The sequence below is a fragment of the Orcinus orca genome, chromosome 14 (genome assembly GCF_937001465.1).
Source record: "Orcinus orca chromosome 14, mOrcOrc1.1, whole genome shotgun sequence".
NCBI lineage: Eukaryota > Metazoa > Chordata > Mammalia > Artiodactyla > Delphinidae > Orcinus > Orcinus orca.
This window is the reverse complement of record NC_064572.1, coordinates 23,121,569-23,193,657: the sequence shown is the minus strand read 5'-3', so window position 1 is coordinate 23,193,657 and position 72,089 is coordinate 23,121,569.

Below are 72,089 nucleotides of genomic sequence, written 5' to 3'. Positions count from 1 at the left end.
AATACTGCGTGCTACCTATTCCATGGTTCCCAGCTCTCCAGGTTTAAGGCAATCTTCCTACAGCTAAAACATGCATGGGAAACCCAGAGGATGGTTATCGTGTGATCGGGAAAGGTTTCTATAACACACCTCATTTTTCCTCTCCTGGTGCCAGGGTTCACCATTCCAGCCGCTTTACTAACAATCTCCCCACTTGCAGAGTCAGCACCTTTAAACTCCTGTTTCTCAAAGCTTGCAATTTGTGCGGAGGATGAACGGGAAGACAGGGAACAAATGAGAGACTAGCTATATGTGTCTGGATGGGCACATGTCACTCTAACTTCCCATCAGGAAGAAGAATTAACCAAAGGCTCAGCCTGCCGCCCGGGAACCAGAATACGGCCTGAAGCAATCCTGTGGTTTTGCAGCCAGCTCACAGAAAAGCGAGTTGAAAAATGGAGCACAGGGGCAGTGCAATTCACAAAACTTCGGAGTTATAAATGACAACTATAGTCCAAAATTATATTGAGGTAAGGCAACGAAGAGGATCTGAAAGCAAGGCAGAATTGCAGGAAACAGATTTCAAGGGGTAAATTGGATTCGCCTTTAGAGCACATGAAAAGCGACAGAATTTCGACAATGATGCAGTTGGCCATAAAGGGCGTATGTGTTTTTTCCTGAATATATTCAGAAAAAAACGCATACGCCCTTTATGGCCAACCACGCAAGCGGGCAAGGCAAACTACACTCCAAAGAAGTCTCACTTCACACCGGTCAAAAGGGCCATCCGTAAAACGTGTAAAAACCAGAAAGGCAGGACAGGCCATGGAGAACAGAGAGCCTTGTTACGCTGATGGGCAGGATGTAAGTTGCCGACAGCCACTCTGGAGAACTGTATGGTGTTTCCTAAAACATGTAAAAAATAGAGCTACAGAGCATAGGGCACTTCCACTCACGGGTGTATATCTTAGGAAGACTAAAAATCAACAAGACACAGGAACCCCAAAGTTTAGGGCTGCTCCTTTTCAAGAACCTAGACTTTGGTACACCTTAAATATCCCGTGAAAGAGAAAAATGGATAAAGAAATTCTGGTACTTAGGTACAATGGAATATCCCTCAGCCTTGAAATCAATGTCATAAGACTAGTAGCAACATACTGAGTGGATTTAGGTACGATGATTCTACGTGAAATAAGTCACACAGAAATAGAAACTTACGATAACATATCACTTATAGAGGGAAGGTAAACATGGCTACACATGAACTGTATTACAAAACAGAACAGAGTCACACATTTAGAAAAAACACTTATGCCTGCTTAAGGGGAAAGGTGAGGTGGAGTGATGCATAACACAAGTTTGAAATTACCACAAATACCGTTCCATAAACCACGCATGTAACAGACAAGGCCTACTCCTTGCTCAATGAATTGGACTCAACACCCCCTATTCACCGCAGAGGAATATATCTGACTAGTAGGAATCTTAAAACCTATGTATTGATACCTATCTGTAAGTGAATCAAGTGTGTGTAATGTGGAATAAACACAGCAGTGTAACTCAGCTAAATGCCATTATAAAAATAAATTTCAAACACAAAGACAGTGAAAGAGAGAAAAATTCTTTCAAAATTCATTCAGGGGCTGTGATGCAACCTGCACTGACCACATCTACACCCACAGCTGGATGAGACATAAGGCCGGACACTCTTGGGGATGAGAGGTTTGTTGAGGTTGGGTGAGCAAAGGCAGACCCTTTAAAGTAATACTGCGTGCTACCCAATGCATGGGTCCCAATTCTTCAGGTTCAAGGAATCTTCTTACAGCTAACAGTGCACGGGAAACCGAGAGGAGGGTACACCGTATGATCGTGAAAGGTCTCTAAAACGCACCTCATTTTTCATATCCTGGTGCTCGGGTTCGCCATTCCAGCCGCTGTACTAACAATTTCCCAACTTAGAGACAAAGTACCTTTAACCTCCTGTTTCCCAGTTTGCAATATGTCCGGAGGATGAACGGGAAGAGTGGGAACCAATCAGAGACTAGCTGTAGGTGTTTGGTCAGGCACATGTCACTCAAATATCCCATCAGGAAGAAGAATTAACCAAAGGCTCAGCCTGCCACCCCGGAACTAGAATAGGGCCTGAAGCAATCCTGCTGTTTTGCGGCCAGCTCACAAAAAAGCGAGTTGAAAAATGGAGCACAGAGGCACTGTCGTACACAAACCTGAAGAGTAATAAATGACAAGTATCGTGCAAAAATATATTGAGGTAAGGCAACGAAGAGGATTTGAAACCTAGGCAGAATTGCAGGAAACAGATTTCAAGAGGTAGATTGGAGTTACCTTTAAAGCACATGAAAAGCGGCAGAACTTCGACAATGATGCAGTTGGCCAAAAAGTGCATATGCGTTTTTTCCTAAATATATCCAGGAAAAAATGCAAACGCCCTTTTTGGCTAAACAAGCAAGCGGGAAATGCAAATCCGCACTAAGAAGAAGTCTCACTTCCCACTGGTCAAATGGGCCATTCAAAACAACTGTAAAAACCAGAAAGGCAGGACAGGCCATGGAGAACAGGGAGCCTTGTTACGCTGACGGGCGGGATGTAAACTGCCAACAGCCACTCTGGGGAAGTGTATGGTGTTTCCTAAAACACCTAAAAAACAGAGCTATAGGGCACGTCCACTCATGGGCATATATCTTGGGAAAACTAAAAATGAACAAGACAGAGGCACCCCATAGTTTAGGGCTGCTCTGTTAAGAAGAACCTCGACTTTGGTACACCTTAAATATCCCAGGAAAGAGAAAAATGGAAAAAGAAGTTGTGGTACTTTTGTGCATTGGAATATCACTCAGCCATGAAATCAATGTCATAAGGCCAGTAGCAGCATAACGAGGAGATTTAGGTACTTTGATTCTAAGTGAAATAAGTCACACAGAAAAAGAAACTTATCATAAGATATCACTTATAGAGGGAATGTGAACATGGCTACACATGAACTGAATTACAAAACAGAACAGAGTCTCACATTTAGAGAAAACTTATGCCTGCTTAAGGGGAAAGGTGAGGTAGGGTGATGCATAAAACCAGAGTATGAAATTAGCACAGATACCGTTCCATAAACCAAATATGTAATAGACAAGACCTACTCCTTGCTCAATGAACTGAACTCAACACCCCCTATTTACCGCAGAGGAATATATCTGACTAGTAAGAATCGTAAAACCTATGTATTCATACGGCGCCTTAAGGGAATCAAGTGTGTGTAGAGCGGCATAAACACAGCAGTGAAAATCAGATAAACCCCATTATAAAATTAAATATAAAAACAAAACACAAAGACAGCGAAAGAGAAATTCTTACAAAATTCTTTCAGGGGCTGTGATGTAAACTCGATTGACCACATCTACACCCACAGCTGAAAGAGACATAAGGCTGGACTCTTGGGGCTGAGAGGATTGGTGAGGTTGGTTGAGCAAATGCAGACCCTTTAAAGCAATACTGCGTGCTACCCATTCCATGTGTCCCTGCTCTCCAGGTTTAAGGCAATCTTCCCACAGCTAAAACATGCATGGGAAACCCAGAGGATGGTACACTGTGTGATCGGGAAAGGTTTCTAAAACACACCTCATTTTCCCTCTGCTGGTGCTCGGGTTCGCCATTCCAGCCGCTTTACTAAGAATCTCCCCACTTGGAGAGTCAGCGCCTTTAACCTCCTGTTGCGCACAGCTGGCAATTTTTGCGGAGGATGAACGGGAAGAGGGGAAACCAATGAGAGTCTAGCTGTAGGTGTTTGGATGGGCACATGTCACTCTAATTTCCCATCGGGAAGAAGAATTAACCAACGGCTCAGCCTGCCGCCCCGGAACCACAATAGGGCCTGAAGCAATCCTGCGGTTTTGCAGCCAGCTCTCAAAAAAGCGAGTTGAAAAATGGAGCTCGGGGCACTGCAATTCACACACCTGCAGAGTTATAAAGGACAACTATCGTTCAGTAATATATTGAGGTAAGGCAACGAAGAGGATCTGAAAGCAAGGCAGAATTGCAGGAAACTGATTTTAAGAGGTAGATTGGAGTTGCCTTTAAAGCACATGAAAAGCTGCAGAACGTCGGCAATGATGCAGTTGGTCAAAAAGGGCGTATGTGTTTTTTCCTGAATATATTCAGGAAAAAAACTCAAAGGCCCTTTTTCGCCAACCAAGCAGGCGGGCAATGCAAATCCGCACTACAAAGAAGTCACACTTTGCACCCGTCAAAAGGGCCATGGGATAAAAGTGTAAAAACCAGAAAGGCAGGACAGGCCATAGAAGAGGGAGCCTTGTTATGCTGATGGGCGGGATGTAAACTGCCAACAGCCACTCTAGAGAAGTGTATGGTGTTTCCTAAAACATCTAAAAAAAGCAGAGCTACAGAGCATAGGGCACTTCCACTCATGGGCGTATATCTTCGGAAAACCAAAAATCGACAGGACTCAGGCACCCCAAAGTTTAGGGCTGCTCTGTTAAGAAGAACCTCGACTTCGGTACACCTTATATATCCCACGAAAAAGAAAAATGGATAAAGAAGTTGTGGTACTTATGTACAACGGAATATCACTCAGCCATGTAATCAGTGTCATAAGGCTAGTAGCATCATAATGACTGGATTTAGCTATGATGATCCTAAGTGAAATGAGTCACACAGAAAAAGAAGCCTATCATAATAGATCACTTATAGAGGGAATGTAAAAATCGCTACACATGAACTGAATTACAAAACAGAACACAGTCACACATTTAGAAAATACACTTATGCCTGCCTAAGGTGAAATGTGAGGTGGGGTGATGCATAAAAGTAGAGTTTGAAATTAGCACAGATACCGTTCCATAAACCAAATATGTAATAGTGAAGACCTACCCATTGCTCAATGAACTGGACTCAACACACCCTATTCACTGCAGAAGAATATATCTCACTAGTAAGAATCTCAAAAAGTATTTATTAATATCTCTCTGTAAGTGAATATAGTGGGTGTAAAGCGGCATAAACACAGCAGTGGAAATCAGCTAAACCCCATCATAAAAATCAATATATTCAAGAAAAACGCATACGCCCTTTTTGGCCATTCAAACTAGCGTGAAATGCAAATCAGCACTACAAAGAAGTCTCACTTAGCATTCATCAAACGGGCCATCCTGGAAAAGTGTAAAACCAGAAATGCAACACAGGCCATGGAGAAAAGGGAGCCTTGTTACGCTGATGGGCGGGATGTAAATAGCCTACGGCCCCTCTGGAGAAGTGTATGGTGTTTCCTAAAACATCTAAAACACAGAGCTACAGAGCATAGGGCACTTCCACTCTTGGGCATATATCCTGGGAAAACCAAAAATCGACAGGACACAGGCACCCCTACGTTTAGTGCTGCTCTGTTTAGAAATGCCTCAACTTGGGTACAACTTACATGTCCTTGGTAGTAAAAAATGGATAAAGAAGATATGGTACTTATGTACAATGGAATATTACTGAGCAATTAAATCAGTGAAATAAGGCCAGTTGCAGCAACTCGTGGAGACTGAGGTACGATCATTCTAAGTGACATAAGTCAGACATAAAAAGAGACTTATCATAAGGTATCACTTATAGATGGTATCTAAAAATGGCTACACATGAACTCAATTACAAAACAGAAACAGAGTCACACATTTAGAAAACACACTTATGGCTGCTAAAGGAGAATGGTGGGGTGGGGTGATGCATAAACCAGGAGGTTGGAATTAGCATAGATACGGTTCCAGCAACAAAATAGGTAATAGACAGGACCTACTGTATAGCTCAAAGAGCTGGACTCAGCACACTGTTGTCACTGGAAAAGGATATATAAGACTGGTAAGAATCTGTAAAAGAATTTATTGATGTCTCTCTTTAAGTGAATCAAGTGGATAGATGTAGAGCAGGGAGAAACACAGTATTGAAAATCAGCTATACCCCATTATAAAATTAAATAATAAGAACAAACAAGAAAAAACAGACAGTGAGAGAGAGAGAGAAATTCTTACAAAATTTGTTCAAGGGCTGTGATGCAACCTGGACTGAACACATCTAGACACACTGCTGGATGGGACCTAAGGCTCTACACTCATGGGTCTGAGAGGCTTGGTGAGGATGGGACAGCAAATGCAGCACTTTTAGAGTAATACTGCCTGGCCCCCATTCCATGGGTCCCACATCTCCAGGTGCAGGGGACCCTTCCTACAGCTAAAACATGAATGGGACATCCAGAGGATGGTACACCGTCTGTTCGGGAAGAGTTTGGGAAAGTCACCTCATCTCCACTTCTCCTGGTATTCGGGTTCCCCAGCTCCTTTCCTTACAGTCTCCCCACTTTGGGAAGGCAGCACACTCAACAGGCGGTTTTGCACAGCTTGGAATTTTCCGTGTGAAGAAGGGGAATGGGGGGATGGAATGAGACACAAGCCCTAGATGTTTGGACAGGCATATGCCACTCTAGTTTCCTAATCTGGAAGAAGAATTTTCCTATCCTTCAGGTGCCCCAGTAACCGTAATGGGTCTGTAGAAACCCTGCCCCTTTCTGGCTGCTTCCCCAAACAACAAGTTGAAAACTGGTGCTCAGGGGCACTGCAATTCACAAACATGCAGGTTGTAATTGACACCTCTAATGGAGTCATTTCTTGAGCCAAGTACTAGTAAAGGCCTTGTAAGCAAGGCAGAATTGCAGGAAAGGGATTTCAAGAGGTAGTTTGCACTCGCCATTAAAGCATGTGCAAAGCTGCTGAACATCGCCAATGATGCAGTTGGCCAAAACGGCCGTATGCGTTATTCCTTAATATATTCAGGAATAACCCTTACTCCATTTTTGGCCAACAAAACAGGCGGGCAATGTAAATTAACACTACAAAGAGGTATCACTTTGCACCAGTCAGAATGGCCAAGCTCACAAAGTGTAAAACCTGAAATGCAGGACAGGGCGTGGAGAAAAGGGAACCCTGACAAGCTGGTGGTGGGAATGTAAATTGCTAACAGTCACTATGGAGAAGTGGGTGGTGATTCCTTAAAAATCTGAAAAACAGCTTCAGAGCATATGGCACTTCCACTCCTGGGCCTGTATCTTGGAAGAAAACGTAAATTGACAGGACCCAGGCACTCCAAAATTTATGCAGCCCTGTTTACAAGAGCCTCTACTTGGAAGCTACCTAAACGTCCTCGGAAGGAAGAATGGATAAAGAAATTATGCTAGCTATGTACAATGGAATATTACTCAGCCATGAAATGAATGGAATAAGGCCATTTGCAGCCACTCGGAAGGACATAGATACATTCATACTAAGTGTCATAAATCAGACAATGATAAATATCATACGATATTACTTATCGGTGGAATCTAACAATTGATACAAAGGTACTATCTTACAACACAGAAACAGAGTCCCAGACTTAGAACACAAACTTTTGTTTGCCAAACTGGAAAGGTGTGTTGGAGGCATAAATCATGAGGTTGGAGTTAGTATATACATATTTACAGAGAGAAGACGTGTAATCAACATGGACCTGCTGTAGAGCACTTGGAACTCTTCTCAAAACCCTTTAGTAACCTCAATGGGAAAATAATTCCAAAAAGAATATATAGTCATCTCTGTATAAGTGAATCATGTTGCTGTATATCAAAAACGAACACAACATGGTAAATCAACTATACTCCATTATAAATTTAAAATTAAATTATAGAAAAGAAAAATCACTAAATTCGTTTAGTCGTGGTGAACGAGCTAGTGTCACATCCCTGGACACAGACCCAATTTGGTCCCAAGGCTGGACTGTTGTGGGCCTGAGGACCTCGGGAGGATATGCCAGCTAATTCGACCCCTTGAACATGTAGTACCTGGTCCCCTCTGCATGGTATCACAATCTCCAGATATAAGTGTGCCCTCATACTACTAAACCAACCCTCTGACACCCAAAGGATGGTGGACTCTCTGGTCTGGATGACATTTGGAAAATCACCTGGTCTCAACATATCCTGGTGTTTGGGTTCTGACCTCCCGACTCCTTCATTAGGGTCATCCCACGCTACAAGACAGCACCCTCAACAGGTGATTTTGTTAGGGGGATGAAGGGTAAGGGGGAAGAAGGAACGGGACAGAAGCCCTTACATGTTTGGTCAGGCACATTCCACTCTAATTTAAAACCCAGGAACAGGACTTTCCCTACATCTAAGGTTGTGTCAGTAACCAGAGAGGGACAGTAGAAATCCCGGCGCCTTCTGTTTCCCATAACAACAATTCTAAAACTGGACCTTATAGGCACTTCATAGTCACAATGCCTGGGGAGCTGTAAATGACCACAGCCCTCAAAAAATGTCTTGGGTGGCTTCCCTGGTGGCGCAGTGGTTGAGAGTCCGCCTGCAGATGCAGGGGACACGGGTTCGTGCCCTGGTCCGGGAAGATCCCACATGCTGCAGAGCGGCTGGGCCCGTGAGCCATGGCAGCTGAGCTTGCGCGTCTGGAGCCTGTGCTCCACAACGGGAGAGGCCACAACAGTGAGAGGCCCGCATACCGCAAAAAAAAAAAAAAAAAAAATGTCTTGGGGTAGGTAATATAAATAGATTTCAAAGCAAGGCAACCTTTCAATAACCCTTTTTCAAGGGGTAAATTTTACTCACAGTGTTCAAAAAATAAATAAATAAAGCACATATGAAGATGCTCACCATGGCTTTATGTTAGACAAATGCAAATCAGATGTAGAAGTATCTACTGGAAGAAGTATCACCTGGAACCACTCAGAATAGCCATCCTCACAATGTCTAGAAACAAGAAGTGCTTCAGAGGGTGTGGAAAAGAGAAACCTACTACTTATTATTATTATTTTCTAATCTGCGTTGGGTCTTCGTTGCTGCGTGCGGCTTTTCTATAGTTGCAGCAAGTGGCGGCTACTCATCACTGTGGTACGCAGCCTTCTGTTTGCGGTGGCTTCTCCTGTTGTGGAGCACAGGCTCTAGGCACACAGGCTTCAGTAGTTGTGGCACGTGAGCTCAGTAGTTGTGGCTCGTGGGCTCTAGAACGCAGACTCAGTAGTTGTGGCGCACGGGCTTAGTTGCTCTGTGGCATGTGGGATCTTCCTGGGCCAGGGCTCGAACCTGTGTCCCCTGCGCTGGCAGGCGGATTCTTAACCACTGCACCACCAATACTACGTTACTGGTGGCAATGCCAATTGGTAACAGCCACTATGGAGCACAGAATGGAGGTTACCAGTGTAAGGGGAGGCAGGAGGGATAAATTGGAAATTGGGAGTGACATATACACACCACTATATATAAAAGAGATAACAAATAAGGGCCTACTGTATAGCACAGGGAACTCTACTCAATACTCTGTAATGACCTGTATGGGAAAGGAATCCAAAAAGGATTGGATATATGTACAACTGCTTCACTCTGCTGTGCAGCAGAAAGTAACACAGTGTTGTAAATCAACTATACTCCAAAAACCTTGAAATTGAAATGAAATGAAATGAAATAAAATAAAATAGAGCTACCAGATGATCCAGCAAGTGCACTCCTGTGCGCATATCTGGAGGAAAGCATAAATCGAAAAGACACATCTTCCCCAATGTTCACTGCAACACTCTTTACAATAGCGAAGACATGGAAGCAACCAAAATGTCCATCAACATGTGAATATAGGTAAAGAATATGTGATACATATATATAATGGAATATGACTCAGCCATAAAATAGAAGAAAATAATGCCAATTGCAGTAACATGGATGGACCTAGAGATGATTGTACTAAGTGAAGTAAGTCAGACACAGTAAGACAAATATTGTATGATATCACTTCTAGGTGGAACCTCAAAATTGATACAAATGAACTAACTTACAAAACAGAGGCAGACTCACAGACTTGGAAAACAAACTTATGGTTACCAAAGGGGAAAGGTGGGGGGTAGGGACAAATCAGGAACTTGGGGGAAACATACGAATACTACTATATAGAACATAGATAAGCAACAAGGACCTACTGTATAGCACAGGGAACTCTACTCAATATTCTGGGAATACCTTTATCAGAAAAGAATCCGAAAAAGAATGAGTATATGCATATGTGTAACTGAATCACTTGCTGTGCAGCTGAAATGAACACAACATTGTAAATCAACTATACTCCAATAAAATTTAAATTACAAAATAAAGAAAATCACCTACATTTCAAAAGAAAAAGAGAATTCCCATATATTTTTATGGCTTGATAGCTTACTTTTTTAGTGCTCAATATTATCCCATTCCCAGAATATATTAATACTATATCATTTCATTCACGTATTGGAGGACACCTTAGTTTCATTCACATTTTGGCAATATTGAATTAGGTGCTATAAATATCCATATGCAGGTTTTCGTCTGGAAGCATGTTTTAAACTACTTTCAGTAAATATCCATGAGAACACTTGCCAGATTGTACAGTAAGGGAATGTTCAATATTATAGCAAGTGTCAATCAGACTACCAAAGTGGCTGTATTATTTTTCATTTCCACCGATAACAAATGACATTTCCTATTGTTCCACATCCCCTACAGAATTTGTTCTTGTCATTGTTCACATTTTAGCCATTCTAATGGCTAAAATCGTATCTAATTGTATTGTTAATTTGCTTTTTCATGGCAGCATGTAATCTGGATTATTCTTCTGTATACTTATATGCATAGTGTCTATTTTCTTTGGTGAGGTGTCCATAAAGTATATTGGTCCACATTTTATTTAGGCTGCTTTCATTTTTTTCTACCCAATCTGTATTTGTTTTATTTATTTTCGTGCCTTATTGCATTAGCAAGGACTTGGAGTAAAATATGGAAAAGGAGCCATGAAAGGGGACATCCTTGCTTTCGCCTGAACTTAGTGGAAAAGCTTCATGTTTTTGACCATTAATCATGATGTAAGATAAAAGTTTCCTGTAGATCTTTGTTATCAACTTGAGAAAGCTCCAGTCTATTTCTTTAACTGAGAGTTTTTATGAAGAATGGGTGTTAGATTTTTTCAAAGGTCTTCTGAATCTATTGATATGCTAATGATTGTCTTTAGGGTGCTGATATGATGGATATAATTATTTGATTTTAGAATGTTGAACCAGCCTTGCATACCTGGGATTATTCCCTCTCGTTCATGATATAAAATTCTCTCAAAATATTGTTGGATTCGATTTGTTAATATTTTGTTGAGGATTTTTGCATTGATGTTCCTGAGAGATATTGGTCAGTTTTCTTTACTATTCATATGTTCCTCTAAGTTTGGATGTTGTGGATTTAGTGTCAGACATTCATCTGGGGAGATTCTCAGTCATTTTTAAAAAATATTTTCTGATCTTTCTTATCTTTATTCTCCTCCTGCTATACCCATTATGTATAGGTCACAGCATTTTCATTGTTCCACAATTATTGATTACTCTGTTCTGTTGGTTTCTTTCCTGCCCATTTTCTCTTTTCTTTTGAGATTTAAAGGTTTCTCTTGATATGTCTTCAAGCTCACGGATATTTCTCCTCAGCCCGCTCTTTGACTGCTAAAACAAAATACGAGAGACTTGATATTTTATAAACAACAGAATATTTTTGTTTTCTCATAATTGCTGTGTCTGAAAAGTTCAAGAACAAGTTACCAGGGACTTCCCTGGTGGCGCAGTGGTTAAGAATCTGCCTACAAATAAAGGGGACACGGGTTCAAGCCCTGGTCTGGGAAGATCCCACATGCCATGGAACAACTAAGCCCGTGCACCACGAATACTGAGCCTGTACTCTAGAGCCCACAGGCTACAACTACAGAGCCCGTGTGCCAGAACTACTGAAACCCACACACCTAGAGCCCACGCTCTGCAACAAGAGAAGCCACCCAATGAGAAGCCCGCACACTGCAACAAAGACCCAACGCAGCCAAAAATTAATTGATTAATTATTTTAAAAAAGAACAAGTTGCCAGCTGACTTAGTGTCTGGTGAGGGAACGATATCTGGTTCATGATGTGGGTCTTCTCGCTCGGCAATGGAATCATGTGATGGGCATGAGATCTTCTGTGTGCTACATTTATTAGGTCATTAATCCCATGTTTCAGGTCTCTGGCCTCATGACCTAATCACCTCCCAAAAGCCCCACCTCCTAATACCATCAACATGGGAGCTGGGTTTCAAAATTTTAAAATTAGAGGTACAAAATGTTTATACCATAACAGGGACCACAGAGTTAACTGATTTTTCCTTTCATGTTAAAGGTTTGCACATTTATATTTATTAGATAATCCCAAAACCCTTGTTGTTTATTTTTAAGATGCTTTTCCCATATATGCCAGTACACACCATTGAGTAGAGTTCCCTGTGCTATAAAGCAGGTCCTTATCAATACTTATCTATTTTATATACACTAGTGTGTATAGGTCAGTCCCAATCTCCCAATTTATCCCTTCCCCACTTATCCCCTGGTAACCATAAGTTTGTTTTCTATATCCATGACTCTATTTCTGTTGTGTAAATTAGTTCATTTGTACCTTTCTTTTTCTTTTCTAGATTCATCATATAAGCAGTATCAAATGATATCTGCCTTTCTGTGTCTGACTTGCTTCACTCAGTAGAACAATCTCTAGGTCCATCCATGTTGCTACAAAACCCTTAATTGTTAAGGATAACTCTCAATTTCTTCCAGTATCACCAGCAATTCTTTCTGGCAGACATGTGATAACACTTTTAAAACAGGGATATTGAGACCAAGGCTCCTGAGCTGCAAACAGACATAACATCATTCATATAGTGAAAACTCTGCACATCAAGGGATGAAAGCACTTGGTCTAAATCCCTTTGCACCCGCTGCTGACAGAGGGCAGAGGAGTTTGACTCACTAATCTTCCTTACGTGCACTTCTTCCTAATGGGGTATTCCATCTAAAACTTATAAGAAGCGGGAATGCATCATGGAACACGCCAATCTCTACTACAGATTCTGAAGCAGCAAAGAAACAAAAACAAAAACATGATGAATCCATCCAAAGGGTTCTGTCCACAGTGTTACAATAGTTTCCCTCGCACTGTGAACCCATTTCAAACCCTATCACTTGAACCTACTTTTATTTTTTTCAACAAACATAATGTTAAGCTGCAGTCACACGCTCCAGTAATATTACACTATCCCTTGTGCAAGTATGTAGGGATTTGAGGAGCCATGGGAGGCTATCATGAGAGGTTGCCTAGAGTAATAAGGACATTTCATTTAATGTTGGCTCTTCTCCCTAAGATGTCTGCTGTCCTCTTCTTTTTGTGGCTACTAGCATTGAGAAAGTGACCAAGATAAGGCCCTTCTCTTTTACTGCCCATGAATGCAGCTCTGATTAACCCCACAGACCTTGGTGTTTCCAAAATCCCCTGAACCTACTGACCCTCCATGCATGGCATGACATAGATAAGGATGGTGACGTGTATACTTGTATAGAGAACGCTATAAAATTTTCGAGTCTTCCCTTCCTCATAATTCCAAATAGATTTCTTTGGATTTCTGCTTAATGCTGCTGGAGTTGGTACATAAGGTAAGGGAGGTATCAGGGCACACCAAAAGAGAGGGAAACTGCACAGAAAATACAAGCAGGTATATTTCTGTGTAGTTTCAAGCAGCTTATTTGCTATATCAACCATGGTGACATGTTGACCCTTCCTCTTTCTACTAATAGCACAACAAACATAAAGGATATTTAGGCTGCTTGTTTTATCCCCACCTCTCTCAATTGATCCGCATTCACATATAGGACAATGAAGGGCCCTTTCTACCATCTTAACCAATACTTGAGAACTAGAAAATGTCCAGATTTTCCCGGGTATTATTTTCATATTCCCCAATCAGGCCTATGAAGGAATCTCACCTATTGTGTTTAATGAAGTCATATCTCTGACGGCATCCCATCATCAACAAAACTGGAAAGAAATTTGAAGGGTCTTAGATTTTACCATATTTGAAATTCCAATATTTTAGCCTGACACGGTTTGGATTTTAGAAAAAAATATGTTAAATGAGACAAAAGATCATTTTTATGACACAAAAAGACAGCAATAGTTTCATATTTTTATCTGTTCCACTTGCACACAAAAGTCTCATGGGGTCATGTAAAGCAGTCCTGGTTGGGTGCTGTGCATGGTGCAAGTATGGATTAAAGCTTAGGAATCTTAAGCTTCAGTCACCTGAAACTTTTAAATTAGGATGCAAGCAGTCCTGTCCAACATTTGAACAGGGCAAGACACTGTCTTTATTTTATTTGTCAGGTAATTAATCTGTCTTTTGCCCCAAGGAGAGAAACAACTGGCATCTTCCATCAATGTGTTGTACAAAACTCTTTGAACACAGAGTGCAAGCAGAGACTGATACAAGGTGTGGAAAAAAAATGAGAGACCCTTGTGGCATTTTCTCCTAACTTATTGCAATCTCCCATTTAAAATGTGGGGATAATCAATCTTCTGAGGAAAAAGGCCCAAGGAAGGTTTTTGCTTCTGTGGAATAATGGGATTGCTAAAGATTTCAGGAGGCAAGACGAATTAGTGAGAATGACCATGAGAAATCAGAGAAAAGTCAGATCCATGGATGAAGTGATGTTTACCTCTGTGAATCAATGAGAAGTAGGAGCAAATGAAAGGAAAGCTGCATACAACATTTTCTGAATAAATGTAACCTTTCAGCTATCATAGAAAAATTAATACTCACTATGATACAACATATTTAGTTTAGAAAATTAACTTAAATTTAAAGCTTAATAATTAGATTTATTGAAGAAATGAAAACATATTTGTGGTTTAGAATAAATAATGTGTTCTGCTACAGATAAGAAGACTACATAAATAAATAGAAATAAGACTAAATAAATAGGAAAATAACAAATTAGATGTTATTAACATTAAAAACTGACACGCATCTAAAGAAAGAGAAGGAGAGACAGAAAGAGAAAACAACTCATAGCAAGCATATATTAAAACCTCCTAAATAAGAAGTCTTCGGATGTTAAAAAAAAAAGTCTTCAATAAGAAGATAATGTAATAGCAAAAATGGGGAAAATATACCAAAAGATATTTCAAAAAAGAGAGTACAGAATGTTAAGTAAACATACCAAAAGATGCTTGGCTTCTTAGTAGTCAATTAAATGCAAAAAAGTGATACCTGGAATTATCACTCACCAACCAGAAAGTTCAAACGAAAATGACAGGTATAATCAAGTTTGACAAGAATGTGTATAATCCTTGAATCTCATTCATTGCTGCTGAGGATGAAAAATCATACAAATGTTTTGAAAATATTTAGAAATATCTAAAAAGATAAACACATGAAAGCTGTGACTCAAAAATCTTACTACTACATGTATACTGAACAATAATTTATACACACACCACCAAAGCTCAAGTTCTAGAGTTTATATACCAGTGCTATTCTCAATAGACACAAACTGAAAATCACTCATATTGTAATACACATTGGAATAAATTAATTAATAATTAAATGTTTACACTATGGAATCCTACGCAACAGTGGTAATGCATGATCACAACAACAGGCAACCATATAGGCATATTCACAAGCAACATAAAATTTAAAAAGCCCAATCCAAAAGTGATTTTTACTATGCCATAACATTTATATAAAATACAAAATACAGGTAACATGATCTTTTTGTTACATACAAGAACAATATTAAACCTTAAGGGGAGTCCCCTGAATGCGACCAGGGGGCATCTGAGTATCTGGCAATTTTCTGTGTCTTTATCTAGAAGCTATGTATAGAGTGTATTCAGATTCTGAATTTTCTGAAATTTATCATTTCCTTACAAACCATGCATGTTTTTGGTTGTTTTTCCTACATAACAAAAAGTAAAAACGATAGACTAGGGAAGGTAATTATATCAGCACTTTAATATCCATGCTTTTCAAGGTGGAAGTGAAAGGTATTAAATACTTGACATTGTGATTACTTCTTAAAAGTAAGCTGAAAATTTGAGGTTAATAAATAAGACATACTTCTTCATATATAATCCTCAAACAGGAGGGGTAGAAAGGAGTATTATTTTTTTTATTTAATACCGAATCATTAAGATAGAAAATAATGAAAACAGACTAAAAAAAAAAAAAAAGAGCACACTGGACTTCCCTGGTGGCACAGTGGTAAGAATTTGCCTGCCAATGCAGGGGACAGGGATTCAATCCCTGGTCTGGGAAGATCCCACATGCTGCAGAGCAACTAAGCCCGTGTGCCACAACTACTGAGCCTGCGCTCTAGAGCCAGCAAGCAACAACTATTGAGCCTGCCTGACACAACTACTGAAGCCCATGCACCTAGAGCCCATACTCCACAACAAGAGAAACGACCGCAAGGAGAAGCCCTTGCACCACAACAATGAGTAACCCCTGCTTGACACAACTAGAGAAATCTTGTGCAGCAACGAAGACCCAACGCAAACAAAAATAAATAAAATTAAATCTTTTGACTTCTGAGATGACTCACTCACATGGCTGTAGGTAAGAGGCCTCAGTTCCTTGCCACATGGATCTCTCCTTAGGGCTGCTTGAGTGTCCTCATGACATGGCATCTGGCTTATCCCAGGATGAGTGATCTAGCAGAAACCAAAGCAGAAGCTGCAATGTCTTTTACAACTTTGGAAGCTGCACTTTGTCATTTCTGCAATTTCTTATTAGTGAAACAGTCAGCCCTTTTCAAGTGCGAGGAGCCACACAGGTACATGAAGACTGGGAGATAATTAGGGGATAATTGGGGCCATCTTGGAGGCTGGATACCAAAGTGTCTGACTAGCCAAAGACTGAATTTTGTTTTCTTCACTTATGGAGAGAAAATGGTTAGTGAATCTCATTGGTGGTCTTTGAGATGTACCAAAGCTACCTCTTGCTCTCACCCCCAGCCGTGTGGCTGACAGGGTCTTGGTGCTCTGGCCGGGTGTCAGGCCTGTGCCTCTGAGTTGGGAGAGTGTTGGGAGAGTTCAGGACATTGGTCTACCAGAGGCCTCCGGCACCTTGTAATATCAAACGGCGAAAGCCTCCCAGAGATATCCGTCTCAACGCTAAGACCCAGCTCCACTCAGAGACCAGCAAGATCCAGTGCTGGACATCCCATGCCAAACAACTAGCAAGACAGGAACGCAGGCCCACCCATTAGCAGAGAGGCTGCCTAAAATCATAATAAGGCCACAGACACCCCAAAACACAACACCGGATGCAGACCTGTCCACCAGAAAGACAAGATCCAGACACACCCACCAGAACACAGGCACCAGTCCCCTCCACCAGAAAGCCTACACAACCCACTGAACCAACCTTAGCCACTGGGGGCAGACACCAAAAACAACGGGAACTACGAATCTGAAGCCTGCGAAAAGGACACCCCAAACACAGTCCCCAAAGCCAAATGAGAAGACAGAGAAACACACAGCAGATGAAGGAGCAAGGCAAAATCCCACCAGAACAAACAAATGTAGAGGAAATAGGCAGTCTACCGGAAAAAGAATTCAGAGTAATGATAGTAAAGATGATCCCAAATCTTGGAACTGGAATGGAGAATATACAAGAAACGTTTAACAAGGACCTAGAAGGACTAAAGAGCAAACAAACAATGATGAACAACACAACAAATGGAATTAAAAATTCTCTAGAAGGAAACAATAGCAGAATAACGGAGGCAGAAGAATGGATAAATGACCTGGAAGATAAAATAGTGGAAATAACTACTGCAGAGCAGAATAAGAAAAAAGAATGAAAAGAATTGAGGAAAATCTGAGACACCTCTGGGACAACATTAAACACACCAATATTCTAATATAGGGGTTGCAGAAGTAGAAGAGAAAAAGAAAGAGACTGAGAAAATATTTGAAGAAATAATAGTTGAAAACTTCCCTAATATGGGAAAGGAAATCATTAATCAAGTCCAGGAAGGGCAGAGAGTCCCATACAAGATACACCCAAGGAGAAACATGCCAAAACATATATTAATCAAACTATTCAAAATTAAATACAAATAAAAAATATTAAAAGCAGCAATGGAAAAACAACAAATAACATACAAGGAAATCCCCATAAGGTTTACAGCTGATCTTTCAGCAGAAACTCTGCAAGCCAGAAGGGAATGGCAGGACATATTTAAAGTGATGAAAGGGGAAAAGCTACAACCAAGATTACTCGACCCAGCAAGGATCTCATTCACATTTGACAGAGAAATTAAAACCTTTACAGACAAGCAAAAGCTAAGAGAATTCAGCACCACCAAACCAGCTTTACAACAAATGCTAAAGGAACTCCTCTAGGCAGGAAACACAAGAGAAGGAAAAGACCTACAATAACAAACCCAAAACAATTAAGAAAATGGTAATAAGAACATACATATCAATAATTACCTTAAATGTAAATGGATTAAATGCTCCAACCAAAAGACATAGACTGGCTGAATGGATCCAAAAACATGACCAGTAAATATGCAGTCTACAAGAGACCCACTTCAGACCTAGGGACACATACAGACTGGAAGATAGGGGATGGAATAACATATTCCATGCAAATGGAAATCAAAAGAAAGCTAGGGTACAATTCTCATATCAGACAAAAAAAGACTTTAAAATACAGACTATTACAGGAGACAGAGAAGGACACTACATTGATCAAGGGATCAACCCAAGAAGAACTTATAACAATTGCACATATTTATGCACCCAACAAAGGAGCACCTCAATACATAAGGCAAATGCTAACAGCCATAAAAGGGGAATTCGACAGTAACACAATCATAGTAGGGGACTTTAGCACTCCTCTTTCACCAATGAACAGATCATCCAAAATGAAAATAAATAAGGAAACACAAGCTTTAAATGATACAGTAAACAAGATGGGCTTAATTGATATTTATAGGACATTCCATCCAAAAACAACAGAATACACTTTTTCTCAAGTGCTCGTGGAACATTCTCCAAGATAGATCATATCTTGGGTCACAAAAAAAGCCTTGGTAAATTTAAGAAAATTGAAATCGTATCAAGTATCTTTTCCGACCACAATGCTATCAGACTAGATATCAATTACAGGAAAAGATCTGTAAAAAATACAAACACATGGACGCTAAACAATACACTACTTAATAACCAAGACATCACTGAAGAAATCAAAGAGGAAATAAAGAAATACCTAGAAACAAATGACAATGAAAACATGAAGACCCAAAACCTATGGGATGCAGCAAAAGCAGTTCTAAGAGGGAGGTTTATAGCACTACAATCCTACCTCAAGAAACAAGAAACATCTCAAATAAACAAGCTAACCACACACCTAAAGCAATTAGAGAAAGAAAGAAAAAAAAACCCAAAGTCAGCAGAGGAAAGAAATCATAAAGATCAGATCAGAAATAAATGAAAAAGAAATGAAGGAAACAACAGCAAACATCAAAAAAACTAAAAGCTGGTTCTCTGAGAAGATAAACAAAATTGATAAATCATTAGCCAGACTCATCAAGAAATAAAGGGAGGGGCTTCCCTGGTGGTGCAGTGGTTGAGAGTCCGCCTGCCGATGCAGGGGACACAGGTTCGTGCCCCGGTCCGGGAAGATCCCACATGCCGCGGAGCGGCTAGGCCCGTGAACCATGGCTGCTGAGCCTGCGCGTCCGGAGCCTGTGCTCCGCAACGGGAGAGGCCACGACAGTGAGAGGCCCGCGTACCTCAAAAAAAAAAAAAAAAAAAAAAAAAGAAATAAAGGGAGAAGACTCAAATCAATAGAATTACAAATGAAAAAAGAGAAGTAAAACTGACACTGCAGAAATACAAAGGATCATGAGAGATTGCTGCAAGCAACTATATGCCAATAAAATGGACAACCTGGAAGAAACGGACAAATTTTTAGAAAAGCACAAGCTTCCAAGACTGAAACAGGAAGAAATAGAAACTATAAACAAACCAATCCCAAGCACTGAAATTGAGACTGTGATTAAAAATCTTCCAACAAACAAAAGCCCAGGACCAGATGGCTTCACAGGCAAATTCTATCAAGCATTTAGAGAATAGTTAACACCTATCCTTCTCAAACTCTTCCAAAATATAGCACAGGGAGGCTCTCCCAAACTTATTCTATGAGACCATCATCTCCCTGATATCAAAACCAGACAAAGAGGTCACAAAGAAAGAACACTACAGGCCAATATCACTGATGAACATAGATGCAAAAATCCACAGCAAAATACTAGCAAACAGAATCCAATAGCGCATTAAAAGGATCATACACCAAGATCAAGTGGGGTTTATCCCAGGGATGCAAGGATTCTTCAATACATGCAAATCAATGTGATACACCATATTAAAAAACTGAAGGATAGGGCTTTGCTGGTGGCGCAGTGGTTGAGAGTCTGCCTGCCGATTCAGGGGACACGGGTTTGTGCCCCGGTCCGGGAAGATCCCACATGCTGCAGAGCGGCTGGGCCCATGAGCCATGGCCGCTGAGCCTGCACGTCCGGAGCCTGTGCTCCACAACGGGAGAGGCCACAACAGTGAGAGGCCCGTGTACTGCAAAAACAAAGAAAAAAGGAAAAAAAACCCTGAAAGATAAAAACCATATGGTCATCTCAATAGATGCAGAAAAAGCTTTCGACAATATTAAACACCCATTTATGATAATAAAAAAAAAGCCTCCAGAATGTAGGCATAGAGGGAACTTTCCTCAACATAATAAAGGCCATATATGACAAACCCACAGCCAACATCGTTCTCAATGGTGAAAAAGTGAAAGCATTTACACCAAGATCAGGAACAACACAAGGATGCCCACTCTCACCACTATTATTCAACACTCTTTTGGAAATTTTAGCTACAGCAACTAGAGAAGAAAAAGAAATAAAAGGAATTCAAATCGGAAAAGAAGTTAAGCTCTCACTGTTTGCAGATAACATAATACTATACATAGAGAATCCTAAAAATGCTACCAGAAACCTACTAGAGTTAATCAATGAATGTGGTAAGGTTGCAGCATACAAAATTAATGTACAGATATCTCTTTCATTCCTATACACTAAAGATGAAAAATCTGAAAGAGAAATTAAGGAAACACTCCCATTTACCACTGCAACAAAAAGAATAAAATACCTAGGAATAAACCTACCTCAGGAGACAAAAGTCGTTTACTCAACAAACTAAAAGACACTGATGAAAGAAATCAAAGATGACACAAACAGATAGAGAGATATACCATGTTCTTGGATTGGAAGAATCAACATTGTGAAAATGACTATACTACCCAAAGCAATCTACAGATTCAATGCAATCCCTATGAAACTACCAATGGCATTTTTCAGAGAACTGGAACAAAAAATTTCACAATTTGTATGGAAACACAAAAGACCCTGAACAGCCAAAGCAATCTTGAGAAGAAAAACAGAGCTGGAGGAATCAGGCTCCTTGACTTCAGACAATAGTACCAAGTTACAGTAGTGAGGACAGTATGGTACTGGCACAAAAACAGAAATATAGATCAACGTAACAGGAGGGAAAGCCCAGAGATAAACCCATACACATATGGTCACCTTATTTTTGATAAAGGAGGCAAGAATATACAATGGAGAAATCACAGCCTCTTCAATAAGTGGTGCTGGGAAAACTGGACAGCTACAGGTAAAAGAATGAAATTACAAGACTCCCTAGCACCATACACAAAAATAAACTCAAAATGGATTAAAGACTTAAATGTAAGGCCAGACACTATAAAACTCTTAGAGGAAAACATAGGCAGAACACTCTATGGCATCAATCACAGCAAGATCCTTTTTGACCCACCTCCTAGAGAAATGGAAATAAAAACAAAAATAAACAAATGAGACCTAATGAGACTTAAAAGCTTTTGCACAGCAAAGGAAAACGTAAACAAGACGAAAAGACAACCCTCAGAATGGGAGAAAATATTTGCCAATGAAGCAACTGACAAAGGATTACTCTCCAAACTTTACAAGCAGCGCATGCAGATCGATATCAAAAAAACAAAAAACCCAATCCATAAACGGGCAGAAGACCTAAATAGACATTTCTCCAAAGAAGATATACAGATTGCCAACAAACACATGAAAGAGTGCTCAACGTCACTGATCATTAGAGAAATGCAAATCAAAATTACAATGAGGTATCACCACACAGAGGTAAGAATGGCCATCATCAAAAAAATCTACAAACAATAAATGCTGCAGAGGTGTGGAGAAAAGGGAACCCTCTTGCACCGTTGGTGGGAGTGTAAATTGATACAGCCACTATTGAGAACAGTATGGAGGTTCCTTAAAAACCGAAAAATAGAACTACCACTACCATATGACACAGCAATCCCACTACTGGGCGTATACCTGGAGAAAACCATAATTCAAAAAGAGTCATGTTCCACAATGTTCATTGCAGCTCTATTTGCAATAGCCAGGACATGGAAGCAATCTCAGTGTCCATCAACTGATCAATGGATAAAGAAGTTGTTGCACATCTTCAATATGCAATGGAATATTACTCAGCCATAAGAAGAAATGAAATTGAGTTATTTGTAGTGAGGTGGATGGACCTAGAGTCTGTCATACAGAGTGAAGTAAGTCAGAAAGACAGAAACAAATACTGTATGCTAACACATATATATGGAATCTAAAAAAATAGGAAAAAATATGGTTCGGACGAACCTAAGGGCAGGACTGGAATAAAGACACAAACATAGAGAATGGACTTGAGGACATGGGGAGGGGGAAGGGTAAGCTGGGACGAAGTGAGAGAGTGGCATGGACTTATATATACTACCAAATGTAAAATAGATAGCTAGTAAGAAACAGCTGCATAGCACAGGGAGGTCAGCTCAGTGCTTTGTGACCACTTAGAGGGGTGGGATAGGGAGGGTGGGAGGGAGATGCAAGAGGGAGGAGATATGGCAATATATGTATATGTATAGCTTGTTCACTTTGTTATAAAGCAGAAACTAACACACCATTGTAAAGCAATTATAGTCCAATAAGATGATATAAATAAATAAATAAATAATAATTTATTCCCCCCCAATTAGATCTTTTTAAAAAATAAATAAATAAAACAGAGCACTCAATAACATCGTAACTCTAAACCTAAGTATTTTCAGTACTATAGTAAATGTAACTGGATTAATATCTCCTATTAAAGTGTAATTTTTTATATTATGTGCAACTACATTTTTTTCACAATATACAGGTAAAATAAAAGAATTACGTTAGAAAGGAGAAAACATTCCATGCATTTAAAAACAATAAAACAGTAAGCATATAATATCTTGCTTATAATAACCATATAATAAGCATCTTAGATAAAGTAGTCTTTAAGTTCAGAACAATTTGTCATTACTGTAATTAGTATTATTATCCCAATTTCTTAAAAATATTTCAATACTTTTTCTATTTGAAAAAATATTTTAATATTTTTTTCTTCACTCTTTTGTTGTCTAATACATGGTAAGTATTTAGGTGCTAACATAACCTAAAAATATATGTTTCTTTTTTACAGCCGAACAAAACTGAATCAAGAAGCAATAGATAACTTGAACATACTGATCACTAAAAGCAAAATAGAATCTGTAATTTAAAAAAACTCCCTACCAACAAAAGTCCAGGATCAGATGGTTTCACAGGCAAATTCTACCAAATATACAAAGCAAAACTTACACTGATTCTTCTCAAACTCTTCGAAAAGATTGAAGAGTAAGGAATACTTCCAAAGACATTCTATGAAGCCACCATCACCCTGATATCAAAAACAGATGGGGGGCACTTCCCTGGTGGCACAGTGGTTAAGAATCCATCTGCCAATGAAGGGAACATAGGTTCGAGCCCTGGTCTGGGAAGATCCCACATGCCTCGGAGCAGCTAAGCCTGTGTGCCAAAACTACTGAGCCTGCACTCTACAGCCCAGGAGCCACAACTACTGAGCCTGATAGCCACATCTGTTGAAGCCCGCACACCTAGAGCCCATGCTCTGCAACAAAAGAAGCCACTGCAATGAAAAGCCTCCACACCACAATGAAGAGTAGCCCCCGTTCACCACAACTAGAGAGAGCCCGTGCACAGCAATGGACACCCAATGCATCCAAAAATAAAGAAAGAAAGAAATTTACTAAACAAACAAACAAACAAAAACAGATGGGGACTCTTCTGGTGGTCCAGCAGTTAAGATTTCGCCTTCCAGTGTGGGGTGGGGGGGCAGGTTCAATCCCTGATGGTGGAGCTAAGATCCCACATGCCTCACAAACAAGAAACCAAAACATAAAACAGAAGCAATATTGGAACAAATTCAATAGACTTTAAAAAAAACAAACACACAGAGAAAGACACTACCAAAAAAAAATTGCAGGCCAATATCTTTGATAAATATAGATGCAAAAATTCTCAACTGAATATTAGAAAACCAAATCCGACAACACATAAGAGGATCATACACCATGACCAAATGTGATTCACCCCAGTGTCACAAAGTTGTTTCAACATGTGCAAATCAATCAACATGATACACCCCATCAACAAAGGAAAAACACAAAACAAATGATCATCTCAATAGATTCCGAAAAAGCATTTGAAAAATTTCAACATCCATTCATGATAAAAACACTTACCAGGGCTTCCCTGGTGGCGCAGTGGTTGAGAGTCCGCCTGCCGATGCAGGGCACATGGGTTCGTGCCCCGGTCCGGGAAGATCCCACATGCCGCGGGGCGGCTGGGCCCGTGAGCCATGGTCGCTGAGCCTGCGCGTCCGAGGCCTGTGCTCCGCAACGGGAGAGGTCACAACAGTGAGAGGCCCGCGTACCGCAAAAAACAAAACAAAACAAAACAAAACAACACTTACCAAGGTGGGTATAGAGGAAACATATCTCAACATAATAAAAGCTATTTATGACAAACCCACAGCCAATATAATACTCAGTGTTCATAGACTGAAAGCCTTCCCCCTAAAATCTGGAACAAGACAAGGATGCCCACTCTCACCTCTTCTCTTCAACATAGTATTGGAAGTCCTAGCCACAACAATCAGACAAGAAAAAGAAATAAAATCTAACCACATTGGAAGGGAAGAGGTAAAGTTGTCATTATATGCAGATGACATGATAATATATATAAAGGAAACCCTAAAAGTTCCACACAAAAACTACTAGAACTGATAAACAAATTCAGCAAAGTAGCAGGATACAAGATTAACATACATAAATTGGTTGCATTTCTTGGTTTTTCTTTTCTTTTTCTAAATTTATTTTGGCTGCATTGGGTCCTCATTGCTGTGCACGGGCTTTCTCTAGTTGTGGCCAGTGGGGGCTAGTCTTCGTTGTGGTGTGCAGGCTTCTCATTGCAGTGGCTTCTCTTGTTGCAGAGCACGGGCTCTAGGCACGCGGGCTTAAGTAGTTGTGGCACACGGGCTCAGTAGTTGTGGCTCACGGGCTCTAGTGTGCAGGCTAAGTACTTGTGGCACACAGGTCTAGTTGCTCCACGGCATGTGAGATCTTCCTGCACCAGGGCTCAAACCCATGTCCCCTGTATTGTCAGGCAGACTCTCAACCATGGAGCCACCAGGGCAGTCCCTGGTTGCATTTCTTTACACTAACAATGAAATATCAGAAAGGAAATGTAAACAAGCAATCCTTTTAAAAATGGCATCAAAAAAATTAAATACTTAGGAATAAACCTCACCAAGGAGGTGAAAGATTTATATGTTGAGAACTACAAAACATTAGTAAAGGAAACTGAAGATGATTCAGAGAAATGGAAAGACATCCCACGCTCTTGGATGGGAAGAATTAATACTGTTAAAATGGCTATACTACCCAAAGCAATCTACAGATTTAATGTGATCCCTATCAAATTGCCCATGACATTTTCCCCAGAACTAGAACAAATAATCCTAAAATGTATCTGGAACCATAAAAAGTCAGAACTGTCAACACAATCCTGAGGAAGAACAAAGCAGGAGGCATAACCCTCCTAAACTTCAGACAATACTACAAAGTTACAGTAATCAAAACCGCATGGTATTGGCACAGAGATACATGAATCCATGGAATGGAATAGAGAGCCCAGAAATAAACCCCCACACCTATGGTCGATTAACCTTCGACAAGGGAAGCAAGAATATACAATGGGGAAAAGACAGTCTCTTCAGCAAGTGATGTTTTGAAAGTTGGACAGCCGTATTCAAATCAGTGAAGTCAGAACATACCCTCACACCATACACAAAAATAAACTCAAAACGGCTTACATGCTTAAATATAAGATAGGACACCTTAAAACTCCTAGAAGAGAACATAAGCAAAACATTCTCTGACATAAATCATACCAGTTTTCCTAGGTAGTTCTCCCTAGGCAGTACAAATACAGTAAGTCACCTACATACGAACCTTCAAGTTGCAAACTTTCAAAGATGCAAACGTCCATTCCCATGTCCAATCATGTAAGCTAGTTCACGTGTCTGGCATACATTGTCATGTGCGTGCATCCTCTATAAGTGGTTGTGCTTTTGTGTACTTTACAGTACTGTATAGAGTACAGTAGTACAGTACCTTTATTTCAAGCCCAAGATGTCTGGAAGCAACCGTAAAAGCAGCGGTGATGTAGCTGGTACTGTTAAGAAGGGCCAAGCGATAATAACGGAAACAAAAGTGAAAGTAATTGAGAGAGTGGAGCGAGGCAAAAAGATGTTAGACATCGCTCATTCTTATAACATGAATCATTCAATCATTGGCCCGAATCTAAAGAACAAGGACAAGATCATGGAACATGTGAAATCTGCTGTGCTGACGATGTTGACAAAATATCGAAGAAGCATGGAAAAGTGATGGAGGAGATGGAGAAACTTCTCAGTGTGCAGATGCAGGATCAACATCAGTGCTGAGTCCTGCTCAGCTTAATAAAGCTAAAAGCCTTTATGAAGACTTGAAGAAGAAAAACGGCAAAGAATCAGAGGGCACATCTTTTAATGCCAGCCATGGCTGGTTTCATCGGTTCAAGGCTAGAGACAACCTTCACAACGTAAAAGTAAGTGGAGAGGCAGCAAGTGCAGATAGGTTAGCTGTCCAGGAACTTCCGGAAACACTTTGAGAGATTATTGATAATGGTGTGTATTTACCCAACCAGGTTTTTAATGTGGATGAGACACAACTGTACTGGAAGAGGATGCCAGACCGAAGTTACACCAGTAAGGAGGAAAAGTTGATGCTGGGCTGTAAAGCAGCAAAGGATAGGCTAACTGTTGTTTGGTGGCAATGCTTCCGGTGAATTGAAGCTGAAGCCTCTCTTAGTTTATCATTCAGAGAACCCAAGAGCCCTTAAAAACATAGCCAAGGGCTCTCTTCCTGTTGCATGGAAGTGTAACCCCAAATCCTGGATGACACAGGCCACATTCCAGGACTGGTTTTGCCACCACTTTATCCCAGATGTAGAGAAATATTGCTTGGAGAAGGACGTTCCAGCAAAACATTCTTTTGCTGCTCAACAATGCTGTGGGCCACCCCCCATCCATGGATGACTTTCAGCCCAACGTCAAAGTAGTGCATCTGTCACCGAATACTTCGTTGCTCATCCAACCTATGGACCAGGGAGTTAGAGTGACTTTCAAGAAGTATTATTTATGTCACACTTTTTGTCAGGCAGTAAAGGTAAGTGACAAATCAGGAACAACCTAGGGACAGCTTTGGAAGGACTATAACATTTACAAGACCATAAAAACATTGACTTTGCATGGTGTGAGCGTATGGTGGTCACCATGAATGGGGTTTGGAAGAACTTTTGCCCACAGTTTGTTCATGATTTTTGTGGATTTGAGAAGGTAGATCAGAAGTCCAAAGAGGTCTTGAGCAACGTAGTGACCCTCAGAGAGAAGCTGGAGCTAGATCTGCAAGAGGACAATTTCATTGAAGTCCTTGCTGTGCAACATGAGGACCTTACTGATGGAACTGGAGGCCCAGAGAACGGATGAAGAGGGAACAGGAGGAAGAAGAAGTAACTGAAGAACTGAAGAGATTCACGACACAGGAAATGGCAAGGGAATCTTCTTTATTTGAGGAAGCACTGTTAGTTTTTGAGGCACAGGACCCGAACCTAGAATGGTACCCAAAGGTGGCAGCAGCCATTCAGAATGAAATCCAGTGCTACCTTGTCATCTATGATGAGAAAAAAAGAGCTACTACCCAGACATCAATGGATCATTTTTTCAAGAGGGTAGGTAGAATTAAATCCAGCAAGGAACCACAACTTGTGTCATCAACGTCAGTTATGAGTGAAATGGCAGCTTTCCCTCTGTCTCCTACTACTGATAATCCTTCACCTCTGCCTTCTCCCACCTCCTCTCCCTCCTCTAATCAGTAACTCTTCTCGCCTGTTCCCTCGATGCCAGCCCGAGTATCCCAGCTGTTGTACTGTATTACTGTGCTTTTCAAGTTACTGTACTGTAAGATCAAAAATGTTTTCTTTATTTTTGTGTTTGTTTTTTATGTGTTGTTTGTGTGAAGAGTATTATAAACCTATTATGGTACAATACCATATAGCCGACTGTGTAAGTTGGGTACCTAGGCTAACTTTGTTGGACTTACAAACAAGTTGAACTTACAAACGCACTCTTGGAACAGAACTTGTTCATATGTAGGGGACTTACTGTAAAAGCAAAAAAGAAACAGGAACTAATCAAACTTATAAGCTGTTGCACAGCAAAGGAAACCATAATCAAAATGAAAATACAACCTATGGACTGGGAGAAAATACTACCAAATGATGAGACTGACAAGGGCTTAATTTCCAAACTATACAAACAGCTCATACAACTCAATAACAAAATAACAAATAACTCAATGGAAAAATGGGTAGAAGACCTAAATAAACATTTCTCCAAAGAAGACATACAGATAGCCAATAGGCACATGAAAAGATGCTCATCATCACTAATTATTAGAGAAATGCAAATCCAAATTACAATGAGGTATCACTTCACACTGATCAGAATGGCAATCATTAAAAAAATCTACAATTAACAAATGCTGGATGGGGTATAGAGAAAAGGGAACCCTTCTACACTGTTGGTGGCCATGTAAGTTGTGCAGCCACTATGGAAAACAGTATGGAGGTTCCCCAAAAAAACTATAAAGAGAGTTGCCATATAATCTAGCAATCCCACTTGTGGACATATATCTAGACAAAACTATAATTCAAAAAGATACATAAAACCCTATGTTCATAGCAGCACTATTTATAATAGCCAAGACATGGAAACAACCTAAATGTTCATTGAAAAATGAATGTATAAAGGTGTGGTATACGTATACAATAGATATTACTCAGACATTAAAAAGAATGAAATAATGCCATTTGCAGCAACATGGATGGACCTAGAGATAATGATACTAAGTGAAGTAAGTCAGAAAGAGAAAGACAAATACCATATAATATCACTTATATGTGGAATCGAAAACAGGACACAAATGAACATGTCAGCGAAACAGAAACAAACACACAGATATAGAAAACAGAGCTGTGGTTGCCAAGGAGAGAGTGATGGAAAGATTGGGAATTTTGGAATAGCAGAAGCAAACTATTCTACATAGGATGGACAAACCACAAAGACCTACTGTATAGCAGAGGAAACTGTATTCAATATCCTGTGATAAACCATAATGGAAAAGAATATATATATATATTTATATATATTTATATATATATAAAGCTGAACCACTTTGCTGCACAGCAGAAATTAATACAACAATGTATAAAGGCTGCAGAGGGTGTGGAGAAAAGGGAACCCTCCTGCACTGTTGGTGGGAATGTAAACTGATACAGCCACTATGGAGAAAACTATGGAGGTTCCTTAAAAGCTAAAAATAGAACTACCATATGACCCAGCAATCCCACTACTGGGCATATACCCGGAGAAAACCATAATTCAAAAAGATACATGTACCACAGTGTTCACGGTAGCACTATTTACCATAGCCAGGACATAGAAGCAACCTAAATGTCCATCGACAGATGAATATATAAAGAAGATGTGGCCCATATATAGAATGGAGTATTACTCAGCCATAAAAAAGAACAAAATTGAGTTATTTGTAGTGAGGTGGTTGGACCTAGAGTCTGTCACACAGAGTGAAGTAAGTCAGAAAGAGAAAAACAAATACCGTACGCAAACACATATGTATATGAAATCTAGAAAAATGGTACTGACGAACCTAGTGACAGGGCAGGAATAAAGACACAGATGTAGAGAACGGACTTAAGGACACAGGGCGGAAGGGGAGACAGGGACGTAGCGAGAGAGTAGCACTGACATATATACACTACCAAATGTAAAAGAGCTAGTGGTAAGCTGCCGCATAGCACAGGGAGATCAGCTCGGTGCTTTATGTCCCCCACAGGGGTGGGATAGGGTGTGTGGGAGGGAGTCTCAAGAGGGGGGGATATGGGGATATATGTGTACATATAGGTGATTCACTTTGTTGTAAAGCAGAAACTAATACAGTGTTATAAAGCAATTATACTCCAATAAACATGTATTTAAAAAACCCACAACATTGTAAATCAACTACACTAGAAAATATTTCTTAAGTGCAAAAGGTTTTTTGAATGTAAGTTTTATTGTGTGTGTGTACCACAGGTTCAATATATATGAATTATGTCAAATTGATTACACTGTTTTTCAAAATAAAGAATTTTTGATATTCTATATCAGCTTCATAATATAAATGCAGAAAAATTATATTATTTTTTCCTAAAGTTCAGAAATAGCCATTTTGCTCATTCGGTATACTATAAACCACTAACTGTTAAAAAGGGATTCGTGACCTCTTCCTTCCAAAGAAATATTTCTGCACTCACACAGCTTTAATAGAATGTTCCGCCATGAACTGACTTCCCACTTAGAGACACGAGATTTTCATCCTGAAATCTCTGTCTTGCAAAAATATCCAATTATCATCCTAGCAATACAGAAAAGAAATGCTTTTCTCCAGATCTCAAATTCCATACAACTTTATCAAGACATCATATATGGTTTCTTTTTCACACACACAGACTGTATTTTATTTTTCCAAGAGAAAAATCAACTGACACCAAGCATTGTAAATGGATGACCACAACAAAAGCAACAATGATTGCAATCGCCAAACATGAAACACACTCATACTAGGTCATAATATTGACATTCAGTCCAGGAATCCTCCACTGTAACAGCTCCTTTACTTTGCAGTGAAAGACATCATGTATTTTTAAATTATCAGCACTCACCTGAGATCTTCAAAAGTCAACAAAAACATAATTCTGTGTTCTCCTTCATTTATTCTGGTTCTAAATGGTCATTTCTAAACGAAAGTATTTAAGTATGTTAACGTCATCTTATAACATCATATTTCAAATGACTACCATCTCTTCAAAGATGAAATATGAGGAACTCATAATTAGGCTCTCCAAAGTATTACTCTCTGAATCTGAATAACGCTTCTGCTGAACTCCACACTGTTCATTATTCTCTGAGAATATTATTTTTCTTGTATGGCCATCACATGCTCTTTCATTTCATGAAGTTTTTTCCTACAATTTTATGCCTAGTTTATTTCTGAGAATATGCATTATTTCAGATTGATATTTACAGACAAAAGACTTCTCTATAATTCCCTGACAGTTTCAAGAACTCCTTTTTTTTTTAATACCTAGATTCTGAAGCTCTCCACAAAGCATTACTAAAATTGCATTTACATAAGTATCTACATATTAATCACACATTAATGCATTTACAATTGTATTATGCTTTATTGCTAACTTTGGAGCATAAATGTAGCTGTCTTATTTACCACCCTCTTGGAAATCACTTTAATATTTGCACTTAGGGCTTGAAAGAGAATGGATAAATAAAAACCTGAAGAATGTGAAAATACAATTTTTATATTTCTCATAAAATTAGGTGATTATCTAACCTTTATCCAGAAAAAAAGAAGAGCCCAGATACTCTGCAGGCATGATACTCGAGAACGTGTGGTCTTCCAGCAGGAAAACATGCAGTAATCCATGTGGCAGAGTTTACCTGTGACCAGCTGGGGTTAGTGACCTATGCATTCCGTACATGCAACATATCAGGAGTGGAAAAAGGGAATTTGTCAGTTGTGGCAATAAGTATAATGAAGATTTGTAGTAGGTCATGCTCATATATTCAACACAGGTACGATCAAAATTTTGCTCCATTCTGGTAGATCTAAGTCTGTATCTGTTACCTTGTCTTTAACTAGGAAATGTCAGAACTGACTTACAAAAAATAAAAAGTGTTTTGTTTGTTTGTTTCTTTGAATTACAGTCACGGTGAGTAAGGCATAGCTCAGAACAGCTAATGTGACTTAGTGATTCTCTCATCAGGAAATACAGTTTCTACTTCGCTGTTTATTCTCCACATCCTGTAGTAAGGTAAGTTTCAAGGAAAGATAAATCTACAGGGTGAAAAAGAAAAGGAAACTTACATGTGTTGACAAGATCATTCTGACAGGTTTTACCACGTATGTCAGTGTTTCTGGCGATGGACACAAGCCAGAGCTCCCTACTCTGACATTTTCACTGATGTCATTCCCCTTGATCCTCAGTTTGAAAGTGGATAAAAATGTTTTCTTCTTTAAGAAGTTAAATAAAGAATGCTTTCTAGACATGATCCTCTAATGATTTTCAGTCAGTGGTCATCAAGAGAGGAAAAGCACAGAATCTCATCCCCACAGAAGGGTGACATTCAGTCAGGTAAGAAAATTCTCCCCAAAATCAGAGCTTCATCTTTAACATGCAATCAGAGGCTTTCACAGGTTCTTCATCACTCTGCACTCAGCCCTACCATATGGGATTGGCTCTGAGAATCTCACACCAGATGACTGACAAACATTTCATAGTACACTGATCTGGTACCAGATCCTGCCTCTCTTAGTGATCTCCCGCAGGGATATTGCAATATTCTAGGATATTTCCTGGAGCCCTCTACTCTATACAGGTACACTTCCAAGTAGAAACAGAAGGTTTGATTCTCACTGGGACCCCTGCTCTGTCCAACCAACCTCTCTAGAAATATGATGTTCTAATCTCTCCTGATTAGAACATTTCAAGATCTCTCCCTGTGCTAATTTAGTAAAGGTGAAAGAGAAACAAGAAAGAGCAAACTATGCAGGGAGCAATATATAAGATTCCTTTACTTAATGTATTTATCTGATATACCCAAATATTGAGAAATATAGATTCATTTCATAACGGTCAAGAAAAGAGGAGGAGGAACCTCCATGCCAACAGTATATACAAAATGGAATCAATATTGCATAAGCTCCAGCTTAAGCTTAGCTATGAGGTACTAACTCTTCTCATAAAGAAGCAATAGCTCTCCATCATTTGAAGCACATTGAGGACTCAGACAGCTGGACACTAAGGGTGTAGTCTCCTCGCTCGAATTCTGTACCTGCATCACAGAGCAATGAAATATTCCCAAAGAATTATTAAGGATGAGGTGGGGAGCCGAAATAAAAAAGATGAATCCATAGTCTGCCCTACCATCTGTTCTGCTGGATATTACCACCATCTTGGCCCAATATGACATTCCCACTTTTCTCTGGGCCTCCCTACTGTCCACCTCCATCCTCTCATTATATCTTGCCTACACTTGGAAACGACTCTAGTTTTCCCACTTATCTTTATCAACAAGTAATCCAAAGAGCAACTGTGTATGTCACTCCTTAGAAACCTCAGGTCTGACTCAGGAACACATGACCTTCGAAGTCCAACGTTTTCCTAATTCCCTTTATTATTTTTTTTCTAATTTCCATGTACTTACACTCTCAGGACCTCCACTCTTCTCAGGTTCGTCTTCCCTGCAAAATCTGTCAACCTAGACATAGACTTAAGTACCACCCTCTAATTATCTCCTAGGGAATCCAGTTTTTTAAAAAGCCTCAGCAAGCCTTATGGACTTTATTAAAGACTCTTTAAGATAACCCATGGGAGATAGCAGTACACCCACAGGTATCTATTTAATACACCCTCAGAGTAATTTTTGTCCTTTTTATAAAGTCTCTTCTGGCCAATGAAGACTCTCAGCTCTTCTTCTTCAACATATGCAGTGTCTCACCCTTCTGATTACTCTCTGCTCTATCCCAGGGCCACTCCCTTTCCTGATATTACATTCTTTCCCAATTTTGTATGTTAGTAAAAATCAAATAACATAAAATATAACATGTTAATTATTATAAAGTGCACCGTTCAGTGATGTTAAATACATTCATATTATTGGGCGATGAACATCGCCATTTATCTTTCTAATTCTTTTCTACGTTTTAAAACTGTAACTCTATATCCTTTACAAATAACTTTCCTTTCTGCTCCATAACCACCTGAAAAGCATCATTACCCTCTATGGTTTTGACTACACTAAGTACCCCATATAATTGAAATAAGTAGTTGTATTGTTGTAGTTGTATTGTTATGACTCACTAACTGTCACAAAAATAGCATTGTGGTAGCTAAATTTCCTCAAGATTCATCCATGTTGTAGCATATTCCTAGATCTTTTCCTTCTTAACACTGAATAATATTGTATTATATGGGTATACCACACATTCCTTATCCAGGAACTAGTGGATGAACACTTAGGTTGCTTTCATATTTTAGCTACTGTGATTATTACTGCTCTAAACACTGGAGTACAAATACTTCTTTAAGACCCTGATTTCAATTCCTTTGGGTATACCTCATAGTAAAATTCCTGGATCATGTAGTAATTCTATTTTTCAATATCTGAAACATTGCCATACTCTTTTGCAAAGCAGCTGTATCATTCTACATTCCCACTGACATAGCACAATGCTTCCAACTCCCTCACATCCTCACCAATACTTGTTTTCTGCTTGTGTATGTGTGTGTGTGCTTGTGTGTGTATGCATGCACACAAATATATAAACATGCATTTAGTGATATGGACCATCTATTCAAGTGCTCAGTCATTTGTACATCTTTTTGAAGAACCATCTATTCAAGTCTTTTATCCATGTTTGAATCAGGGTGTTTGCTTTTTGTTGAGTTGTAGGAGTTCTCTGTATATTCTGAATAGAAATCGCTTGTCAGATAGATGGCTTTCAAATATTTTCTCCCATCTTGTGGATTGCCATTTTATTCTGTTTACATTTCTTTGATACACATTTTTTTAAATTATGTATTGCAAATTGTTTATTTTTTTGTTAGCTGTACCTTTGTTGTTCCTTCGTTTCATATTGAGGAAAACACTGACAAATCCAATGTCATGAAGCTCTTGTCCTGTGTCTTCTTCTAAGACTTTTTATTTTATTAGGTCTTATATTTAGTTTCTTGATACGTTTTCATTAATTTTTGCATATGATGTTAGGTAAGGGTCCATCTTCCTTCTTTTGCATGTTGACAACAATACTTCTCAGCACCATTTGTTGAAAATACTATCCTTTCTACTTTGAAAAGTCTTGGCCACTTGTCAAAAATCATTTGGCCATATATCAGGGTTTATTTCTGGGTGTTCTATTCTATTCTATTGGTCTTGAATAAGAGAGAAAATAGTATAACCTATCCAGGTAGATGAAGAACATAAAGAGAAGACCAGGACTGAGAACTAGGAGGGAAATATAAAACAGCAGGGAGTAATAGACAGTGTGAGAGAAGATCTTGTATTTGCAAGCTCATGGAAATATGATCATGTTAAACCACTAAACGCCTGACTTTGAACAATACGGTAAATGTGCTAGCAAGAAACATAACACTTACCCATCTCTGGGAAATATAGTATGGGCATAAAGATAAACTACACACAAATACATTAAAAAGGGAAGGGTTTTCATGGTGTGAGAATATTGTGGGATTTGAAATACAATTTACTTCTGTTCTACCATTCTCTCTAAAATTTATCAAAGTGTATATACAAGCAATTCCAATTCTGGTAATGTGCTTGACAGGTTTATATATGAACTTCAGCAGACCAGTAAATGTACATTCAGAGTAGGACTGTCACCTAATCCAAAAAACAACACACAAAAACTGGAAAGACTAGAGTTCACTTGGTCAACACACGTACAGATGCAGTGATGGTGAACGGTCCAAAAACAGAAGGTGAGCATGGGTGCAAGAGGTTAATCCCCAGGCTGGGGTGGGGTGCAGAGTTTGAGGGTAACACAGGTAGAAAAGACTTTTGTCCTATCCTTGATTTTTGAGGTACTGAAATTCACAGGTCACTACCTTCATTTCAAAATGAATGAATGCACCATTAAATTTTTTAAAACAGGAGAAGTAAACATGAGTGATAATAAATTTCAAACTGTCGCTAATCAAATAAGACACTAAGAAAAATTAAATGATATGATTTAAGATTGAAGTGGAGAGATTGTCCAAGATGGTAGCATTCAAAGACCCAGAGCTTGATGCCTCTCATGGGCACACCAAAGTCACAACAGCAATGGATGCAACAGGCCGGGACCTACCATAAAAGATGTTTTAGAGCTCAAGATATAAGGAAGGCACCTCGGCAAGACAGGAAGGAAGGGCAAAATCTCAACAGAGTCAAGACCCATACCACCAGGTGGGTGGCCCACAAATGGGAGAATAATTACAATTTCTGAGGTGCTCCCAGGTAGCAAGGGGTATGAACCCAACATCAGGCTCCCAAGCCCAGGGATCCTGGGCTGGAAAGAAGAGTTCTAGAAAGTTGGGCTTTGAAGACCAGTAGTGCTTATTTTCCAGAGAGACAGAGGGTTGTGGGAAATAGAGATTCCACACTTAAAAGATGCTCACAGGGCTTCCCTGGTGGCGCAGTGGTTGAGAGTCTGCCTGCCGATGCAGGGGACACAGGTTCGTGCCCCGGTCCGGGAGGATCCCACATGCCACGGGGCGGCTGGGCCCGTGAGCCACGGCCGCTGAGCCTGCACGTCCGGAGCCTGTGCTCTGCAACATGAGAGGTGCGCGTACTGCAAAAAAAAAAGAAAAAATGCTTACAAAATCCCACATGACCCAAGAATCGGAACAGAAGCAGTCATTTGAAAGGATCCTGGGTCACACCTACCTCCTGATCTTGGAGACTCTCCCAGAGAGGCAAGAGGCAACTACAGCACAGCCTCAGGGACATAGACACTGGCAGCAGCCACTTGGGGGAGCTCCTTCTACCTCGTGGCCACTGGTCCCAGCAAGCATAATTTCAGAATCCTCCCTCTATCTTTTTAGACTCAGGACCTAGCCCTACCCATTTCCACAAGACTATAGACACAAGTACTAGGATGCTGCAGGCCAAGCAACTAATTGAGCATGGGCATAGCCCCACCCACCAGCAAACAGCCTGCCTTCAGACCCTCTCAATGCACAGCTGCCCCTGGACATGGGCCCAGCCACCGAAAGCCCCAGGACCAGCCTCCACACCTCAGTGGACAGGCACCAGCCCCAGAGTCCCTGGCCCCTCTGACAAGTGAGCCTGCTCTGGCCTTGGAATCAGCCTCACCGTCAGCAGGTGATTACTGCACAGGGACTGGATGGAGCTTGGACCTACCCAACAGCAAACCTGCTCTAGCAGTGGGATCAGCCTCATACACCAACAGGCACACAGCAGCTCCAGGAATACCACAGCCCAGCAGCCTGTGTGACCAGAACACTCACTTGCAGGCCAGAAGCAGCCATGGACTCAGCTGGGTCCTGCCCCTGCCCAGCAGAATGCCAACACAAGATTAGGGATACCCCAGACCCTGCAGATAGCTGTGCCAGGAACGGTGATCCAACACCAACTCTGCGACTCCTGGGCCCTGCAGCCAGAACTCAGGACCTGTGTCTTCCTCCCAGTGGCCAGCATAGCCCCAGGACCAGCGACTGGGCACTAGCCCTGATATCACCTGGACTGCAATTCTACCCATAAGTGAACCAGCACTAGATCTGGTGTCCCCCAGAGTTGTGCAGCCAGCTGCCTTATGATGTAGCCTCACCAAGCAGCACAGACAGCCTCCATACAAGGCAGAGTCTGGCAAACAAGCACTCTGGGGGCAGGCAAGCCTACCAGACCACCCACAGTAGTCAACCCTCCACAACAGAAGAGCCCAAGCAGCCCACATAGGGGGTACACCTAGAACACATAGCTCTGGTGACCAGGGGACAGTGGGCTGCTGGGACACATAGGACCTCTCCTACAAAAGGCCACTTCTCCAAGGTCAGGAAGTGTAATGAACCTACTACATACATAGCAATAAAAACAGCAAGTTAAGAAAAACGAGGTGACACAGAAACACGATCCAAATGAAGGAACAAGATAAGAATTCAGAAGAAGATCTAAGTGAAGTGGAGATAGCCCATCTCCTCAACAAAGCGTTCAAGGTAATGACTATAAACTTGATCAAAGGACTCAGGAGAAGAATGGACGACCAGAGCAAGAAGTGAGAATTTTTTTTAAAAAAGAGTTAGACCATTAAAGAACAACAAAACAGAGATGAGGAATACAATAACTGAAATGAAAAATACACAGAAGGAAACTACTGTAGACTAAATGATACAGAGGAATGAATCAGAAACCTGAAGGACAGAGTACAGGCAATCACTGAAGATGAACGGTAAAACAATAGATTAAAATGAAATGAGGAAAGTTAAACAGACTTGTGAAACAACATCAAGTGTACTAATATTTGCCTTATACTGGTCCCAGAAGCAAAAAGCAAAGAGAAAGCAGTGTAGAACATACCTGAAGACATAAGAGCTGAAAACTTCCATAACCTGGGAAAGAAAACAGACATCCAAGTCCAGTAAACACAGTAAGGCCAAAACAGGATCAATCCAAAGAGGACCACGTCAAGACTCATTGTAATTAAAATGGCAAAGAAATAAAGATAAAAAGACACTATTAAAAGGAGCAAAGGAAAAGCAACAAGTTACAAACGTGGGAACTTGCATAAAGTTATCAGCTGACTTTTCAGGATAACCTCTGCATGCCAGAAGGGAGTGGCATGGTATATTTAAAGTCATGAAAGGGAAAAACCTATAACCAAAAATACTCTACCCAGCAAGGCTCTCCTTCACATTTGATGGTGAGATCTAAAGTTTTACAGAGAAGCAAAACTAAAAGAGCTCAGCATCGCCAAACCAGCTTTATGAGAAATCTTAAAGGGGCTTTTCTCAGTGAAAAAGAAAAGGCCACGACTGAAACATAAAAATTAGGAAAGGAAACTTACTAAAGGAAAAACCTCATTGGATAAGGCAAATATTCAACAAAGGCAGGAAATCAACCATGTACACAGCTAATAGGAAGCATGAAAGAAAACAATAATAAAATCATCTATATTCACAATAAGAAGTTAAGGGACACACAAAACAAGTAGATGTAAAATATAAGGTCAAATTCAGTAGCTGTGGGGGAGCAGACTAACAATGCAGGGTTGTTAGTGTCCATGTGAAATTAAGAGCTCAGCAACCTAAATAATCACACACACACACACACACACACACACACACACACACACAACTGAAAGAAATCCAAACATAATATTAAAGATAGTCCTCACATCACAGATGAAGGGAATAAAAGGGGAAGAAAGGAACACTGAAGAAATTAAAGAGGGATTCTAAAAATACCCAAGACAAATGAAAATGAACACACAATGATCCAAAATCTATGGGACACAGCCAACGCAGTTCACAGGGGGAAGTTATAGTGATACAAGCTTATTCTTAGGAAACAAGAAAAATATCAAATAAACAACCTAACATTACACCTGAAGGAATTAGAAAAAGAAGAAAAAACAAAACTCAAAGCTGTCAGAAAGAAAAAAATTAAGAAAACAATACCATATGCAATCTCACCAAAAAGAATACGATACCTAGGAACAAACACACCTAAGCAGGTAAAAGACATGTACTCAGAAATCTATCAGCCATTGGTGAAAGAAGTTGAAGGCAACAGAAAAAGATGGGAAAATATAGCAGGTGCATGGACTGGAAGAATTAATACTGTTAAAATAACCACACTACCAAAGACAATCTACAGATTTAATGCAATCCCTATCAGAATACCAAAACATTTTCACAGAACTTGAAAAAGTAAATTTAAAATTTGTATAGAAACACAAAGACCCCAAATAGCCAAACAGTCTTGAGAAAGAACAGAGCTGGAGGCATCACGCACCTTGGCTTCACATTATACTGCAAAGGGACAGTCATCAAAGAGAATCGGACCGGAGCAAAAACAGACACAAAGATCACTGGAATAGAATAGAGATCCCAGAAATAAGCCCACACACTTACATTTAATCGATTTATGACAAAACAGGCAATATGGAGAAAAAACTGTCTCTTCAAGAAGTGGTACTGGGAAAACTGGTCAGCTACATGGAAAAGAATAAAATTAGAGTATTTTAGCGCACCATATATAAAATAAATGCAAAACTGAGTAAAGACCTAAAGGTAGGGCCATAAAACCCCTAGAGGAAAATACAGAACATTCTTCAACATAAATGATAGCAACAGTTTTGGGTTCAGTCTACTAAGGCAAATGAAACAAAAGCAAAAATAAACAAATGGGACTTCACTAAACTTAAAAGATTTTGCACAGCAAAGGAAACCAGAGACAAAATGAAAAGACAACCTGCTGAAGGAGAGACAATATTTGCACATGGTAAGAGGTTAACACCAAAAAGATAACCAAGCAAGGGTTCATATCTAAACTACAGAAACGGCACATACAACTCAATATCAGAACAACACCCAAAATCTTTTTTTAAAAAATGAGAAGACCTAAATAGACATTTTTCCAAGGAAAAAATACAGATAGACAGCCAGAACTCACAAAGATGCTAAACATAGCTAATCGGCAATAAAATGCAAATCAAAACAATGGGATATATCACCTCAGTCTTGTCAGAATGGCTGTCATCAAAAAGGTCACAAATAACAAAGGTTAGTGAGGATGTGGAGAAAGGGAAACTCTTGTACACTCTTGATGTGAATGTGAAGTAGTGCAGCTACTGTGGAAAGCAGAATGGAGGTTCCACAGAAAACTAAAAATAGAACTACCATAATACCCAGCAATTTCACTCTTGGGTATATCAGAAGAAAACAAAAACACTATTTTAAAAAAATAACTGCACACCAATGTTCATAACAGTGTCATTTGCCATAGCCAAGATATAGAGCCAAACTAAGTGTTCATCAATAGGTTAGGGGATAAAAAAGATTTTTTATGATGACTTCAGCAAAAAATGAAATTTTGCCATTTGCAAGAACATGGATGGACTTGGAGGGTATTATGCTTAGTAAAATAAGCCACAGAGAAAACAAGCCTGGTAGGTTATCACTTACACGGGGCATCTAAAAAATTGAATACAACAACAACAACAACAAAACAGACTCACAGATTAAAGAACAGACTAGTAGTTACCGGCAGGGAGAGACAGGGTGGAGGAGCAAAATAGTGGTAGGAGATTCTGAGGAATAATCCACTATGTATAAAATCAATAATCTACAGTGACGTACTGTATAGCATGGGGAATAGAGCCACTCTTTTATAATAAGCATAAATGGAGAACAACCTAAACATTTATGAATCACTACGTTGTCCCTCTGAAACTAATATAATAATGCAAATTAACCATAGATCAATAAAATATAAAGTAAGAAACAATAAAGGGGAGACACAGATTATTAGATAGAAATCAATTAAATAAACACAAGTTTTGGAAATCAAGGAATTAAAAAACAACGCGTAAGACTCAACATTGGCATTTAAACTGTACGATCTATTCATTTAAAAGAAATCATTTAAGTGGTGAAAAATGGTACCCATTCTCACAATTTTGTATATCTAGGATAAATTATTATCTACAAAAATGTTACAAATATTCACTCAAAAAGAAAGAGAAAATTTGGATTAACCCATTTTAGTATACAAATTTAATATCAAAGTCTCTATGTAACATGGATTTGAATAAGTTCTGTTAGCCACTTGTAGTTTCTTCGTGATGTAAAATCTTTTAAAGCATAAAAATCAGCCTTTCTACATTATTCCATTAGACATACATAGAAGTTAAAAGAAACGAGAAGACAGAACAATCAACCAGGAATGTGAATTTACTGAGAAACAGTCATTCGTTCTCCCTCCTCCTTTTCTTTTCCTCCTTTTCCAGGTCTCTTTCGGTTCCAATCAAGAGAAGTCTTGAGAATTCTGAGAATACTTCTTTGAGGGCTTCAAATCACCATACCTACATCCTCTGCCACAACTACACACACGGGAACAAAAATAAACCTCTGCTATCTACTCATGTAGGAGGGATTCATGCAAAATAAAATCCTACATGGAGACCAACAGGTGAGTTTTCTACCTGTTCTTTATAATGTCCTTCCATTATAGTAAATCCCACACATTATGAGGCAGAAGGGGTTATGTGAGCTCTTCCTTGAAGTCAAAAACTTGCAGTCATTTCAAGTACCTGGTGATCATAGGGTACAGCCAGGGAAGGTGCCATCCCCCTTGGGGGGAGGGTCGGTGAATGGGCTCCCGCAACCATGCACCTCCTGATGTACAGATTCTGGAGAAACAAAGGGCGGTCACACCGCAGTCAGCCTGTCAGGCTGTCGGGCCACTGGGCAACCCCACCAACCTGGAAGTGCCCCACCAGTTGCTGAAAGCAAACCTCTGTCCCCCCTGTGAAGCCAAGCAATCTGGGCCAGAGAGTCAGAGGAGACCGGTAATCAACTCCTCCTCTCTGCTCACCTCCTTGGGGTTACAGCAACCCCAACTCCAAACCCAACTCTGATCCTGGGGTGCCAAAGTGGGAGTGCAGGTGGGCTCTGCCGGTGCTTCAGCACCCTCTGGGAAGCCCCCTAGTTTGAATATGATTTGAGTTTGATCCTGTGAAACCATCAGAACTTCGCACCAGACATAAATGAGGAGATTCTGGCCTTTATTAGTATGCATGGTGAACACGATTGTCCTGGCTGTACTTGCCAACCCTCCTATTTTACCCGCCTATTTTTATCCACCTTCCTCCCTGTGAGTACCTTTGACCAACCCTGAGCTCAGACTCCTGACCTATTACAGTGACTTTGTCAGTCTTTCTTTAAAAATGGACAGGTAGGGCTTTCCTGGGGGCGCAGTGGTTGAGAGTCCGCCTGCAACGTGGGGGACACGGGTTTGTGCCCCGGTCCGGGAGGATCCTACATGCCGCGGAGCAGCTAGGCCCGTGAGCCATGGCCGCTGAGCCTGGGCTCCGCAACGGGAGAGACCACAACAGTGAGAGGCCCGCGTACGGCAAAAAAACAAACAAACAAAAAAACACACAACAGGTAATAAAATGAATTTAACCTAGAAGCAGCAGCTCAGTAAGGGAAATCAAATCATCAGAAGTTATCTAATCACAGCCACAGCCATCCAGGGCTCTGTCTCATCTGCTGGGGCACAAGAATGGGACCTTCCTAAACTTGAAGGGCATCCAATCAAATAAGTAAAGGTGTCGCTCACCTCTGGCTCTTGGAGGGATTACTAGGCAGTCTACCCAGTGTATACTAACTGCAAAACACTGTCATGGTTTTGAGACACGTGTGTTCCAGGAAAGCTTTTTGGGGTGCATGCGGAAGGTTTCTTTGCTACATCAAGCAAAAAATAAATCACCAAGCTCTTTGAGCACAGGGGTTCTTAAGAGGGAAATAGAAGGAAGGAATGGGCTGAAAAGACGATCTCCTCTGAAGTGAAGGTCATTTTCCCAAAAGAGTAGGATTTAGTCTCAGTTTAAGGAGAACACTTTTAAATAGCTGGGACAGCTCCAAACTGCAGTTTAGGGAACGAGCGCTTCAAAAGAACAGTGCTTTCAAAGTCCTGGCAAGGCAGCAAGAGGATGAAGAGTTGGTTTTGCATAGTTTTGAACACAGGAGTAAAGAAACAGAGATATCTCTGATTAAAAGGCCCTGATATCCTATGGCACCAATGGGTCAGTTGCAGGGGCCAGGGGGTGTGGGGGGCGATATTTCTCTCTCAACGTCTCCCAGGGCAGCCACCCCTCCCGACCCCACCCCCCTACTCCCCTCACCCTTCCTCCCTCCACTGTTGGGTCCCCAGGGACACCACTTCTTAAGCTGGAGCGCTCAGGCACCATCTCTGCAGTCTGGATTCTTCCTGGAACCTGGCAAGTTCTGGGACAGGAAGCCAGGTCTGCAAGGCCGCGGGGGTGCAGTCGGACCTGGAGGCCTGGAGGGGAACTGGAGCCCTGAAGCCCACCCACGTCCTTGAAGCCGAGGGAGGAACACATCCTCCTAACAGTACTTCTCAGGGGTCAGCGTGCTTCCCACCCGATGGTGATCCATACTCACTTGAGGCAGCAAGGACTGCCTCTAACTGGCCCCCTCGATTCCGCCTTAAGGGTCCTCGCACATATGTGAGAGCACAGGCCCCGGATCTCTTTAGTCAGCTGAGGCCAGTGCTGCCGGAGTCCCTCCAGTCCCATCCCCCAGCCCCTCCCTCTGGGACTGTATCTAATAGAAGAAAGAGCACAGAGGAATTGACTGAATCGAGGGACCTGGGAGCCTGGCTATGAGTTTGAAGACCGAGAACCTAAGGCGCAATTACATACTATTGGAAACTCTTGTGGGGTGTGTGGGGGGAGGTTAGGAGCCTGAGAGGATGAGTCGACCTGGTGAGTCCAGCCCCAGGACACCACACAGCCCCGCACCCCCTTCCCTGCCATCAGACAAGGGACTCTGCACTTCCCCCTCCCTGATTCTCCTCCAGAAGAGCAGGCGGCCCCCCTCTGAGGGCAGCGCCAAGACAATGGACCAAGTCCCCCCTGCACTAAGGCGCTACTGGAAGCTCTTCCTGAACAGCAGTGCTGGCTTGGAGCGAACCCGTGCACCGCCAATGTTGGTCTCGTCCTGCAGCCGAGGGACGCAGGGTTTAAGTCAGCTGCCCTGGCTTTAAATCAGTCAGCCCCCCCTTTAAGTCAGGTGACCTGACTTTAAATCACTGTGTGCCCCTCAAGCCTGCAACTTCAAAAGTTGGGAACTTCACTTTGATCCCAGCACCTCACATAGCTGAATGCACACTGTAGTCACCCCCCAAGCCTGGCTTAGAGGCAGGATATAAGGTAAGGGGATGGGCGTGCACTCATAGTGATGAGGGTGTACTTCATGTACCAGAAGGGTCTAGGTACTCTGGGGTACAGTGAGCAGTGCACGATACAGCAGCTCCCTGGCAAAGCTGGTGATGCACAGGGAGAGCAGGCACACCCATGCATGCAGAGGTTCCAGGGCGGGAGCTGGGGCACAGCCAGCCGGGAGGGTGTGAAAGCGGAGGATCTGAGCCTTCTTGAGAAAGGCAGACACAGAGGATGGATGAGAAACAAAGACCAGATGAAATATGGATTTGAAAAACACACGCTGCTCTTGAAATTGGGGTGGGGGGCACCCCAGATTTGAGCCTTCTTACTCCCCAGTACCTAGTGCTTTGGCATTTGCCCAATTACTTATAAGATTTACTGATAATATCTAACCCAAAGAATACTGCATTTGTAGTGGTATTGCGTGTTAATGTTTCTAGAGTGGAATAATCTTTTCTACAAGAAAAATGTACACTATCTGAAATAAATTAAAACCCCTCTTTATAAAGTACTATATGGGACTTCCCTGGTGGCGCAGTGGTTAAGAATATGCCTGCCAACGCAGGGGACATGGGTTCGAGCCCTGGGCAGGGAAGATCCCACATGCCGCGGAGCAGCTATGCCCAGCTATGCCCAACTACTGAGCCTGCAGGCCACAACTACTGAAGCCCGCGTGCCTAGAGCCGGTGCTCCACAACAAGCGCAGCAAGAGAAGCCACTGCAATGGGAAGCCCGCGCACCGCAACAAAGAGCAGCCCCCGCTCGCCGCAACTAGAGAAAGCCCGCACGTAGCAACGAAGACCCAACACAGCCAAAAATTAATTAATTTTTTTTAAAAAGTACTATATCCTTCTGTACAACTTCTCTGGGAAGAACAGAGAGATAGCGTGGGAGAGTGAGAAAGACCAATATTTAGTGCACATCTCTCATGCAGGTGCTCTGCAGGCTCAGATACATTTATCCTCACTTTACAAAGGAGGAAATAAGCTCAGGGAGGTTTAGTAACTTTCCCAAAGCCAAACAGCTATTGAGTGGCAGAACCAAGATCTGAACCAAGTCTGTTACCTTCAAAGCCTAAGTCCTCATCACAACAAAACTCAATTAATATTTACATTTAGCGAATTACTTTGCAACCTGGGGAGATCTTGGCACAATCCTGAATAAGAGTGAGAAAGAAAGAAATAGCACTGTTCCTACAGTCAACCAAAATTTTTGGAGCAGCTGCTAGATGCCTGGCCCTTTTTGGGGTTCAGCAGTGATCACGACAGGAAGAGTCCTGCTTTCATGAACCATGTAGTGGGGAGGAGAGACGGGTGCAACTTGGGTGAGGGATTTCACCTTGCTGGGCCTCTGTTTTCTCATCTGGAAAATGGGATGGGTGTTCCTCCTTTTCTGGGATTGTCCAGCCCTCACATTCTCTGATTCCATAAGAAGCATTTGTTTTCCTGTTTCTTTAAAATTCATTCAGGCCGTGAGCCGTGATGAACGTTGTTAGCTGCTCCCCAAATCACTCTATTCCCACCCTTTTCCTGTGATCAGGTCTTTCCCGAAACATGACTCACAATCAGTCAAGTCACAGAACCTAAGGGGCACCCAGCAGAAAAATTCCAACCCTTGCTTCCCAGGAGCTCTGCGGTCTACCTGCCAGGTAAACTTAACTCACCTGGCACAAGGTGGCCATCCCTGGTTTCCCATCAACATGATCTCAGGCACAAACCTCCTTGTTTTTCCATTTTGTCTTTAAGTTCCTTGTTGAAACAACTGTACAAATATGACAAAGATAGAAAATCAGGCATCTTCTGCCCCCAGTGCCTACTAATAAATGATTTTCTGCCACTTAAATGATAAAGATAGAACATTTCAACATTCTGCTGCCCTTATTATTTGTCATTTTTGTTGATATTTCTATTGAATACATCTTTCAATATTTTAACAATGGAACGTTTATTTAGGTTGTTCCAGACCCAGCCTTTAGTGGTAAAGGTTTTGTTGTTTATCTCTATTAAGTTTCCTTTAAAAATCACTATCTTATTTAAATGGATTAAGTCAATTTTATAGGCATTTATCTTATGATATTGATGAAATTAGTACACAGAGGGCAGTAGGACAAGTTGATTGGATTTGAGAACCTCTATTAGCACAGTTAAGTATAAATATTATCTATATGTAAACCAAAGTACAGGCTGAGTGAGATTCTCTGACACTTTTTCACTGTCTGCCCCTCAAGCCTGTGAGAAATGGAATATTTCTTGCCATCTCAGTAAACAAAGGATGGATGTCACAGTCATCAGCACTTGCAGCCCTCCAGTGTGAGCCACGGGCCCTGAGGAGCTCAGGATATGCAAATACAGAATGCAGTCCCCAGAGAGCTGAGGTGCATATCAAAGGAAGGATTTCAGTGAGCCCAGACTCTGGCATCTTCGCATACAAAGAAAAGCGCTACATTCCTCACGTCGGGAGAGCTGGTTTTCCTTAGTTAACAATCACCTTTTGATGTTCCCCATTACCTGCGCCAGCCCCCTGCCCTGTACCCTCCCCCCCCCCCGCCCCGTACTTTAGCTCAGGGAGGAAGGAGCGCAGAGGGACTCGGCTGAATAAGGGGCCTGCGAGTCTCGAGAGGAGTTTTCAGCCGCTTTCCCCGCAGTCAGGAGGAGGGGCGCTGACGCTGCAGCCGGACCCTGCGCCTCCCTTGCCCCGTTTCCCCTCAGGACGCTCAGGCCGAACCCCTCCCCACGCCCCCCAGGCCCTGCGAGCCAGGCCGAGGGCAGGGGTGAGAGGAGGGACCGCAGTTCCCCGGGACCAGACGCTGGGGGCCGCTCTTTCTACACAGCAGCGGCGGGTGCGCAGCGAACGCCTGCCCCTCAGAAGCTGGTCTTGCGCTGCCGCCCGGGAACCGGACCAGGCGGAGGGTCGGCGCCTACTTACCCGGCCCGCCTTCCGCACGACTGTCGCGGCTTCGGCCGCCCGGGCCCCTCCAGAGCCGGCAGCCTCAGTGAGGCCGCCCTCCCCTCGGGCTCCGGGGCAGGTCCGTGACGGCGGAGGGAAGAGACCCCGAGCCGGGAGTTCCAGCTCTGCGGAAACGCGGGCTCCGTTCTGGGCGCAGCGGGTGGGACCGCTCTGCCCAGAGGCCTTCCGGGAGGGAGGGGGGCGCCGGGGGAGGGAGCCGCCAGGAGCGCAGGGCCCCAACAGGGGTCCTGGAGGGGCGGCCCGGCCTGGGGGGCCCCGCCCACTGTGACCGCAGTCCAGGCCTTTTTCCTGGAATCCTACACAAAAATGTTAGAAAGATACACGGTCTAGAGTAAATATTCACAAATGATTGTTGCTGCTGTGCTTACTATCCTAATAAAGGTGTAAAATCCATAAAACACTTTAAGTTCAAAATTAAAAATGAATTTTTACCTTTCTAATTATGTCTCTGCTATTCACAATTGTCGTTAATGAATCAGAGACTGTGGCATCACTAGTTAAAAATGAGCTTGTTAAAAAAATAGAACTCAGGCCCACCGGACCTACTGAATCACAATCTGCACTTCTACAATCTCCCCAGTGTACTTGTGTACCCATGAATAGCTGAAAGGTACATTTCTACCTCGACATGTCTTTTCTGTCTGAGAAATACACACATCTTATCCAATTTGATATAAATAAAACACTCAAAAATGCATATGCCTGTGTTCAAACCATCATTTTATCATTTCTTTCCAGATAAGTATAGTCTCTATATTGGTTTTGTGGATCACATGCCACACTCTTTTCTTGTAGTTAGAAATAAGGTAGAGAAAGTTACTTTGTAAAATATATCTATATATCTATATATTATCTATATCTATATATCTATCTATATATAGATATACATATATATATATATATATATATATATATATATATATATTAGTGGATAATTGAAGACACTCTTCTAAATTAAAACCAGTTCTCTGGTTCTCCTAACTTGCTGTTTTCTTCTTGGGTCACATTATGAACTCTTCCCGCGGCCACGTGGCATGGGTACTTTTAATTTCAGGGACTGCTGCCATTCCAGGATATGGCCATAGATTTCTCTCAAGAGGAGTGAGAATGCCTGGACCAAGATCAGTGGAAATTGTACGGGGATGTGATGTCAGAGAAGTTTAGGAACCTGCTCTCCTTGGGTGAGGATACCTTCCTTCCAGAATTCCTTATCCAACCACAGGGTTTAGAGTCCTTCATTTGTAGAATGTCTCCTGGAATCTTCTGCTTCCTACAATAGGGTTCCAGATTGCAACGTTTCAGGAAACATTGGGAGTTTGTGGGTATAATTTACCTTATTCTTTTAAAATTGCAGCCTCCCTCAGCTGCATAGCACGGGGAGAGCAGCTCGGTGCTTTGTGACCACCTAGAGGGGTGGGACAGGGAGGGTGCGAGGGAGGGAGATGCAAGAGGGAAGGAATATGGGAACATATGCATAAGTATAACTGATTCACTTTGTTATAAAGCAGAAAATAACACAGCATAGTAAAGCAATTATACTCCAATAAAGATGTTAAAAAAATAATAAAAAATAGATAAAATTGCAGCCTCCCTTTTAATATACTTTGTAACTGCTTGGGATGTGTCTATATGAACTGTGTACCATATGCTTCTGTTATAGTCCTTACAATATTTTATTGTCTTATTTTCTGTAACAATTTTCCATGGATTCTTTGGGCTTAAGGTATATTAAAAGGGAGACTGCGATTCTGGGACTTCCCTGGTGATGCAGTGGTTAAGAATTCGCCTGCCAATGCAGGGGACACGGGTTTGATCCCCGGTCCGAGAAGATCCCACGTGCCACGGAGCAACTAAGCCAGTGGGCCAAAACTACCGAAGCCGGTGCGCCTTGAGCCCGTGCACCATTTATTTTTTGGAGAATAAAACCACCTCTGAGTGATCAAAATTTAGACCAGCTAGTCAAAATGCTTCATCACCTGTTCTTCTAAAACACTGATCAACGGAACAAGTTTTACTAGGGATAACAGTGTAATTGTATTCTGGAGTTCATATCGGCAATATGGTTTATGACCTTGATGCTGGATCACGACATTTCAATGGTATAACTGCTATTAATTGTCTGTTTGTTCAACGATTAAAGTCTCACGTGATCTGAGTTCAGACTGGAGTCATCCTGGTTGCTTACTGTCTATTGCAGATTTCTTCCAGTATGAAAGGACAAGAGCAATACGGCTTCCTTTACAAAATGTCTGCAAACTAAACGATGATACAATCTACATTCAATTAATTTATACATACCCTACTGTAGAACCGGGTTTGTTACGGTGGCAGTGCCCGGTAATTATGTAAAACTGAAACCTTTATCTGCACTGGTTCAAGTCCTCTTCCTAAGAATATGTGTATAATCAACATTCTTTCACAAATGACCCAACTTAATTCACCATAGCATTCCTCATATTAACTAAATGGAAAATCCTAGGCTATATACAGATCCAGAAAGGGCCCCAAATCATCAGCCCCCATGGATTATTGCAACCCATTGCTGAGGCATTTAAATTTCTTATTAAAGAACCACTATGTCCATCAACATCATCAATTTATATATTATTGCCACAATGCTAGCCTTAGCCCTCGCTCTCACAACATGAATCCCCCTTCCCATATCTTATCCACTAATTAATATAAATGTAGGCATATTATTTATATTAGCCATATCACACCTAGCCATTTATTCCATCCTCAGGTCTGGATGAGCTTCACATTCAAAATACTCACTCACTGGAGCTCTAGGGACAGTAGCACACACAATCTCATATGAAGTAATGTAGCAGTTATTCTATTCCCAGTCTTACTGATAAATGTATCATTTCCACTTTCAACAGTAATTATTACACGAGAACACCTATGACTAATTTTATCCTGACCCCTACCGATAATTTGATTATCTCCACAGTAGCAGAAATCCAATGAAGCCCCACTTGATTTAACAGAAGTAGAATCAAAACCTGTATATGTCTTCAATGTAGAAAATGTAGCAGGCCCATTCACCCCGTCCTTCCTAGAGAATATGTCAATTTCCTTATAATAAACATTTCCTCAACAAACTATTTTTAGGAGCATTTGACAATCCCTAGGTGCCAGAATTATATACAGCCCAAGTCATCATTAAAACACATCTAACAATCTCCTTTCTATGAATTTGAGCATACTACCCAGAAGTTTGATATGATCAACATATACATCTCTTATAAAAAGTTTTTTTACTACTAACATTAGCCCTATGTATATGAGAGTTTTCACTACTTGTCATCATACCAGGCAACCCACCACAAACTTAAGAAATATGTCTGACAAAAGAGTTACTTTGATAGAGTAAATCATAGAGGTTTCAATGCTCTTATTCCTGGAATTGAATTCTTCCTAAGAATTTTACATTCTCCATGTTACCACATCACAGCACATGCTGTATAGTAAGGTTCTCTAAATAAGCTTCAGGCCCATACCCCCAAAATGTTGTCGTATATCCTTCCTGTACTAATAAACTCTCATTGTTTTTACTATCATTCTACTGACCATTTTCCCAGGAAATATAATTGTATAACAAACTAACACTGGTTAATGGTATCCCCATTCTTTCTAATAAAAAACACGAACCCATAAGCTACAGAAGCATCCAACAAATATTTCCTAAAACGATCCACCACATCAATGCTACTTATAATGGCTATTATCATTAATCTAATATACTCTGGTCAAAGAACACAATGAATAACAAAAATCTTTAAGCCAGCAGCATCCACCCTCATGACAATCACCCTTGTCACAAAAGTAGGACTTTCCCCATTTCACTTTTGAGTGCCTGAAGTCACACAAGGCATCCCATGAACAGCAGGCCTGATGCTATCAGCCTGACAAAATTGCACCCCTATCAGTTTTATATCACATGTCACCATCCATCAAGCTTAATATACTATTAATCATAGTGATATTATAAATCATAGCTGGAGGCTGAGGCAGACTTAGCCATACTCACCTGGAAAAAATTACACCCTCCTCATCAATTGCCCATTAGGATGAATAACAACTATTATAATGTATATTCAGATTATAACAATCCTAAACATACTAATTTATATCATAACAACACTATCTTCTTATTTATGCCCAGATCATGTACTACAAGAGTATCATTATCACACACATGAGATAAAACACCTCCCATCACAATCCTTTTCCTCAGCATTATAATATCATTAGGACATCACCCATCACTATCAGGGTTTTTACCCAAATGAATAATTATCCAAGAGATAACAAAAATGACAATATCATTCTACCAACACTAATAGCCATCATAGCAGTCCTCAGCATATATTTTTACTTGCAGCTAACATACTCCACATCAGTAACTATATTCTCTTCATGAAACAACACAAAAACAAAACAATTTGAACATACAAAGAAATAACCTTCCCATCATTACCAATCATAATACCCACACGATTACTACACATAACACCCATCCTGTCAGTGCTGGACTAGGAATTTAGGTTAGTTCAGACCAAGAGCTTTCAAAACCCTAAACAAGTAAAATTTACTTAATTCCTAAAAATAAGGATTGCAAGACTTTATCCTACATCAATTGAATGTAAAGCAAACATTGTAATTTAGCCAAATCTTTATGAGATTGATGAGTTTTAACCCCAGGAAACTTTAGTTAACAGGCAAATCCTCTAGTCAACTGGCTTCAGTCTACTTCTCCTTCATTTGAGAAAGAAAAAAAAGGCAGGAAAATCACCGGCATAATTGAAGCTGCTTCTCTGAAGTTACAATTCAATTTGTTGATTCACCAGAGGGTTTACCAGAAAGAGGGCTCAAGCTCTGTCTTTAGATTTACAGTCAAATGCTAACTAAGTCATTTTACCTCTGTTCATACAGTGCTGATTATTTTCAACAAATCACAAAGATATAGGCATTTTATATTTACTATTTGGTGCTTGAACGGGAGTAGCAGGCAGCACCTTAAGTATATTAATCCAGGCTGAGCTTTGCTAACCTGGAGCACTACTTGGAGATGTCCAAATCTGTAAGGGAGTCATAACAGTCCCTGCACTTGTAATAATTTTCTTTATAGTTGTACCCGTTATGATTGCAGGGTTTGAAAACTGACTTGGGCCACTAATAACTCGGACACCTGAGGTAGCATTTCCCCAAAAAGATGATGTAAACTTTTGACTACTACCCCCATCATTCTTACTCCTACTCATATCACAAATAGTAGAAGCTGGCTCTGGTACCAGTGGAACTGTATATTCAGCTCTAGCCTGCAATCTGGCCCACGCAGGAGCCTCTTTTGACCTAACCATTTTCTCCTTACATTTAGCAGGTGTCTCTTCAATTCTTGGTATTATTACTTTTATTACTATAGTCTTTCATACAAAACCAGCAGTCATATCCCAATACCAAACACCACTACTAGTTTAATCTTCCCCAACTATAGCCATATTACTATAATTGCCAATGTCAGTCCGAGCAGCCAGAATTGCCATACTGTTAAGAGATAGAAATCTAAACACTACTTTCTTTGACCCTTAGGAGGAGACTGAATCCTATACCAACACCTATTTTGATTCTTTGGTCACCCTGAAGTCTGTATTCATGGCCTACCAGGGTTTGTTATAAACTCGCATATCATTACATACTATCTAGGACGAAAAGTGCCTTTCAGCTATTTGGGAATAGTATGAGTCATGTCCACTGGCTTTTTAGGATTTCTCTTGTGGGCCCATCATATGTTTACCATAGGGATAGCTGTCCACTCAGGAGCACACTTTGCATCAGCTACCGTAATTACTTCTATCCCTACAGGAGTAAAAGTATCTAGCTGATTAGCAACTCTCTCTTTAATTTTTTTTTTGGCTGCGTTGGGTCTTGGTTGCTGCACGTGGGCTTTCTCTGCTTGCGATGAGCGGCAGCTACTCTTCGTTGCGATGCGCAGCCTTTTCATTGCAGTGGCTTCTCTTGTTGCAGAGCACGGCCTCTAGGAGCGTGGGCTTCAGTAGTTGTGGGTTGCGGGCTCTAGAGTGCAGGCTCAGTAGTTGCGTCGTATGGGCTTTTTGCTCCGCGGCATGTGGAATCTTCCCAAACGAGGGCTCGAACTCATGTCCCCAGCATTCGCAGGCGAATTCTTAACCACTGTGTCACCAGGGAAGTTCCTGGTTAGCAACTGTTCACGGAGGTTATATTATATGACCTCCCACTATATTATGAGTTTTAGGCTTTAGTTTTTCTTTTTACAGTAGGTAGTTTGACAGGAATCATCTTAGCCAACTCATCCCCAGACATTGTCCTCCAGGATACATACTATGTAGTAGCACACTTCCATGACCTAATGTTCATGGCAGCAGTCTTCACTATTATAGGAGGCTTCCTACACTGATTCCCACTATTCTCAGGTTATACAGTTAACTCAGCATGAGCAAAAATTCACTTTCCAAGTATATTTGTAGTAGTAAATATGACTTCCTGCAGCACTTTCTTGGCCTCTCAGTGATGTCACTACGTTAGTCTGAGTACCCTGAGGCACACACAACATGAAGTATTTTGTCTTTAGGCTCATTCATCTCAGTAGCAGCAGTAATGCTAATAATCTTCATACTTTGAAAAGCATTTGCATCTAAACAAGAAGTCTTAGCAGTGAAACTGCTACTCCTAACCTAGAATGGTTACATGAATGCCCTCCACCATATCCTATGTTTCAAGATCCTACCTATGTAAATGTAAAATAAGGAAGGACTCAAGTCCTTTTCAACAAGTTTCAAGCCAACACCATAACAATTATGTCTTTCTCAATAAATGAGATAAAAGTAAAAAGTGATGTAGATTTGTCAAAGTTAAATCATAGTTTAAAATCCTGTATATCACTAAGGTATATCAATTTCATCTAGGCTCTCAAGACACAACATCACTGATTGTGGATGAACTTTTACGTTTTCATCATCACACAATAGTGATTTTTAAAATAAGTTCTCTAGTCCTCTATAGTATTTCACTAATATTGACATCTAAACTAACTCATATATGTACAATAGATGCACAGGTAGAGAAAATGTGAACAATATACTAGCCATTATTGTAATCTTAGCTGCTCTATCATCATTGTGAATCCTTTACATGATACATGAAATCAATAACTCTTCCCAAACCATAAAAAACTATGGGTCAGTAACGATACTGAAACTACAAATACACAGATTATGAAGATTTAAATGTTGACTCCTCTGTAATCCCCACATCAGAGCTAAAACCAGGAGAATAATGACTAATAGAAGTCAACAACCGAGTAGTTAGAGATAGTCATTGAATATTAGTTAATTTCATCTGAAATTGTTGTACACTCCTGAGCTGTTCCTTCTCAGGCCTAAAATGAGCTGCTATCCCAGGACGCCTAAATTAAAGAATCCTAATACCAACAGAACCAGGCCTATGTTGTGGACAAGAGAGCTCATTTTCCCGAGTTCAAAGACAGGACAGAGGGATATGGCTGAGATATGGGGTGAATCTGGAATCATCCCATGGGGATGCACTCTCCAAGCTCCAGGATAGGAATGGGGCCTCTAGGGTCCCAAAACACCCACCATGCCCTCCCAAGCAGCATCTTGGCAACATTCCCTGTCAGTGATGAGGCAGCCCTAGCACTTGTCACACCCCGATGTTGTGTCCTACGTGGGCCCCATGCTCTTGGGACCACACCCCACACTCTGCAGGTCCATGCTACAGGGTCCTTTGTGCCTCTGGAGTAGAGACCACACAGCAAGCAGTTCCCTCCCCAACCAGCAGGAGGAGGGGAGGAGAGCAGGGGCACCAGGGGAATCTCACTCAGACAACAACACCCCAGGGGCGCCAGCGGGACCAGTGATGATGCAGATGAGGCACAGACCAAGAGGTGGAACCAGAGGACCCAAAAGGCAGCTGGTCAGGTCCTGGCTCATCTGCACCCCTTTGTCCCTCGTACACCCCCTTCCTCATACACCCTCTCCTTAAATGCAGATGCTTCAGATGCAAACAGGTAGAACTTCAGACTGAAAGTCAACTCTTCCAAAGTGACCCATCAGCAAACACTGCAGGATTCCACTACAGTGGGTGCCCTGGAGTCGACAACTCAGGGACCAAAGTGGATATCGGTGCCAGGGGCAGTGGGAGGGAATGGGGAGTGAGACTTTCATGGTTGTGGAATTTTGGTTTTGCAAGATGAAAAGTTCTAGGAATGGTGGTGACGGCTTCACGAGAAAGTGAATAGATCTGATGCCTCAGAAACGTACACTTAAAATGGTGACGATGGTAAAGGGTATGTGACGTGTGTTTTATTTCACTTAAAATAAATTCTTAAAATAATGTCTTGTGAATCGAGATTCCATTTCGACTCCCCTTCATCACAAATGTTGGAGGCCCAGACACAGTTCCCTACCTTAGGGGCCATCACTGTAGCCTCACAGAGCACGTGGGAGACCATTCTTGGGCGGGGGGGCTAGTCTGTGCTCACCTGACCTCTGTCCAGGGGGACCCAGGCAGTGGTGACCCCCATATATTAGACTTATGATATGTGATGATATTAATATGATACAACCAAGTGTTGTTACTCACCAGAACACAGAGCAGCAACCCACTCAAACATGCCTGACCTCATGTGAATGTGACAAGATTTAGAGAAGAAAATGAACCACAGGTTAATCAGGGCAACACCCTTAATGCAGAGGTTGGAAATCTCAAAGGGGACAGGACACACGGCAGGCAAAGAGCACATATGCGGTCTCCCTGTACATGTGATCCTGACCCATGCAGATGTGGTGAGACCCACACAGTCCCCACACCCTATACCTGGGGTCACACATCCACACTCACCAGGGTGACCCACCTCCCCAGACTCTGCCTCTAAAGTCACACGTTCCCTCTCAACAGGTGACCCCTCCTACCCAGACACCTCCACCTGGGTCAAATGTCCACGGTCCCAGGGTGACCTCACCTCCCCAGACCCTGCACCTGTTGTCACACGTCCCCTTGGTCAGGACACCATGGCTCTGCTGGTGGCTCCCCTACTGTGGAAACAAGCTGGGTCCCTGGGACCTCCTGGGTTGAGAAAAAGTGTAAGGTGGGTCTCCTCTCCCCACATTTGTCCCAGAGAAGTCCTGCTCTTTTCCCTTTGGTTCTGTGTGATTTTAACTGTTTTTAAAGCTTTCATGCTAGAGTTGAACACATGACCTTGGTTCTGGCAGGCTCAGTCCTTTCTCGTCCCACTTACATGTTGAGAAAACTCACAGAACAGCAGGGCTGAAAGCCGAGGGGTAGCTCTGGACTCTGCTGAGTAGGGACAGTAGACTGGAAGGAGAGCTCAACAGCATCCTCAGCTGTTACCTATCGGCCTTTTGCCCGATTTGCATGCCCTGCAATCAATTCACCAGCTAAATCTGCCTCCCTACGCACCATGCACTTGCTGGTGAATTGGAATTATTGCCAGGTGGCCCTCCTGCAGATTCTCCACAAGCCCCAGGGAAGGTGAACCTTGCAGGGATTAAGACTAAGGCCCCGACCATAGCACTGACACTTGGGAGGACCAGGTAACCACACTCAGAAGAGAGGCTGTTACGTAGACAAGCCCACCTCAACTCCAGACCCCAGACATCTAACCACTGACCTTCAGATGCAGGCATGGAGCTTCCCAGTACTGAGGCCAGGCTGGGTTTCTACCCAGGTTCCCATAGTCCTAGCATACACAGAACATGGTCAGGTCTAAATCTTCTTATTATAGACAACACATGGTCAGCTCTAAACATAATCAGTAGACAGGACATGCAGAGGTCTAAATCTACCATGTAGACAGAGCTTGATCATGTTTAAACTAGCTTAGGGCTGATCTCACAGGAGGTACAGGTCACACACATGGGTCTCTCATCTTTGGACACCCACATCAGGAAAGTGAACAAAATCTTTGTCATTAAACATCTCAACAGGCAAAACAGAAATGTTACCAACATCTCTGGCCACCTGATGGTCAGGATCCACGGGTGAGCCACGAACTTAGAGTGCAGCCCAGTCTGCTGCCAGGACAGACAAGAAGTGGCCTTATTCCAGCCTCCCAGGCTTCCAGAAGGAGGCGGCTGCACTGGAAGCCCAGGCAGGACAGTTCTGCATGGTCCGGTACGGGAGATCCGGTCTGTCCATTCTGCTGTGGCCAATTCCGGGCAGGGCGCTCAGGGCTGCTGAGAGCCCTGCACTCAGGTCTTGCTTCCCTGCAGCATGTGTGTGTGCGTGTGTGTGTTTGTGTGTGTGTAGAGGGGGCAGTGGCTGACGGCTCCCATGGCTCCCATCCCGGGCACCGCGCTGTCTTCCAGGGGAGGCACGGGGAGAGCTAGGGGCACAGAAGCTGTTGGAGAGGAGAACCCACCGCGGAACTCCTTGCACACTGGCTCGCCCCACCTGGTGACCCGCCTGCCCATCGTGGGCCGCATGTCACACCCCAGTCCCCACCCCCGAGGGCAGGGAGCCTGCTCTTTCAAAAGCACAAGGTCTCACATGAAGGAGACCCAGCGGGGACTGTCACACTCCCATTCCTGATGCTGAGTTTGGGAGAATGAACCCCCTTGACTGGGCGATGGGACTCTGTGAGGAAAGAGGTGGCGGCTCCATCCAAGTTGGGGCCTGGCTGAGAGATGGGAACACAGGAGCCAAGTGCAGGACCTGGAGGGCAGGCCAACAGGAGGGGCACCCCCAGCCTTGGCCGGGCTCTCCAACTGTGACATTGTAGCTTTAGGGGATCTGGGGCAGGTGACTGAATGTAATGGGGTCTAAACTGGACCCTGAATGGGGCTTAAAGAAGGTGTGAAGGATGTTACTGAGACAGTGACAGTCATTGGAAGACAGACTCTGTGTCAGGACATCCTGCTCCATCCATTTAAATCCCTGAGATCTGTGACCTTTACGTGGCTATGCAGGATTGCTAGAGCAGCTGCATGTGGATATATCTGCAAGTGGTTCCAGCAAACACACAGTTGTGCACACAGGGAGGCACAGCAAACACACAAACATATGTAGGTGCACAGCACAAATATATTCACACACTAGCATATGAACACACATGCACGCATATGCCCATGCATACACTAACGTGAGCAAGTGCACACTAACGTGTGCAAGTGCACATACCTATGCACATGCACAGCATATGTATGCAAATAGGCACATGCACACGCATGTACATAGCACACACACAGGGAATAAAGTCTATCCAGTGAATTCACTATCCAGTGAATCCATAAAGCATTAATTCCTGAACACAAGTGAAGCTGACATGTATTTTTCCCTTTTGTTAGCTTTGATGTTTTTCACAATAAAACGTTTAAGAAAAAGGTTAATGGCAAATGACTTTTGATTCATAGGACTTTCTGACGTTATTCCACAAATATTATGACAGGAGAAATGAATGTAGATATTACATGTGTCCACTAATGGATGAATGGAGAAGAAAAACATGGTCCATCAATACAAGGGAATGTTATTCAGCCTAAAAAGGAAGGCAATTCTGACACAGGCTGCAGCAGGGATGAATCTTGAGGGCATTATGCTCAGTGATGTAAGCTTGACACAAAAAAACAAACAGTGCTTGATCCACTCATACAAGGCCCCTAGAGCAGTCGGAAACATAGAGACAGAAAGTAGGATGTTGAGTACCAGGGGCTGAGGGAGGGACAATGGGGACTGAGTGTTTAATGGGGACTGTTTCAATTTTGCAAGATGAACAAGTTCTGGAGGACGATGGTGGTCAGGTTTGTACAGCAGTGCGAATTACTTCTTGACCCTGAAATGTGCACTTAAAAATGGTTAAGATAGTAAATTTTATGTTTTGTGTACTTGACCACAATTTTCAAAACTTTTTTAATAACAACAGGAAGTAGTCCATGAATACCACAAGATGCACAACTTCACTAACAACCGAGGGATTAAAACCATAAGAAAACTACTGTGCACATACCTACCAGAATGGCAGACATGAAGACACAGTATCAAATATCAGCAAGATGTGGAGCAATGGAAAGCCTTGTGCAAAGCGGGGGGTGCAACCACTTCTGAAACAATCGGGCCTCACAGAGCAAAGTCCATGCACACAGACCCACAGTGTTCCTCCCAGATGAACACAAACCCCCCAGCCCTGCACCAGGACACACGGACATGGACTCTGCAGTCACAGGAGCCAAACATGAAAGAACCTGAAGGCCATCACAAGAGGATGCAGAAATGAACCATGCACGCTCCTATGAAGGAATACTCCACAGCAATGGAGTACAATTTGTTTAAAGGTAGTAAAACTATAAAAATTATTTTTAAAAAAACCATATTCACAAGATGGAAGAATCTCTAATTCTGGCACCTAGGGATTGTCAAATGCTCCTAAAAATAGTTTGTTGAGGAAATGTTTATTATAAGGAAATTGACATATTCTCTAGGAAGGACGGGGTGAATGGGCCTGCTACATTTTCTACATTGAAGACATATACAGGTTTTGATTCTACTTCTGTTAAATCAAGTGGGGCTTCATTGGATTTCTGCTACTGTGGAGATAATCAAATTATCGGTAGGGGTCAGGATAAAATTAGTCATAGGTGTTCTCGTGTAATAATTACTGTTGAAAGTGGAAATGATACATTTATCAGTAAGACTGGGAATAGAATAACTGCTACATTACTTCATATGAGATTGTGTGTGCTACTGTCCCTAGAGCTCCAGTGAGTGAGTATTTTGAATGTGAAGCTCATCCAGACCTGAGGATGGAATAAATGGCTAGGTGTGATATGGCTAATATAAATAATATGCCTACATTTATATTAATTAGTGGATAAGATATGGGAAGGGGGATTCATGTTGTGAGAGCGAGGGCTAAGGCTAGCATTGTGGCAATAATATATAAATTGATGATGTTGATGGACATAGTGGTTCTTTAATAAGAAATTTAAATGCCTCAGCAATGGGTTGCAATAATCCATGGGGGCTGATGATTTGGGGCCCTTTCTGGATCTGTATATAGCCTAGGATTTTCCATTTAGTTAATATGAGGAATGCTATGGTGAATTAAGTTGGGTCATTTGTGAAAGAATGTTGATTATACACATATTCTTAGGAAGAGGACTTGAACCAGTGCAGATAAAGGTTTCAGTTTTACATAATTACCGGGCACTGCCACCGTAACAAACCCGGTTCTACAGTAGGGTATGTATAAATTAATTGAATGTAGATTGTATCATCGTTTAGTTTGCAGACATTTTGTAAAGGAAGCCGTATTGCTCTTGTCCTTTCATACTGGAAGAAATCTGCAATAGACAGTAAGCAACCAGGATGACTCCAGTCTGAACTCAGATCACGTGAGACTTTAATCGTTGAACAAACAGACAATTAATAGCAGTTATACCATTGAAATGTCGTGATCCAGCATCAAGGTCATAAACCATATTGCCGATATGAACTCCAGAATACAATTACACTGTTATCCCTAGTAAAACTTGTTCCGTTGATCAGTGTTTTAGAAGAACAGGTGATGAAGCATTTTGACTAGCTGGTCTAAATTTTGATCACTCAGAGGTGGTTTTATTCTCCAAAAAATAAATGGTGCACGGGCTCAAGGCGCACCGGCTTCGGTAGTTTTGGCCCACTGGCTTAGTTGCTCCGTGGCACGTGGGATCTTCTCGGACCGGGGATCAAACCCGTGTCCCCTGCATTGGCAGGCGAATTCTTAACCACTGCATCACCAGGGAAGTCCCAGAATCGCAGTCTCCCTTTTAATATACCTTAAGCCCAAAGAATCCATGGAAAATTGTTACAGAAAATAAGACAATAAAATATTGTAAGGACTATAACAGAAGCATATGGTACACAGTTCATATAGACACATCCCAAGCAGTTACAAAGTATATTAAAAGGGAGGCTGCAATTTTATCTATTTTTTATTATTTTTTTAACATCTTTATTGGAGTATAATTGCTTTACTATGCTGTGTTATTTTCTGCTTTATAACAAAGTGAATCAGTTATACTTATGCATATGTTCCCATATTCCTTCCCTCTTGCATCTCCCTCCCTCGCACCCTCCCTGTCCCACCCCTCTAGGTGGTCACAAAGCACCGAGCTGCTCTCCCCGTGCTATGCAGCTGAGGGAGGCTGCAATTTTAAAAGAATAAGGTAAATTATACCCACAAACTCCCAATGTTTCCTGAAACGTTGCAATCTGGAACCCTATTGTAGGAAGCAGAAGATTCCAGGAGACATTCTACAAATGAAGGACTCTAAACCCTGTGGTTGGATAAGGAATTCTGGAAGGAAGGTATCCTCACCCAAGGAGAGCAGGTTCCTAAACTTCTCTGACATCACATCCCCGTACAATTTCCACTGATCTTGGTCCAGGCATTCTCACTCCTCTTGAGAGAAATCTATGGTCATATCCTGGAATGGCAGCAGTCCCTGAAATTAAAAGTACCCATGCCACGTGGCCGCGGGAAGAGTTCATAATGTGACCCAAGAAGAAAACAGCAAGTTAGGAGAACCAGAGAACTGGTTTTAATTTAGAAGAGTGTCTTCAATTATCCACTAATATATATATATATATATATATATATATATATATGTATATCTATATATAGATAGATATATAGATATAGATAATATATAGATATATAGATATATTTTACAAAGTAACTTTCTCTACCTTATTTCTAACTACAAGAAAAGAGTGTGGCATGTGATCCACAAAACCAATATAGAGACTATACTTATCTGGAAAGAAATGATAAAATGATGGTTTGAACACAGGCATATGCATTTTTGAGTGTTTTATTTATATCAAATTGGATAAGATGTGTGTATTTCTCAGACAGAAAAGACATGTCGAGGTAGAAATGTACCTTTCAGCTATTCATGGGTACACAAGTACACTGGGGAGATTGTAGAAGTGCAGATTGTGATTCAGTAGGTCCGGTGGGCCTGAGTTCTATTTTTTTAACAAGCTCATTTTTAACTAGTGATGCCACAGTCTCTGATTCATTAACGACAATTGTGAATAGCAGAGACATAATTAGAAAGGTAAAAATTCATTTTTAATTTTGAACTTAAAGTGTTTTATGGATTTTACACCTTTATTAGGATAGTAAGCACAGCAGCAACAATCATTTGTGAATATTTACTCTAGACCGTGTATCTTTCTAACATTTTTGTGTAGGATTCCAGGAAAAAGGCCTGGACTGCGGTCACAGTGGGCGGGGCCCCCCAGGCCGGGCCGCCCCTCCAGGACCCCTGTTGGGGCCCTGCGCTCCTGGCGGCTCCCTACCCCGGCGCCCCCCTCCCTCCCGGAAGGCCTCTGGGCAGAGCGGTCCCACCCGCTGCGCCCAGAACGGAGCCCGCGTTTCCGCAGAGCTGGAACTCCCGGCTCGGGGTCTCTTCCCTCCGCCGTCACGGACCTGCCCCGGAGCCCGAGGGGAGGGCGGCCTCACTGAGGCTGCCGGCTCTGGAGGGGCCCGGGCGGCCGAAGCCGCGACAGTCGTGCGGAAGGCGGGCCGGGTAAGTAGGCGCCGACCCTCCGCCTGGTCCGGTTCCCGGGCGGCAGCGCAAGACCAGCTTCTGAGGGGCAGGCGTTCGCTGCGCACCCGCCGCTGCTGTGTAGAAAGAGCGGCCCCCAGCGTCTGGTCCCGGGGAACTGCGGTCCCTCCTCTCACCCCTGCCCTCGGCCTGGCTCGCAGGGCCTGGGGGGCGTGGGGAGGGGTTCGGCCTGAGCGTCCTGAGGGGAAACGGGGCAAGGGAGGCGCAGGGTCCGGCTGCAGCGTCAGCGCCCCTCCTCCTGACTGCGGGGAAAGCGGCTGAAAACTCCTCTCGAGACTCGCAGGCCCCTTATTCAGCCGAGTCCCTCTGCGCTCCTTCCTCCCTGAGCTAAAGTACGGGGCGGGGGGGGGGGAGGGTACAGGGCAGGGGGCTGGCGCAGGTAATGGGGAACATCAAAAGGTGATTGTTAACTAAGGAAAACCAGCTCTCCCGACGTGAGGAATGTAGCGCTTTTCTTTGTATGCGAAGATGCCAGAGTCTGGGCTCACTGAAATCCTTCCTTTGATATGCACCTCAGCTCTCTGGGGACTGCATTCTGTATTTGCATATCCTGAGCTCCTCAGGGCCCGTGGCTCACACTGGAGGGCTGCAAGTGCTGATGACTGTGACATCCATCCTTTGTTTACTGAGATGGCAAGAAATATTCCATTTCTCACAGGCTTGAGGGGCAGACAGTGAAAAAGTGTCAGAGAATCTCACTCAGCCTGTACTTTGGTTTACATATAGATAATATTTATACTTAACTGTGCTAATAGAGGTTCTCAAATCCAATCAACTTGTCCTACTGCCCTCTGTGTACTAATTTCATCAATATCATAAGATAAATGCCTATAAAATTGACTTAATCCATTTAAATAAGATAGTGATTTTTAAAGGAAACTTAATAGAGATAAACAACAAAACCTTTACCACTAAAGGCTGGGTCTGGAACAACCTAAATAAACGTTCCATTGTTAAAATATTGAAAGATGTATTCAATAGAAATATCAACAAAAATGACAAATAATAAGGGCAGCAGAATGTTGAAATGTTCTATCTTTATCATTTAAGTGGCAGAAAATCATTTATTAGTAGGCACTGGGGGCAGAAGATGCCTGATTTTCTATCTTTGTCATATTTGTACAGTTGTTTCAACAAGGAACTTAAAGACAAAATGGAAAAACAAGGAGGTTTGTGCCTGAGATCATGTTGATGGGAAACCAGGGATGGCCACCTTGTGCCAGGTGAGTTAAGTTTACCTGGCAGGTAGACCGCAGAGCTCCTGGGAAGCAAGGGTTGGAATTTTTCTGCTGGGTGCCCCTTAGGTTCTGTGACTTGACTGATTGTGAGTCATGTTTCGGGAAAGACCTGATCACAGGAAAAGGGTGGGAATAGAGTGATTTGGGGAGCAGCTAACAACGTTCATCACGGCTCACGGCCTGAATGAATTTTAAAGAAACAGGAAAACAAATGCTTCTTATGGAATCAGAGAATGTGAGGGCTGGACAATCCCAGAAAAGGAGGAACACCCATCCCATTTTCCAGATGAGAAAACAGAGGCCCAGCAAGGTGAAATCCCTCACCCAAGTTGCACCCGTCTCTCCTCCCCACTACATGGTTCATGAAAGCAGGACTCTTCCTGTCGTGATCACTGCTGAACCCCAAAAAGGGCCAGGCATCTAGCAGCTGCTCCAAAAATTTTGGTTGACTGTAGGAACAGTGCTATTTCTTTCTTTCTCACTCTTATTCAGGATTGTGCCAAGATCTCCCCAGGTTGCAAAGTAATTCGCTAAATGTAAATATTAATTGAGTTTTGTTGTGATGAGGACTTAGGCTTTGAAGGTAACAGACTTGGTTCAGATCTTGGTTCTGCCACTCAATAGCTGTTTGGCTTTGGGAAAGTTACTAAACCTCCCTGAGCTTATTTCCTCCTTTGTAAAGTGAGGATAAATGTATCTGAGCCTGCAGAGCACCTGCATGAGAGATGTGCACTAAATATTGGTCTTTCTCACTCTCCCACGCTATCTCTCTGTTCTTCCCAGAGAAGTTGTACAGAAGGATATAGTACTTTTTAAAAAAAATTAATTAATTTTTGGCTGTGTTGGGTCTTCGTTGCTACGTGCGGGCTTTCTCTAGTTGCGGCGAGCGGGGGCTGCTCTTTGTTGCGGTGCGCGGGCTTCCCATTGCAGTGGCTTCTCTTGCTGCGCTTGTTGTGGAGCACCGGCTCTAGGCACGCGGGCTTCAGTAGTTGTGGCCTGCAGGCTCAGTAGTTGGGCATAGCTGGGCATAGCTGCTCCGCGGCATGTGGGATCTTCCCTGCCCAGGGCTCGAACCCATGTCCCCTGCGTTGGCAGGCATATTCTTAACCACTGCGCCACCAGGGAAGTCCCATATAGTACTTTATAAAGAGGGGTTTTAATTTATTTCAGATAGTGTACATTTTTCTTGTAGAAAAGATTATTCCACTCTAGAAACATTAACACGCAATACCACTACAAATGCAGTATTCTTTGGGTTAGATATTATCAGTAAATCTTATAAGTAATTGGGCAAATGCCAAAGCACTAGGTACTGGGGAGTAAGAAGGCTCAAATCTGGGGTGCCCCCCACCCCAATTTCAAGAGCAGCGTGTGTTTTTCAAATCCATATTTCATCTGGTCTTTGTTTCTCATCCATCCTCTGTGTCTGCCTTTCTCAAGAAGGCTCAGATCCTCCGCTTTCACACCCTCCCGGCTGGCTGTGCCCCAGCTCCCGCCCTGGAACCTCTGCATGCATGGGTGTGCCTGCTCTCCCTGTGCATCACCAGCTTTGCCAGGGAGCTGCTGTATCGTGCACTGCTCACTGTACCCCAGAGTACCTAGACCCTTCTGGTACATGAAGTACACCCTCATCACTATGAGTGCACGCCCATCCCCTTACCTTATATCCTGCCTCTAAGCCAGGCTTGGGGGGTGACTACAGTGTGCATTCAGCTATGTGAGGTGCTGGGATCAAAGTGAAGTTCCCAACTTTTGAAGTTGCAGGCTTGAGGGGCACACAGTGATTTAAAGTCAGGTCACCTGACTTAAAGGGGGGGCTGACTGATTTAAAGCCAGGGCAGCTGACTTAAACCCTGCGTCCCTCGGCTGCAGGACGAGACCAACATTGGCGGTGCACGGGTTCGCTCCAAGCCAGCACTGCTGTTCAGGAAGAGCTTCCAGTAGCGCCTTAGTGCAGGGGGGACTTGGTCCATTGTCTTGGCGCTGCCCTCAGAGGGGGGCCGCCTGCTCTTCTGGAGGAGAATCAGGGAGGGGGAAGTGCAGAGTCCCTTGTCTGATGGCAGGGAAGGGGGTGCGGGGCTGTGTGGTGTCCTGGGGCTGGACTCACCAGGTCGACTCATCCTCTCAGGCTCCTAACCTCCCCCCACACACCCCACAAGAGTTTCCAATAGTATGTAATTGCGCCTTAGGTTCTCGGTCTTCAAACTCATAGCCAGGCTCCCAGGTCCCTCGATTCAGTCAATTCCTCTGTGCTCTTTCTTCTATTAGATACAGTCCCAGAGGGAGGGGCTGGGGGATGGGACTGGAGGGACTCCGGCAGCACTGGCCTCAGCTGACTAAAGAGATCCGGGGCCTGTGCTCTCACATATGTGCGAGGACCCTTAAGGCGGAATCGAGGGGGCCAGTTAGAGGCAGTCCTTGCTGCCTCAAGTGAGTATGGATCACCATCGGGTGGGAAGCACGCTGACCCCTGAGAAGTACTGTTAGGAGGATGTGTTCCTCCCTCGGCTTCAAGGACGTGGGTGGGCTTCAGGGCTCCAGTTCCCCTCCAGGCCTCCAGGTCCGACTGCACCCCCGCGGCCTTGCAGACCTGGCTTCCTGTCCCAGAACTTGCCAGGTTCCAGGAAGAATCCAGACTGCAGAGATGGTGCCTGAGCGCTCCAGCTTAAGAAGTGGTGTCCCTGGGGACCCAACAGTGGAGGGAGGAAGGGTGAGGGGAGTAGGGGGGTGGGGTCGGGAGGGGTGGCTGCCCTGGGAGACGTTGAGAGAGAAATATCGCCCCCCACACCCCCTGGCCCCTGCAACTGACCCATTGGTGCCATAGGATATCAGGGCCTTTTAATCAGAGATATCTCTGTTTCTTTACTCCTGTGTTCAAAACTATGCAAAACCAACTCTTCATCCTCTTGCTGCCTTGCCAGGACTTTGAAAGCACTGTTCTTTTGAAGCGCTCGTTCCCTAAACTGCAGTTTGGAGCTGTCCCAGCTATTTAAAAGTGTTCTCCTTAAACTGAGACTAAATCCTACTCTTTTGGGAAAATGACCTTCACTTCAGAGGAGATCGTCTTTTCAGCCCATTCCTTCCTTCTATTTCCCTCTTAAGAACCCCTGTGCTCAAAGAGCTTGGTGATTTATTTTTTGCTTGATGTAGCAAAGAAACCTTCCGCATGCACCCCAAAAAGCTTTCCTGGAACACACGTGTCTCAAAACCATGACAGTGTTTTGCAGTTAGTATACACTGGGTAGACTGCCTAGTAATCCCTCCAAGAGCCAGAGGTGAGCGACACCTTTACTTATTTGATTGGATGCCCTTCAAGTTTAGGAAGGTCCCATTCTTGTGCCCCAGCAGATGAGACAGAGCCCTGGATGGCTGTGGCTGTGATTAGATAACTTCTGATGATTTGATTTCCCTTACTGAGCTGCTGCTTCTAGGTTAAATTCATTTTATTACCTGTTGTGTGTTTTTTTGTTTGTTTGTTTTTTTGCCGTACGCGGGCCTCTCACTGTTGTGGTCTCTCCCGTTGCGGAGCCCAGGCTCAGCGGCCATGGCTCACGGGCCTAGCTGCTCCGCGGCATGTAGGATCCTCCCGGACCGGGGCACAAACCCGTGTCCCCCACGTTGCAGGCGGACTCTCAACCACTGCGCCCCCAGGAAAGCCCTACCTGTCCATTTTTAAAGAAAGACTGACAAAGTCACTGTAATAGGTCAGGAGTCTGAGCTCAGGGTTGGTCAAAGGTACTCACAGGGAGGAAGGTGGATAAAAATAGGCGGGTAAAATAGGAGGGTTGGCAAGTACAGCCAGGACAATCGTGTTCACCATGCATACTAATAAAGGCCAGAATCTCCTCATTTATGTCTGGTGCGAAGTTCTGATGGTTTCACAGGATCAAACTCAAATCATATTCAAACTAGGGGGCTTCCCAGAGGGTGCTGAAGCACCGGCAGAGCCCACCTGCACTCCCACTTTGGCACCCCAGGATCAGAGTTGGGTTTGGAGTTGGGGTTGCTGTAACCCCAAGGAGGTGAGCAGAGAGGAGGAGTTGATTACCGGTCTCCTCTGACTCTCTGGCCCAGATTGCTTGGCTTCACAGGGGGGACAGAGGTTTGCTTTCAGCAACTGGTGGGGCACTTCCAGGTTGGTGGGGTTGCCCAGTGGCCCGACAGCCTGACAGGCTGACTGCGGTGTGACCGCCCTTTGTTTCTCCAGAATCTGTACATCAGGAGGTGCATGGTTGCGGGAGCCCATTCACCGACCCTCCCCCCAAGGGGGATGGCACCTTCCCTGGCTGTACCCTATGATCACCAGGTACTTGAAATGACTGCAAGTTTTTGACTTCAAGGAAGAGCTCACATAACCCCTTCTGCCTCATAATGTGTGGGATTTACTATAATGGAAGGACATTATAAAGAACAGGTAGAAAACTCACCTGTTGGTCTCCATGTAGGATTTTATTTTGCATGAATCCCTCCTACATGAGTAGATAGCAGAGGTTTATTTTTGTTCCCGTGTGTGTAGTTGTGGCAGAGGATGTAGGTATGGTGATTTGAAGCCCTCAAAGAAGTATTCTCAGAATTCTCAAGACTTCTCTTGATTGGAACCGAAAGAGACCTGGAAAAGGAGGAAAAGAAAAGGAGGAGGGAGAACGAATGACTGTTTCTCAGTAAATTCACATTCCTGGTTGATTGTTCTGTCTTCTCGTTTCTTTTAACTTCTATGTATGTCTAATGGAATAATGTAGAAAGGCTGATTTTTATGCTTTAAAAGATTTTACATCACGAAGAAACTACAAGTGGCTAACAGAACTTATTCAAATCCATGTTACATAGAGACTTTGATATTAAATTTGTATACTAAAATGGGTTAATCCAAATTTTCTCTTTCTTTTTGAGTGAATATTTGTAACATTTTTGTAGATAATAATTTATCCTAGATATACAAAATTGTGAGAATGGGTACCATTTTTCACCACTTAAATGATTTCTTTTAAATGAATAGATCGTACAGTTTAAATGCCAATGTTGAGTCTTACGCGTTGTTTTTTAATTCCTTGATTTCCAAAACTTGTGTTTATTTAATTGATTTCTATCTAATAATCTGTGTCTCCCCTTTATTGTTTCTTACTTTATATTTTATTGATCTATGGTTAATTTGCATTATTATATTAGTTTCAGAGGGACAACGTAGTGATTCATAAATGTTTAGGTTGTTCTCCATTTATGCTTATTATAAAAGAGTGGCTCTATTCCCCATGCTATACAGTACGTCACTGTAGATTATTGATTTTATACATAGTGGATTATTCCTCAGAATCTCCTACCACTATTTTGCTCCTCCACCCTGTCTCTCCCTGCCGGTAACTACTAGTCTGTTCTTTAATCTGTGAGTCTGTTTTGTTGTTGTTGTTGTTGTATTCAATTTTTTAGATGCCCCGTGTAAGTGATAACCTACCAGGCTTGTTTTCTCTGTGGCTTATTTTACTAAGCATAATACCCTCCAAGTCCATCCATGTTCTTGCAAATGGCAAAATTTCATTTTTTGCTGAAGTCATCATAAAAAATCTTTTTTATCCCCTAACCTATTGATGAACACTTAGTTTGGCTCTATATCTTGGCTATGGCAAATGACACTGTTATGAACATTGGTGTGCAGTTATTTTTTTAAAATAGTGTTTTTGTTTTCTTCTGATATACCCAAGAGTGAAATTGCTGGGTATTATGGTAGTTCTATTTTTAGTTTTCTGTGGAACCTCCATTCTGCTTTCCACAGTAGCTGCACTACTTCACATTCACATCAAGAGTGTACAAGAGTTTCCCTTTCTCCACATCCTCACTAACCTTTGTTATTTGTGACCTTTTTGATGACAGCCATTCTGACAAGACTGAGGTGATATATCCCATTGTTTTGATTTGCATTTTATTGCCGATTAGCTATGTTTAGCATCTTTGTGAGTTCTGGCTGTCTATCTGTATTTTTTCCTTGGAAAAATGTCTATTTAGGTCTTCTCATTTTTTAAAAAAAGATTTTGGGTGTTGTTCTGATATTGAGTTGTATGTGCCGTTTCTGTAGTTTAGATATGAACCCTTGCTTGGTTATCTTTTTGGTGTTAACCTCTTACCATGTGCAAATATTGTCTCTCCTTCAGCAGGTTGTCTTTTCATTTTGTCTCTGGTTTCCTTTGCTGTGCAAAATCTTTTAAGTTTAGTGAAGTCCCATTTGTTTATTTTTGCTTTTGTTTCATTTGCCTTAGTAGACTGAACCCAAAACTGTTGCTATCATTTATGTTGAAGAATGTTCTGTATTTTCCTCTAGGGGTTTTATGGCCCTACCTTTAGGTCTTTACTCAGTTTTGCATTTATTTTATATATGGTGCGCTAAAATACTCTAATTTTATTCTTTTCCATGTAGCTGACCAGTTTTCCCAGTACCACTTCTTGAAGAGACAGTTTTTTCTCCATATTGCCTGTTTTGTCATAAATCGATTAAATGTAAGTGTGTGGGCTTATTTCTGGGATCTCTATTCTATTCCAGTGATCTTTGTGTCTGTTTTTGCTCCGGTCCGATTCTCTTTGATGACTGTCCCTTTGCAGTATAATGTGAAGCCAAGGTGCGTGATGCCTCCAGCTCTGTTCTTTCTCAAGACTGTTTGGCTATTTGGGGTCTTTGTGTTTCTATACAAATTTTAAATTTACTTTTTCAAGTTCTGTGAAAATGTTTTGGTATTCTGATAGGGATTGCATTAAATCTGTAGATTGTCTTTGGTAGTGTGGTTATTTTAACAGTATTAATTCTTCCAGTCCATGCACCTGCTATATTTTCCCATCTTTTTCTGTTGCCTTCAACTTCTTTCACCAATGGCTGATAGATTTCTGAGTACATGTCTTTTACCTGCTTAGGTGTGTTTGTTCCTAGGTATCGTATTCTTTTTGGTGAGATTGCATATGGTATTGTTTTCTTAATTTTTTTCTTTCTGACAGCTTTGAGTTTTGTTTTTTCTTCTTTTTCTAATTCCTTCAGGTGTAATGTTAGGTTGTTTATTTGATATTTTTCTTGTTTCCTAAGAATAAGCTTGTATCACTATAACTTCCCCCTGTGAACTGCGTTGGCTGTGTCCCATAGATTTTGGATCATTGTGTGTTCATTTTCATTTGTCTTGGGTATTTTTAGAAT